This window comes from Passer montanus, unplaced genomic scaffold (assembly GCF_014805655.1).
Source record: "Passer montanus isolate IOZ18808 unplaced genomic scaffold, ASM1480565v1 scaffold1, whole genome shotgun sequence".
Taxonomy (NCBI): domain Eukaryota; kingdom Metazoa; phylum Chordata; class Aves; order Passeriformes; family Passeridae; genus Passer; species Passer montanus.
In genome coordinates this window covers 7,119,692-7,191,780 of record NW_024356504.1, presented here as the reverse complement: position 1 = coordinate 7,191,780, position 72,089 = coordinate 7,119,692, and the positions used below count along the sequence as shown (strand labels likewise).

General features: G+C 39.2%; 1 long non-coding RNA gene across 1 annotated transcript; it reads right to left on the bottom strand.

The window, feature by feature from the left end:
* Positions 1-18,926: 18,926 nt before the first annotated feature.
* On the bottom strand, positions 18,927-45,517 carry LOC120495612. Its single transcript, XR_005626652.1, has 3 exons — positions 45,386-45,517; positions 19,762-19,828; positions 18,927-19,048 (listed from the first exon to the last, which is right to left on the bottom strand). It is a non-coding gene; the product is annotated as an uncharacterized LOC120495612 (long non-coding RNA).
* Between the last annotated feature and the right edge of the window lie 26,572 nt (positions 45,518-72,089).

The window sequence follows — 72,089 nt, the reverse complement described above, 5'->3', positions numbered from 1 at the left end:
TACATTTAATATATTCATATAATTTTCACTTACTTCCCATTGACTGCTTTTGAAAACGGTGAGGTTTGACCTTCGCACAGAATACTTTCACTCACACATTTAGTTCTTCTCATTGGTCTCAGCAGCTCAAAACATTGCAACCTATGTCACGTAAATGTTCAAGAAATCCAAAACACATGGAGGAATGCAAACAATTATTTGTAGAGGTCAGAGCAGAACTTTTTTTACATTTCATGGCAGCACAAAGGACTTCAACAAAGAGGTCACAGTGCTGTCAGTTCACAATGACATCCAAAAACTCCTCCAGAATCCACAGATCTTATTAAGCCAGCCCACACAACACATCCACCCGTGAGGTCCACTGCCCCCTCGGCTGGGCAGGACTGGCCACACATTTATTCTGCCTTGGATTCTCAGCTGAAAGAAGTGCACACTCCTACAGCCACTTACAGGTGCAAGCCCTTCCACACACCTGGGGCAGAGCCTGCAGTCATGCTTCTGTCTTCAAACAGAAGGGTTGATGAAGATTAAATACCACCCCTGGTATTTAATCTTAAAAAAAATTATGTTTAAAGGCAATAATTGGACAATGAGTAGCAATGGATGAAAGTTACTCCAGCCTTGACTATTCACCTACTGGTAATCAAACCATGTGCAGGTTTTAGCACTGTAAACTCTTGAAACTGAAAAAACTGCAGGCTTTTTTCCCTGTAAACTCTTCATACTTCAGTCAGTGACTGTTATTTGCCCATTCTTTTTCCTTGGCAATTAGAATCTGAGACGTTAAACCTGATCTGATAATTTTGCTTATAAACATCTGTTCCCCAGAAAATGCAGTCAGCATGCAGAAGAGACATAAAATTGAGTCTTAGCTCTTTTAGGCTAACTTCAGTTCATAGACTGGAGCTACATAAAGTAATCTAATGGAAAGAAGGGGTGATTTCCTGAAAGTATCTGGAAGAAAATAGGGTGGGGAAAAGACCTAAAACTAAAACAAACAAAAACCAAACCAAACAAACCCTAAACCACAAATGAAACCTAACTGCAGGATCACTTTGATATAGGGAAGACAATTATATAGGTTTGTGAAGAATTACTAGATGGTACAGGGTGGCTTAAACTGTTGCATAGTATTTTTTTCTACTTGAAAAGCCAGCTAATATGTGGTTTCTAGCACCCAGTAAGTGTGGATGCCAGACCAGGGATCTGAAGGATAGTACTAGGGAAAGTGGGAACGAAGAGGCAGCTGCCCACAGATTTCAGTTTCAGTATAAACAAAAAATAAAAAATTCACTTAATCATTTGATTAAATGTCATATTTTATATGAAAACCAAGAAAAATAAAGCAGAAGAAAATTTTAAGAGCTTTGCTGAAAAAGGAACATCTCAGGAACATTAAAAGAAATATTAAAAAGTCCTAGTTCATAGCAGATTCAGTGCTATAATCAAGGGTCACATTTGTAACACCTGGAGCCTCACAATACCAGTCAGCTGCTTAACTACTACACAATGCTATACCTTTTTATATTCACTTATTAGCCCCTTTTTGTTGAGCACATCTATGTATGAATTTACAATACAGTGTCACTCCCAGATTTCTCCATTACTTACATTTGGACTAGGATACAGCTATTTCAATAATTAACGTAGTTTTTCAATATTGAGAACGTTCTTGATTCAACCTGCAAGATGCTGAGTGTGACACTTTCATTATTTCTAGCTTTTACGGGGTGGGCAGTAATTGTCCTTCTGCTAGTTTTTTCTTTAGAGACTAGAGCAAAAGTAATAAAGGACAAGTAGATTATTATTCACTGAAAAAAAAAATTAAGTTTTTGATATGGAGTGTGTTTACAGATGTTGGAAGTTTGCTTTGAGAGTCTGCTGCTGTAAACTGGCTTCTGGAGCTCAATATCCACATGCAATCTTCCTGGCCTGTATGGGCAATCATAGCACTTCATTGTCCAGTGCTATCATTACAATATTGTTATCATCTGAGCTCGAGTCTGACACTTTCTCCAAGACCTTTCAAATAACCCCTTTACTAGGCTTCAGTACCAAACCATTCAGGGCAAATCTCTGCTTTGTGCTTGTCAGCCTTAATAGACTGGATGTCACTTCTGCCTGTAAAAAGTGCCCGCTCTTCAGCTGTCAGTCAGTCCTGGCGGTGTCAGCCGAGAGCGTGGCTGGAGCTGCTGGATTAGAGGGTAGTTACCACAGCTGTCAGATTACTGACAACCTGACACCCACATCCCCAACTTCCTTTGACTGTATTTGGTTTCCATCTCGCTCCTTGGACCTTTCTTAAGGTGGATCCCCCTTGCTCAAGTTAAACAATGTTGCAGCCAACTAGGAAAGTTTTGTTCTTGTCTCCAACTCTGCTTTCAGCCCGGTTTGTCTTTTGTAGACAATGCTGTCAAAGTGTTTTACAGAAAATGTTGCTAATTTATAAGTGGAGAAAAAAAAATTTCACTGGTCTCTAAGTTAGTGACATTATTTTTTTGAATTGTGCTTCTGTGTTTGGAGGCATTTTAGTTATTGATATCTACCTTTAGTCAAAGGTGTTGGGGAGTTTATACAGTTTTCTTCACATATTTTAAATGTACTCAACACCCTGCTCTTTCAATGCTTCTTTAGTTCTGCTCTCAAAAGGTTACAGACCATGCAATTCTGTGAATAGTTTACAATTATTCAAAGTGGTGTGCATTATACCAACACTTTATAGAACCTGCCTTGTGTTTCATATTCCACAGTTAACACGTTTCTCCTACTTTTAGAGGATAAACTAGAACTAAGCAGAAAAAAACCCAAAAAACCCAAATGAAACCACACCAAAACTTACATTATTTAGGATCAGAAATAAATTCACACTCTTGGCTGTGTCTTCACTTTTGAGGGACATAGTTTGCTTGAGCTTGTTCCATTGCTCTTACACCTCCCAAGGGACAAACCCTACAGCTCCATTCCAACCATGGCTCACCAGGGTAAATCATCTCTGCTCTGCCTGTAGTTATCTCAGTCAACTAGGCTGACCCAAAGACTGCTTTTACCCTCTCCAGATCGCAAAGACAAACACCTATCTGTAATGCTGCTCCGTAGGCTTACGGAGAACTGAAGGGAAGAGCACTTGACTAGGAGACTGTCCTATGATCAAAGCATATACAGAAAGCTGGACAAAATTTGCACTCAGCTGTTCCTTGTCTATGATTAAAATCTAAACTTCTCTGTAGAAAGGGTCAAACTCTTCGATGATATTTTTTAGTTATTTGTTTCAAGATAATTGCAATGTGTCATTTAAGCTCAGCCATTATATTTTAATCTCCTTGTATACAAATCTCATGGAAACATTTCCATGTAATGGAGAAAATGTGGTGATGCATCATTAACACTAAATACTGTGGGTAACCTATATCTTAGCATACATAAAATGGAAAGTATCCAGACTATATTAAACACTGTTCTTCCCATTTCCATCTTCCCTGATTGTATATTCATTCTTTGGGTTCTTGCAGTTTCAGCACACTTGGGTGCATTGCCCCAAAAAACAAAGTAGATATATCCTATCTTCATTAGCTGCTGAATAAGCACAAACCAAACAGCTTTTTCAAGAAAGATCAGAGAACTGGAAAACAACATGAATTGTTTTGCCCAGATGAAACCCACCTGATCCTTTGTATCAATTTTTAATTTGCGATTCTTCTATAAGATTGCAAACACAAATTGCTTCTTTTTTGTAAAATCTAAAACATAAGATGGCTTATACCCAATGAGCTTTACAGAGATACTATTAGCTCCTCCATAAACAGGGCCACTTCAATTTTACAATTAAACTTGAATTTTTGTTTAGATAGAAACTACATTATGATCCATGAACTTTGCTACCTTTTCACATTTCTTTTCTGTGTTTTCTTTCTTATTACATTTCATGCTTGTGTAGCTATTGCCTCACAAGGCAGACTGATGAGATTATGACTACTCCACACCTCATCAAGAGTATGGATACTCCACACTCATCTAAGCTCGCTATTCAGAAAGGCAGACAGCCATGGTTTTCTCTCTGGAACCAGGAGCTGAATCATTCAGATTCTCTCTGGAGAGACAAAATGCCACCACCTCAAAACACAACTGATAGGCTTTAATTTCCAAATCCTGCTCTTGTTCCAGGTGCCTTTATACTTCTTCCCAAGTTCCAGACACGTTACTCAGTTCTATGACGGGGACCTTGCCATATTGCAAACAGACACAATACCTAGGAAAAACTTCAGGATTTGGTCCTTTGTTCTTATCATTAAAGATAGAGTACTGGCATTTCCCAGCCACATTTCTGGCATGACATTTCCTTGTGAAATCGTTTAAGGGGAAAGACAGGAAATACCTCCAAATAAGTGACAAGGGTTCAAGAACATGCATAAGGTGTTGTTTTTCTTTTGCCCATATCTATCCCAAATGAGCCAACTTTATTTAAATATATTTAAAATATTTCTTTTAAAACTAGAGTCTAGCTCAATGCACTGCACTGTAGTATATTTTTAAGTGAAAAGAAGATCATAAAAATGCATTATTAATCCATTTCAGCTGAACAACTGTCAGAAATGTCATACCTAAATCTATTTGCAGAAATTAACGCATAATATTACCCAGTAGATACTAAGGCACAATTCACAGTAGTGGATAAATCCCTGTTTGAACAGATGGGCTGAAATGTTGGGACAGCAAGCTGAATAATTTGGGTACCTCCCAAGTAACCTCCATAACCATGGGTGTGTTGTTATTTTTCGTTCTCAGTGCCAGGTACAGCTAGAGAGGAAAATCCAGCCGTGCTGCTCCATCCGCCATGCTGGCACCTGGACAATATTCACAGGACTGTCTAAAGGAAAGAGCACTGCAAATGACAGCCACGCCTTCACCTTCCAGATGTGAGGTGAGGAGGTATCACATCTGCTGTAGGACAAGTCCTCAAACTCAACTGGAGGCACGTCCCTTCTCCGCTCAAGCACTTCCAGGGAATTTGTGGCAGGATGAGGGGCTGCAGGTACTCACGACTCTGTGCCAAGTGTGTCCCACCAGCGTGTCACACAGTGACTGGAGCACAGATCACCTGGGGGCTGAGGAGTGGGCCTCTCCCCACCGAGCAGCTCACCAGCAGGGCTGCCTCCACAGGCACCCGTGGAACGCAAAGCGGGAAGGGAGCTGACCTCCACTGGTCTGTGGAGGTGCAGGGCAGGCTCGGTCACACACAGGAACGGGACGGCTCTCACCCCAGCTCCAGAAGTTCTCTTCACTTCCACCACTTCCTGATCATTATCTCCCCACAGGAGCGGAAAGCTCTGAGGAGAGACTCCAACACTACAGTGAACAGGACTGCTGCTGCCACGGACAGGACAGCCAAATCACACCTTGGCTTCCCAAAGAGCCCAAGGAGAACCCTAAGAGGAAACAGTTCTTTTCAGTCCTTGGAGGAGTGAGCACTTCAGAAAAATCAGATCTTTCTTTGGTGACAGCAAGAACCAGGCTTATATTCTAGAGCTAAAAATATTTCTTTTGTTAAGAATCATCTACTGTGCTCAGAAGTCAATTTTAAGCTTTAGTATCCTGATTTACTCCTCTCTTGCAATGCCCAGTGTATATTTAATTTGCAGAACAGCACTGGTGAGTATAACATTAACAGATTGCTATCTAAATTTCTTTCTCTCTTTTTTAATAAAGGTTTGTGAGTTACAGAAGTGCAAAAATGCTTTAAACCTCTTAATTTGTTTTGTTTACTTCTGTAGCTTAAAAAACAGCCAATTGTTTTTAATTGGTTTAAAAAAAAAAATTGCTCGAGGCAGAAACCTGGAAAACCAATCTTCTGTCTGGAGTAAATTTTTACAGCTGCCTTTTAAACCTCTGAAAATAGGGTTTATAATGGAAGTGCTGACACAACCTTATCTACAATATATCAGTGTGAACTGTACCGCTATAATAAGCAGTTATTATGTATGTGTGAAAATAATGAGAGCCAGTGTCTGAAGAGAGTTAATGTAAAATGCTAAGCAATTGTGGTTGGTTGCACAGTATAGGTTAATATTCTTTCATATAGCTACACTTTTCCCCCTTTTGTCCTCCAGAACTCCTAATGAAAATTCTGATACCTGACGGTAATGATAAGCAGCCATTCACACATCCTTTGTGTCAAGGCTAGAGCATTAATGCTTTCCTTCATATAACATTTTGCATAGCCTAAAGCATCTATTAAAATCCTTTGTAAAATTCATGAAACAAAAGTGGTGGGTTGAGTCTAGTGGGAGAGCAAGTAAGCTGCTTATTAGCAAAAAGTCAAAAACACAGGGCCAATTACAGATCTGAACAAGAAAGGCTACAGAACAGCATGGGGAGTAATTCTTTCTTCAGCCCAATGGGCTCAAGTGAGAGGCAACCTAGATAAAAATATAGCAAATATTCTAAGCAGTAATTAAACTAAAATGTTTGGAGTTTAGAAATAGCTCTATAACAACTGAAGGATATGCTCAAGTAAAACAATTGTCTGGTCTCACATAGATGCTAAATTGGAAGGATTTAAGACTGCTCCCTAAAGGAATGACTAAGGGGTAGCCAAGAAGAGCTGAGAGCTCAGGAGATATGTAAAAAATCTGTTTGGTATTTCAAATGCTATAAATTAGATAAAAAAATGAGCTTTTCTACTGAACAAGCAACATAAAACTGAATAAACCACAATAAGATTGCCCTTTTTCTGTTATAAACTTTACATTAAGCCTGTCATGTTCGATGACAGCCTAACAGACCTCATTCTTTACCCTTTGGAATTTGAAAGATTGGCAGATGTCGTGATTTCCTTAACACCAAAGACCTTGCAGATAATGTTCACCACACATACTTTTTGTTTGAAAACTTCACATCCTTACTTCCAGAGTCACCAGGTAAAAATTTCCAAACAGAACTTGAGATTTTTCTCTGGTCAATAATTGTTTCTGACCTTGAGGAAAATCTTTTATTGACAAAGGAAAAACGTGACATGGGCAGCAATTTTTATGATTTGCTTTACTAGTCCAAACATGCCCTTACATTCATAATAATGAGCTGCTTTGCACAAAACAGCTCTTTATTATGAACAGAGGGGTATAATACTGTTAAGTAAGCTGAGTCAAAGCAGAGCTAGTTGAGGCTAGCTCTGAACTGAAAGCAGTTTTCCCTTTAAAACATCCCTCCTACACTTTAAAATCTTTTGAAAAACCACACACAGTTATTTTTTAAAAATTGGAATGTGGTAAGAATCTCAACTGGCATTTTCTAACACTTGGTTAGTAAAGTTTGTGTGTTGTTATTCATTTACTTTTCAATGTAAGAATTGTTCCAAGATGTTCTGTAACTCAGGGTCATTATGCAACTTCTTAGGGGGTCACGCTTTATTCCTGTGAATCTGGGAGAGAATTTAACACCTATTTAAAACGAGGAAATCCTGGCCCTGCACTTTTGCAGCCAAGCACTATCAAAATGCAGTGGAGCTGCTGTGCCATATGGCGGGAGGGAAGGAAGGAGGCAGAAGGAAAGCTGCAGAAGCTTTGGGCTGCCCCATGCAGCCAAGCCCTGCTGTCCCCTCCAGGGGGAGGCTGGGGACACCAAGGCAAGGGCACTGGGAAGTCACTGACCCCCCTTGCCCCGGGGTCAGGGAGCAACTCTGCAGGTGGGAGAGCTGCCTGCTCCTCTCCCGGAGGGCAGGGCTGGGAGCACCATGGCCAGGGAGTGCCCTGGGCTTCAGGAGGGGTCGTGATTTCTCCCCTCCTGCTGTTCATTAAGCCACGCCTTAAAGGTATGTTCTTGAGCAGAGAGCAACAGTGAAGTTCAAGTTACACCTGATTCAAAAGCTTGCAAAATGTACTAATGTAGCAAAATCAATTAAAGAAATTGTAATATGTCTTTCTTAGTCAATAGCTATAATAAAACGATCCATTTCTCTTTCTAATACATTTTACTCAAGAGATTTGGGGCCTTCAGGTTTTCAAAAAGAGAAGGGTTGTTTTTTTTAAATTGTATCCCAAGTAGTCACATAACAGTTTAGCTACTACCTCATCCAACACAGAACAGTCTAATTTAAAAAAAAAAAAATTGTTCAAGAAGCATATAGCATGGATGACATAATTGCATTAGAATAAGGAAATCAATTGAGCCAGCCAGCCTTTCAGTCCAGGTAGCCATTCACATACATTAAAGTCACCATGTTGATTGGAGTAGCAGAAATATGACTAAAGTGTGCCAGACTTTCTATCTAAATGAAAAAACCCACACAAACCAAATCTACAAAATTATTCCAAATATAGCATCAGGAAAGGCTTGTGGTTTGTGTTTGCAAAATAAGGTTTCTTAAAATAATTTTTTTTAAAAAGATACATAACACTGAACAGACAAAAGATTTCAAAGCTCTATCTCCCTGTAGTTTCACTAACATGTTAACCTACTTACAGCAATTAGTGCTTCATTAGTAAGGCTAACTAACTGTTGCTATGCCCTGTAATGATTTGCCAGGTTTTCTATATACAAGTGCATAATCAATGTTTTCCAATTACTGCTATAGTGCAACCACTATTTCAAATAAACTAGATAATAATACAAACCCATTACTGAATCTGAAATAGCAGAGGCATTTAATTGCAAGGCAGTTCTTTTCAGCTTTTAAAATTTTTCACACTAATGAAGTGTCATACAAAAAAGTTGTATTGATTTTTCCACCACATGGCTTCAACCACAAATATGTAATTATCCCTTTTATATCTAGCAAGGGGATTAAAATAATCTATAGTATATAGCCTTTACTTATCCCTGATGGGTCTAGTAGTACTTTTACCCTTTTCAAAATATGCAGCTTTTTGATGAATGAACTTTCAGTAAAATGTTGCTTTATTTGCTTCATATCTCTACTTTTTTGAAGCCGTCTAGCGTGCAAGATCAGAATTTTAAGTTTGCAGTTCTACCAGCAGCAGAGGAAAAGGGAGCCACAAAACAAGGACAAGTCTCTACTGCAGATCAGGGCCACATCACCTAATTCTGGTCCTCTTCCCCACCTCAGCAGTCCACATCAATTCAATTAAGTGCCCAGAGTCAGCATCTTGCTAGTAACATAACTTTTAATTAGTGCTTTCAAATTCTTCATGGAGTTCCTGTGTAGCACTGCTGGCAGAGAGCTCCAGCCCTGTGGCCCAGCCTGGGCAGGACAGATGATCCCAGTTTCCCTGGGGCTCCCAGCACCTCCACCAGCAGGGCACCCCCTCTGCCAGGAGGGCTGGGTGGCCACATCTCCAACAGGAGCAGTGGGACCACACCCAACACCCACAGCACCAGATATGTCTCATTTTCTCAGCACCACTTGGGTGCCACAATTCCAAACATTATTTTAGAAAAAGCAGCAGATGCAAACTATATCAAAGGAACTACTAGATGAGAGTAAGACACATAATAGAAAATCACCTTGTTTTCATGGATGTTGTAGAGACTGTTTTATTCCTCAAATACCTGGAAGGAATTCCAGCTTGATTTTACTGTGGTTACTATTAAAAAAGTCTACAAAATGCTGTAACACAGATGGAAGCTAAAACCCCATGCAGAAAAGTTTTTTTTTTAACTCAAATGAGCAGAGTTTTTACATGAAAAGGGGCCACATTCCTCACATTATTAGGGCCAAAGCAACATCTCCCAGTAATAGTTTTCACTCATGTGTCAATCTATTGGCAGCTGTCAGTTCTTCCAGATATGCTGAAATTCACCAAAATTAGCTGGTCTTCTGTCTTGTGAAATGTATGTTTTAATGAGAAGTTTTTGCAAATCAGATGTAATTGAGAATAATATATCCTTAAAACTATCAGATATTCTAAATCATATACCATAAACTTGTCAGATATTCTAAAAATCTTATAAATAAGTTAAAACTCTTGGATAAAATATAAAACCACAGTACATCCATTGACTGAGAAATATTTTTGTAGAGGTAGGTATATTTTTTCCCCTAGATTTTTATTTACACATTACTATTTGAAGGCCAAATAGTGACCATCTAACTAACCAGATAGAGAAACCAACCTAAACTTGTTACTAAAATCTATTCATTAACAATAAATACATTTACTGGACCACTTTAAAAAGCTCTAAGAAAAGTTAAAACTTGCAAAAACATTTTAAATATTAGAAAGTGTTCAATCTACAAAAGAGCAGGGAAAGTTGAAATATTACAGTGCTAATTTCTTTCTCATATGGATGCACACTATTCCTGGCAGTAAATACATGTGTCACAATAATTTTCTTCAGTAGTACAATGGACTGGAAAATCCCATTTAAAAATTAATATTTCAACCATAATAATTTCAAAATTCCATGAAACATAAAATTATGTCTGATTCATATTTAGTGCAGAATAAAGCTGTTCTGTGATTTTTAACACTGCAAATCTCTCACTGCTGCATTTTGTACTTTTACAAATAGGTCAGTAGAATATTTCCCTTTTCTAAGATTTCAAAATATTATAAAACACTTCTACAGTCATCATAAAGTTTACAGCAAGACAATTCCGCATTCTCTTAATTTCTTTCTTCCTCAGCATGCAGTGAAAAATATAAATTAACCTATTATTTTTCTTTTATTTAAAATGCCTTCCATATCAGTTACAGAGGACAATGACTAAAATTGTATGCAAAAGTAAAAAAAAATTCTCCTCAGAAGAATTTAAGAAAAATATACACACTCCTTGTGGAAGTGTGTTTCCAGGATAATAAAAGGCCATTACCTTGACCGTTGACATGAAGCCATCAGAGTCATATTTATTGATGAAACTTTCAGCTCTCAATCTGCTGCACTGAATGAGCATCATACAGCTGTCAGCAAAGGCAGAGCACAGAAACAGTGATAGCTTGTGACATTTTCCTTTCATAATTTATGAAAACAAAATACCTTAGAGTTTGCAGAACACCAGAAGAAAAATTTTAGAACAGCCCCTTTAAGGAAAAAGCCCATGAGATAAATATCTTAATTATTTATATCTATTATCAGAGAAACATACCTGTTAGATTGATATATCCATGCAGAATTAATTGACAGTGCCTAAGAAATGTACTCAATGAAAAAAAGAAATGCTGCTGCACTGCAAATAAACAAAGTGAAAAAGACCTAAAATTAGAACCTTAAAGTAATGGTACTGTGAGAATGCTTTGGGGCTCTTTGCAGGAAAATAAACTTGAAAACCTTTATAAAATTAATTGCATTAATAAATTTCTATAATAATTAGCATAATTTCAGAGGAAATTAGACAAAATTAGATAACAATTTAAGTATTTTAAACTCAAGGTGAACATTTTTTAATATTTAAAAATGTCATTTGCACATATTAGAAACAAGCAAAGGGGAAAATATGTCATGGTGTGTTGTGTGTCTTCCACCTTTTCATTTTGTGTTGATTGGATAAGCTGTAAAAATGAATGTGCTTGAAAATTCTCAGGTACCAGTACTTTTGCTCAAAACTCATATAAAAAATGTTGGGATGCCAAGCCCCGCTATGCAGTATCCCCTTCAGGAGGGATGCTGTCAGCACCAGATAAACTCGGGGATCATACAGCAGTCCTGCAGCACCCCGGCTCAGGATGCTCAGCACAGGCCTCCCAGTTTGCCCAGGACATTTCCCTTGGCAGGCTGAGGAAGCGTTAAAGCCCACACAGTCTGCACACAGTAAACATCCTCCCCATGTTTTCCTCCACATGCTTTTCACACACCAGCTGCCACCAGGGAGGAGATTCCATGCTCACAGTGGGATGCAGTTCCTCCCATAACAACCCAGATTAGAATAATGCATATTTTATATACACATCCATATTTCTGATTAGCTGAGACTTTCCACCTCCAAAGCTCCCAAGGGAGAGCTGTGTGCAGCTACTACTGCTTGGCAAAGCTTTGGCAGCAGTTTTGGGGAAAGAGGTGGCTATAACAGAAGTGTTTATTCACCAATTCATTATATCTGATGCACATTTTAAAACTCTCCAGCAGGCAGGTTAAAAACATACTTACAGAAGACTGGGAGTGGTAAGGTTTTGTTGTGACTACTCTCAACAGGCAGGGGGTGAACACACCCTGGCCAGCATCAGCCCTGGAAAACACCATCTCTCACAGGGAACACCTTACAGACAACTTCCTTACCCCTCCTGAAGAGCATGTGAGGAGCTTAGTGACTGCTCAGGATTGTTTTTAAGAGAAAATGAGCAGGGTCAGTGCATAAAGCAGGCCACTTAAGTGAGTTTTGGGGCACAGTCATGCCATAGTACCATTTCCCTGAAGTCTAAACTGCATCCTTATACTGCCCTCAGGGAGAGGGAAGTGGCCTTTACCATTTTAAAAATTACTTTGAAACATATATCAGGCTAAGGAAGAAAGAATAAAGTACATTAAACTGTCTTAAACTGAAAGGGAAAAAAAAAAATCTCAGACTTTTTAACAGTGGATGCTTCTTCCTTCTTCTGTTTTCCAGGGAACAAACCCAACTGTCTTCTCTTTCCCCTTTTCTTACTCTTCGTGTCATTTGCATAGCTCTCCACCTGGTGACAGCCATTCAGCACTAACCTGGCTGATAAAAGACGATACAAAGTTGCTTTCAAACACGCACTGGTCTCTTCTACAAGATTAATAGCTGCAGCAAGGGGCAGTGGCAGCTGCAGAAACAGGACACCTTCTACAGCTGCAGCCACATGACACATCTTGGAAGTTTCTTGGCGCAGGGTGATGGATGCCCACCCACTCTGGCACCGGCACCACACAGGGGCAACACCTGGATGGAGCCTGGGAACAAACGTGAGAGCAGGAGAGAGAGGCAGGGCTGCCAGGCTTGGCTTGAGGAGCAAAGGAGCATTTGTATCAGTTAGGGATTTGACCTCGAGCCTCGCGGCCATCAGCAGCAAGCTCAGCGCCCGCACCGCCGCTTGAAGGGAAGATTACCAAAGTCATTAAACAAATGATTAGCCTCCCAGCAGGTCAAAAATTGCGAATCAATCCACTTTTGTAAAGCATTACAGCCAGAATGTGTGAAAGCTTTATAAACCAATACACTATGGATTTCTGGACAAAACCTCTTCTCCGCCTGCTTATTATCTCTTTTGGGTTTGCTCCTTTTTGCTTAATAGAGTCTTAAAACTTCTCTTTATAATTTTATAATAACCTCTGAAGAAACAGTCAGGTTTTAAGCCAAAATTCTAGAAAAGATGAGTTCAGAATATCTTGAAAAACAGGAGGAACTATTGAGGAAGCTGTAAACGTACTGTAGATCAAGTATTTACCACCATCTGTCTTGTGGTTTGAAAAAACAAGTGTTTTTAAAAACAGGATCATTTTGATGACTACTTAAAAATACCTCAACTCTGCGCTTGTGCATTGAACACAGCTGAGCCTCCTATGAAGTATACCTGTCTATACCTGTTTTCTTTAGAAGTATTAAAAAGCATGCTTTCATTGTCTAAGCAACTGCACAAACTATTGTTTTCAAATAAATTACAAAATAAAGACTCAGCAAATATTATATGCTCTGTATATTTTAAGGCTTATCTACCTATATCATCACAAATTAGAACCAGCTTGAACCCAGCAACCCATCACTTTGCAGATGTTCACAGCCACAAAAAATTTAAGGTCTCTTTGATGCCAAAGTAAGAAATTAATCATCTGCAAGTCCTGCATTAGATATTAAAATAAGTAAATTTGAGCCTAACATAACTGCAAATTCAAACGCTGAAAGTCTTTCTTTTGACCTCTTCATTGGTAAACTCTTAATTAGGTCAAATTCTCAGAAGCAGCAAACATCTGGCAGCCGCAGTGGTTTGCCCAGCATTTGTGCTCAGCTCCCCTCTGGATGCAGCTCCCCGGGAGCTCTGCCAGAACAGCCACTCAGAGAGGTGTTAACACCTAGAAATTATAGTGGCATTTCTAACTAACCCCGCAAACCATACTTGTTGCATTCACATGGATATGTGTGGCTTGGGTAAATAATAATTTATGCCAGACTTTTTTCCTCTTGTGACTTTAGTTTTGATATCACATCATGATTCAAAGCCCGGTGCACCATAAATTTTCTCCAAATGTGTAGTAATTCCTTGGCGCAGTCTAAAGTTATGATTCATTTATACTGGAGTGACAGCATAATACCTAGGTGTCAAAATCCATTAAAACTGTTCAATGTCTTCTGTTTATTTTTAGAACCAATTGAGACTTAACTGATGGTGAAAAATATACAGTCAAGTGTGTTTACTTCACCTTTACAAAGAATCCGTTATAGTCCCAATTAATTTGTTATTCCTGTCACAACAGGTACTGGATACTTCAAAACTGTCATTACCGTTTCTCTCTGTTTCTTTTGCCTTTTTTTTTTATATGAAGGCTTCTGTTTATTTTTAACCCATTAGTAGGTAACAGTTTATATTTTTTTGCAAAATAGGAATTTCACATCACTTTCCATTCTAATTAAAATAAATGTGATGAATAAATATGTTTCCCAATCAACTTACATTTATTCAAAATTCTCTCTGTCACAATCAGGTGTCCTAGGGCTGAGTTTAGTGACCATTTGCAGGATGATATAATTTGTGTATCACTATGATTGGCTAGACAGAAATTAAAAATATGCTATGTGCCTGTTACAAACAGCAACCAGTTCTTAGCAGAATTCAGAACATCTTTTGCCTGCTAAGTGTTAACAGCTCATTCTTGCTTATAGAAAATTCAGAACATAGTTTCATGGGGGGTAGGGAGGGGCAGAGAGAGAACCCCACAAGACCTCCATGAGATGGGCTCTAAATGTCAGAGCCAGGCACCAAAGCAAAAGTCATCAGGACAATTCTCTGCAAATAGCTGTAAACATAACTCCAAAGAAGAGTTTCTAGTGGTCATGTTAGATGAAATGCAAATGAAATACTGATGCCCAAATTGTTTTTCCAGTACTGGAACCAAGTCACACAATGTTCGGGGAAACAGCCATGTCATGAAACATGTTAGGAGCCAAATGAAGAACTGAGTGTACCTGCACGTGCTGCTCCTGGTGCTGGTGTGCACTGGGTGCTGCCTACAGCGGCCCCCATCCTGCCTGGGGAGGTGGCCCACAGCCTCCTTCCCTTCTCCCTCCCTTGCCTGGGGATTTCGGCACACGGCAGGCGCTCATCGCATCCTGCCCACCCCGGGAGCAAACAAGGGGCTCCTGGTCACTGCCCTCTGCTCCTGCAGGAAGTGGGACCCAACACTCAAAGGGGCAGGGCAGAAAAAGCACCTCACTACTCAGGACTTGTGGCTAAGGGTACCAGCCTAAAAACGAGCTAAGCATCACCTCCTCATGGGTTAAGAGCTGAGTGGGAAGGAGCTCTGGAGCATGTATTGTTGTTCATGGTTTTATAGCACTCGGGATCCTCTGCTTTGTGGCTTTTACTTCTGGAAAAACAAAACACAGGATTATAACTGAGTATGGGACTTAACATTACTTAAATGCATCACTGGTGACCCTGCTGCTGCCCCAGCAGCATGGATTGTCATTCATTTCTGAGGCATGTTAGCTCACTGAAGCAAAATGAGACATCACTTTTTTTTTATTAATCTGTTATAAGGATTTTATTGCAATTTGGATGATTATACTCTGTAGTCATAACTATGTAAAATTAAGCATAAATAGCTTAAGTGACTCAGAGGAATAGAAATTAAATAAGCCTATTGGAGTAAGTCTATCCTCCTATCATTATATTATGCTATCTACAGTATATTTTCTGGTCTTTTGACTTGTTCCGTTTTAAAAATCTCAGAAATGGGGCTTTCAGGATTTTTTTTTTACAATTGCTGCCTAACCTAATAGACCTTACACTTAGTTAATTTTTTTTAATACTTAGTTTCACTACAATTGGGTCTCTTTGATTCACCCTAAGGACCGTATCTACTTCCTGCATCCTTAATCATTCATTACACCCTTCCACTTCCTTTACCAGTTGCAAAGGCACACTCTGCCCTCTCCCAGGTTGGTGCTTTAGCTCTTGGAATACAATTTAGAGCTCTTCAGTAAGGCCATCATGTCTAAAACCTGCAGCTGTTGCTGCTAGACACCAGAATCCCAGCTCAATGAGAAAGACCTGAGCACAAAGCCATGTCTCATCTCTCCCTTCTACCTTGGACCATTTGCAGATTTCCATACTGACCTCATGCTATTGTTTCCTGCCACAGTTATAACCAAGAAAAAAAGCATTTTGGTAAGAAAATAAGTGGGGTCTCCTTTACAAAACCATCCACACTCTTTGCAGGATGAGGTTTTTATATGAATTAAATTTTTGCAAGAGATCACTTTCAGACAGTTCAGAATAACTACACAAAGTAAGGTGCAGCACTGCAGTGGGAGGAACAAGCAACGAAAGACTACAAGGGGCTGCTAATTATCAGCTTCCTCCATATTATTTCTTGTAAATTATTTGTTGCTTGGTCCAAACTAATTTTTCTGACTCCTCTACCTGTAAAAACATATCAGTTTATGCTACCAGTTTACAAAATTAGGACTCATTCCTCTGAGGCTGCCCAGAGTGACCTGACACACTGGCTTACCTCTCTTAGTCTACACTGCCTTTGTACAAGAAAATGGAACCAGCAGGAGAAAAAATTCCTCACTGCATCTAGCTGCTCTTTGTGGAAATCAAAAGGAGTAGTTTGGAATGGCTTGCATGTACAAAAGAGGCTCTTTTTTCTCCTCAAAGTCTGTACACAACTTCATGCAACACCGCAAAATCAAACAGCCAAGCACTAAAGGTTCCAGCACAACCACTGTCTCTGAGTCACCCTCTAGGGACTCAGGCCAGAAACTCACAACTTTTAAATCTAGTCGTGACCAGGAATAATGTGGCTTACACTTAATTAAAACCAACGGGCCTTATTTGGGTAGTTTCAAGTCTCACCAGCTAACTCTGCCTTCCAACACTTATCCTTCCCTTAATCTGTATTTATATAAAAGCAGGTCTTCTGTAATAAAATGTAACGGTCTAGTGAGAATCTCATCTCCATGTGTTAGGGTTGAGGGGGAAAAAAGGACAAGGAAAGGTTTTGGGGAGCATTGGGTTAAGTATCACAAAGCAATCAAAGGCCTATGGCAAGATAAATACTAACATCATGCAAATACTATTTTAAAAATGTCAGCACTGAATTTGTCTTTAGAAAGAGTGCTGTGGATTGCACAGCAACTCATCCAGGTATTGGACTGGTTTAAGACACAGGCAAATGTTTGGATCAAAACTCTTCCCTTCTGCGGAACAGTTTTCAAACATCTGCAATACTCACAATGAAAAAGCATTAGGGTTCGAGTGGACACTTCACTGCACAGCTGAATTTTTTACTGTAAAGCATCAGTGTGCAGGATTGGAATTTCTAAGGCAGAACACACATTTTCCTCAGAAGTGATGTTTGTCCACAGGCTCAGGGATGGTTTTGACCACAAGGGCGTTGGACTTACCCTACCAGCTTTCAGGTCCTCCTCAGTCCTGACTTTAGGACAGCTGCTTACACAAGGCTGGTTAATGGATCTTAAATCACAATGCATGGGTGTCCCTGTATCGATTTTCTGGAGTGCTTTACACCTGCAAGAAGTGATTCCATAGTTATGAATCTCTGGATCCATAAACATGATCATCTGTCTTTGAATCAGCTGTAGAGCAGAGCAATAGTGCCCATTTCAGAGCTCTTGCTGGCCTGTGGTTTTAGCAGTGAACTAGTGCCACACTTTGTGTGGGTGAGCTGTTCTTTGGGTTTTGTTTGGACTTCATAATCAATGTCTGTAAAAGAGGGAAGAGATGTGGAAAACCTATGGAATCAAAGGCTAGCAGACTAGATAAATCCAGAAATTATTATTTGGTTACTTCAGCTTTTTATTTTTAAGGAAGAAACCTCATGGAAAGCTCTCTCCTGCATTAAAGTGAGCTTTTCTGCAGTTTATTTCATTCACAAAGATTCTCTCTTCTCTAGAGAAGAGAAACTTAATTTTTGCAGAATATATTTGAGCACGCAGTCTCATCCTGTATTATCCTGTATTAGCTTCAAACAAAATTTAATACTTTCTCTAGAGAAGAGAAACTTAATTTTTGCAGGATATATTTGAGCATGCAGTCTCATCCTGTATTATCAGCTTCAAACAAAATTTAATACCTTGTGTTGGAGAGCACAGTTCAAATAAAATAAATTCCTGGAGAGATAATTTATGTTAAGAAATAATCCTGAAGGCCAGAGATTTTCTTTTTTTTTAACACACAAGGAAAAGAGGAACCATTGCAGGTAGAATGGCAGGAAAATATATGTATTTGCAGCCACACCTACAATTTTGTAACAAAGGGGAAGGTTTCTTCAAGTTTTAACAAGACCTTGCTTTCCTCATTCATTATTTTTTCCCAAATAGTTGCTCCAAGCTAACACACTGACTTCTTTAGCTTTCACTACATGAGCTCACAACCAGGCTACGAGGTTTTTTGCGCGCACACTTACGGTCCATCATTATGGAATGTCCCTGGTTGGGCAGGAGAGGTGCTCCATCACGAAGAGCCATTCATCAGCGCTGGCTCACACCTGACCCCTGCAGCAATAATGCCGCATCAAGTAGGCCAAGTACCGGCTTTGGCAGCAGAGCAGGGAGCAAGAGCCAGCCTCAAGATTAAGTGCGCTGCTTCAGGTTTGCATTCCCAGGAGCTAGGCGGGCTCACGCTGTATTGATTGCAGAAGTTTACCAGTAAGTATCACAAACAACAATAGCCAGGTCGATGATGGGCAGCGCCTGCTCGGCAGTCCCCCCGGAACGCCGCGCGCTCCGGCCCAGGCGCCGCGATCATGACGGCTGAGCGCGGGTGAGCAAGGGTGATGGGCGAGGGAAGAGTGAGAGCCTGCACCGCCAGATGACATTTAAGCTACTTACACGTGGGAGCACAGAGAGAGACAATGGTGCAATTATATTTCTCCAAGTTTCCAACTGCAGCAAAACCCTGTTGTCTCTCAGCGCCTGTGCGTTCAGGCAACTCCTCGCTTGTTGCAATAAATGGCTCTTCAGGAACAGAAGAACACACAAATGCAGGTATTAGTGAGTATAAACTATACTCAGCAAAATGTTTCCAAGTATCTGTCTCTCCTAGCAGCCACACAGGTTTGGCACCAGGATCTGGGGAAGAATCTGTTTATAAAATCGGTGTACATTTGCTTTGAAGACAGAAAACCTCACAGACTGGTCAAAACCCTGGCCAAACTTTTGAAATAAAATATTTGTTCTGATGCTATGATTAAATGGAAGCCTGTATTTAAATCACAGTAGGACTTAAATGAGAGAAGCCCTGAGAGTTGGACTTGATGATCCTTGTGTCCCTTCGAGCTCAAGATGTTCTATGGTTATATCAGATTAACATCACATTTATTAGCTATCCTCCCATGTGCAACCAAATCCCACAGCCCTACTGAAAATCCAGTTTTAATTTTTTACTGTGTATTACGTAAATGCCTACCTAAAAGCTCATACTTAGAAGTATGGAAGTTATACTGAAATCTTATTTGATATCAATGTTAATGAAACATCAATTTAGAATGATGTTGTAGGAATTGACAGAAATTCCAAAGCCCACCTAGGACTAAAACATGTGTTTTAATTATTCTGAAAGTTTAATTTGCTCTTAAGGTGCTTTGTCTATATGAAAATTGAAACATTACAAATAAAAGGCAGTAAGATTGAAGTTAAATTGTCAATACACTTAAGTTATAGTTTCCAACCTTTCAGTTAATGGAGACTCTAAGGCAGGGTTATAGGGTTTAACTGCAGTATATTCTTTTCTTCTACCTGAAAATGAAGACAAAATAATTCTCCATATGCCTCTACTAGAAAAAATTAATAATACCTGAACAAACATACTCCTTTTTCTCTTTATATAGTAATCTTGGATGTCCAAAACTATTTCAGTACCATGCAAACAAATGTCGTTTATCAAATTGCAGCATAGTGGCCATAATGATGCTTTAATTGTTCAGAAAAATATTATTAGTGTCATTGCAAGTCTATGAAATTACTGAAAGAGTCAATGTATTTGATATAAATATTTTTAACTACTGCTGTAACTCAAACTCCATTCCAGTTTTTACTTTGGAGACCATATTTTTTTACTATACTAGTTCAATTGCATTCAAAAATAATTGAATTAGAAGAAAAAATTCTATGGAACTTGTATTTTTTTCTGTGAGTATACTGGAGTAGTTCTAAAGGACAAGTTAGGTGGGTGAAATAAAGAAGAAAACACTTCTGTCTTGATGAAATTAAAAAAACCAAAACAAAAGCTTTTTGTTTTTCTTTAAAAGATGAAGGTATGTACTCCAATAAGACAGAGGGTAAGAACATCCCTGATAGCTCAATCTATTCTGAGCTAATGTAAGAATTTGGTTACAAGCTTGCCAATTAATTATGTTATTTGACACTTGGGACCAGTTGAAGTCTTGCTGATGTGATTAAACATTTTTTATCTGCTCTGTGGAAACATTTATGCTGAAGTACTTATAATGATTTCAGTTTAAAAATTATTGTTACATAAATTTGATAAGAGGAAAACAAAAATGTGGAAATTACTTCAGGCTATAGACAACAGAAGAATCCAAGTGCCACAGTAGGCAGCCCATCTCATCTATATCCTTGCAATTAATAGGAAAGAAGTCTCATTCCACGATCTTTGTTTCATCTCTGCTGGTGGAAGTGCTTAGCAAGCACATTATAACCCACAGGTTTCCATTAGGCCAGCACACAGCACCAGTACTTTATGAATAACACAGACCCTGCAACTGTAACAGGGGAATAGCATAACAGCCTGGAAAAAACTCACAGAAATGGTTTTTAAAGTGCCATTGGGCACAGGTCTTCCTTCACCAGCACCCCCTCAGAGCCATGCTGTAGCAGCAGGGGAGGGTTGTTCTTGTGGCACCTTTCCACATCCCCAACATATCACAGTTTGAGCTGGGATTGTCTTTCATGAGACAAAACCATGTGATTCCATCAGTGCCGCCCACCCAAGGCAGTAGGAACATACAAGTGTTACTTTCTCATCCTTCTTTCTGCTTATAGGTGACAACCATACATCTCCTTCCTCTAAACTGAGTGTTGTTACCTGACAGAAGTAATTAAAACAAATAAAGAGAAGAATTTGTGTCTGGCTGTAGCAGGTCACTAGCCTTGACAGGGTTTGCTTGTGACAGCACCAAAGCAGTGCTTGGTGCCACTGGACTGTAGGCAGAAAGTAAGCGGCGATTGAAGGGAAAAAACAAGAAGAAATAAATAAAAGAAGAATTTTTGCCTTTTAACCACTCAAGATAAAATAAAGTCTCTTTGTCATAGTCAGTTTATCATATTAAGCCTGAACTAATATTTTCTAATCATAGTGACCTCATCCTGCCAGAATGCACCGGCCCCTAATCCTCGCTGTAATGTTTTCTCATTAGCTGCTCAGCATTGGCCACACTGGTTGTAGCAGCTAAGCACTGCCTCAGGCACCACTGGAATTAATTACCAGAAGAAACACTGCTGTTTTGAATTGTCATCTTGAATTTATCACTTGCCACTTAATGTAACTCATCTGACCTAATAGCGGCTCGGTGTCCCGGCGGAGGAGCGCGGGGAGCGGCGGGTCCCAGCTGCCCGGGAGCCCGGCGGGCAGCTGCTCCCGGCCCGCCGCGATCCTGCCCCGCAGGCACAGCGCCATAACGATGCCCCCAGCAAATTGCAGATGACCCGCGGCCCTCTCGGCTGCCGAGCTCCGGGGGGCTCGCAGGGAGCTCCCGCACGCCGCCGGCCCCGCTCGGGGACAGCGATGCTCCTGTCGCGGCGCGGGGACGTCGCGCACCGCACGTTTCCAAAATGTAATCAAAGTGGCTGCTCGCATACAGACGGGAAAATGGCTGCAGGGGAGCTCACAGAACCAGACCTATAGCATTTTCTCCCAATTTGTGAAGAAATTGCTCGTTGAAACAGAATGGAGGTCAGCAATACAGGTATGAACTGCCTCTACATCCTTGCCCCCACACAGAGTTTCCATGTGTGGCAAGATGAAGGGTCTTCCTAAGGTTTGCAATCTTAAAAGTCCAGAGTAAATGCATTATTTTGCTTAAGGTAAAGACATTTCTCCAAGTTTTGCTGGGCACACACTCTCATCCCCAAGCCTAAATTTTATTTGTGAAGAACTTATAATTGCGGTGGACTCATTTCACCACTTTCTGACAAAAATAGGAATAGCCAGAGTACCCAAATTTCTGCTCAAAGCTGAGAATTTGCAAGCTCCATTGGAGTGCTTAACTCCATAAAAGATGTAATTTTACTATTGGTGGAAACAGGGATGACTCAGTGTAATAAGCCAAGACTATCCTACAGATAACATAAATATTAAAAAAACTGCCTTTTAGTAGGCTTCTAACAATAACAATTCCGAACACGTTTCCTAGGCAAAAAGGTTTCCTCTTGTTACCACCCTGTATACTCATCACAGTAAACTTAGAGAGATGTATAATGTGATATAAACATTAATAGTTTCACAATTGTGTTTTAGAAAGACTATTTATAGAGAAAACACAAAATGCCTCCCAAAAGTATACTTAGACGTAAGCCACCATAATCTTCTTGCTCATGCAGCAGGAAATCTAATACACCAGCTCAATAAACCTGTAGGAAACAAAGGTTTTATGTAGCATTAAGAGTCACAATATTAAAATACCACATAATACATTCAACTACTCTTACAACACTCATTTTAAGAGCCAAGAAAATTAAGTGCCAGTTTGAGAGTAATAATATCAGAACATGCAGAATGAGACTGGAGAAGCACAAAACTAAGAGGACCCCTCATGATATATTTGATGCTTGAATCAGACCCAAATATTTGATAGCAGTGACATTCTGGGTTACCAGCAAATACTGCCCCAACACATCAGTATTTTCTAGAATGTGCTGGAAAATGGAAATTCTCATCAGCTGACTTAAAGATGTTATTTCAAAATGTATGCTTTACCCTCTTTATTGTTAAGAACAATAAAATCATTATCATGGATGTGTCAGTCAAAATCCATGTTCAAATACAGGTACATGAGAAAATACATATATGGGCTTACGAGACTACATTAAATAGGGTATAGAGATCACTGACCTTGTGCTGGAATAATCTAGAAAATTCAGTGATTTAATCATATCAGGTCCTTTCACAAAACAATGTATTATTATTTTCTGAAGGTGTTTAAATGTTAACCTGGTAACTACTCCTCAGATTTTCAGTATAGGCAATGCTTTGTAGGATTCAACTCCTGGACACATGGCTCTAGAACTGAAGACAAGACCAAGAACTAAGAGTCTCTACGTTTCCCATTCCCAGAATCCAAAGTCTTTGCTTCACTTCCAGCTAGCAGCAAAAGATGTAACCTGTTAACATTTTTAGACACCACAAAAAGCCTAACATTTTACATTTGTTTGTAAGTTCACAGCTGGATACTCAGTGGGTTAGGTTTGAGGAAAACTGGTAGATGGAGAAGAAAATAATGTTTTCCAGCCATTCATGCTTTGGAAATGGTTGCTGGATGAACAGAGTTTGGAATGTTTTGGTAAAAGGGATTAGTAGATGAGGAATGAGTGTGGTGATCAAGATATGTTTATCATATAATTCACACTTGCATATATTGTTTATGCACTTATCTAGTTATAAGCAATATTATTTTTATCAAGTCATAGGAAGACTTCAAACCCCTTTAAGAGCATGAAATTATTTTTTTTTTTTAAATAGCATATCCAATTGTAACTCCAAGCAAAACTTAGATAAACACATCATTGAATAACACAGTCTTCACAGTGGTGGTATAAGTATTCTGAGCTTACATTAATATCATACATCTGAAAAAATGACCTTAGGTGTGCATTTGTGGAACATAAGTGTTTATTTCACCCTATTCTTTAGTTATAAAAACCCATATTATAAACTGGAGGAAACATGAGCTGGCATAAAAAGATTCCTTACTAGAGTAAAATATTGTAAAAGCAAATTGTGTCTATTTGGTTTTGGGAGACTAAGTTTATGCAAGCAATTGTCATGCAAGCAGAGTTGGGAGTAATAATGTGGCCTTTAATGACGGAATGATGGACCTGCCAAACACTAGCTCCTGCCATAGACTGCTTGTATTTCCCTGCACAAAGATGCCCATCTGGGAGTTATTAACATATTCTCGTCAATTCAGAACCTGCTTTAACATAATCCATATTTGTTGGAGAAAGTCCAACATCAGCCAGAGAACAGTGGGCACGTGATCTGATGACACATTTCAAGCAGCACACATAAAGCATGCTTGGGCAGCTAAGCAATTCAGAAATGCAAATAGCAAAAAACATTTCTCTTCCTAGATAAAAAGGACAAATCCCTTCTGGCATAACACCTTCTACACTTTTGATACTGAATGGAAACAACAGAGGTAGGAAAGGGACAGGTAGGAGTTTTTCATTCCGTTCCAAGCACACTGACACAGCCCTGCACAGAAGCTGCTGCTTTCAATATCCAGCAAATGCGCTGATGCATGGGGGCAGTGAGAGAGAATACAAATTCTCTGCCACCAGCAGTACCTTACACTTGTTTTATGGTACTTATGGAAATGAGCATCGTTTATTTAAAGGGATCAGAACTCATCATCAAAGAAACCCTTCATTAGAAAATTATTTGGTCCTACAGGTCAGTCTACTCTTGGAAGCTGATGTTTTCATAGAACTAGAATTTCATTGCTCTTTATAATTTGGGGAGATTCACTATGCCTAAAGTTTTCTGAAGTTTGGCATTTATTTTAAAGTCTGCCCTGGTTCTTCTGAGGCCTCACAACATTATCAAACTTCAGTGGCTCTGGGACACTGTGGCAGTGCCAGCACTCACAGAGGGCTTGGCACAGCACTCCCCAGGACAGTATTCCAGAAGGCTGACACCTAAAAACAGCCCTTTTTAAACCTTCTACTCAAGGGAATGTGATGTTTATGGACTTCAGTTTCTGAACGGATAAAACCCCAGAAACCATTTTTTCCTCCTCTTTCATCCAGTCTTGCTCAATTTGGTCAATTTTGGTGTTCAAACTAATATTGCTTATGACCTTTAAAGACTTTCAGGGAGACATTAGTTTTCCCATCACCCAGCCACTATGGATTGATTCCAACACGCCTGTGAGCTACAAAAGGATAGTGTAAACAATAGCTTCCCATTAAACTTCAGTTAAACATTAGGACTGCCGTCCAAAGATCATAGTTAAAGATAACTGAAGTGTTACTATATTCCTTTGTGTAGCTCAGTCATGACCCTAATTAATGTGTCTAGTTTAGACATGTATCTCTTTAAGTAATGGGTGGTTTGTTTGGACAATTAGGCAGAGTTGACAAGGAAATTTTCCATCAAACTGGGTCATAAAAAGTACATTATTCAGCATTATTATGAGTAAAACACTATTTATTACCCGAACTTTACAATACACCATTATCAATCATTACCTGTCATTAAGGTATGTTAACATGAGATCAAAGAGACAAAGCCAACTTAAACAAACAGGCGTGCAGAGAAGGCTTTTAGACTTGCTTATTTAAATTGAAACAAGTGTAGCTGAGTCCATTGATTAGCTAGAATTCCCTTTCAACTGAAGATGCAAATCAGGTAATCACTGCAGTCTCAGAGCAGCCCTTACTCCTTGACACAGATCACAGCTGTGCTCTTTCCAAGAGAGAGGTGGCTGGATGCACCCACTGCAAACAGGGGAAAATCCCAGAGGGATTTCTGGCCACAAGTTTAGATTCACTCTCACTTTAACTCTGGCCTAGACTATTATTTGACCATTCATTAAAAACAAATAATATAAAACAGAGGTAAGTAACTGATTTTAAGGAATTCATATCTTCCCAAAAACCTGAATCACTGATTCAGCAAGCTATTCCATGCCTATAAAACGAGCTTATTAGCTATTTTCTTAGCAGCAGCACCCCAGTGTTTGAGACATAGAACTGGATTCCCATTGACCTAAATGCCATGCAATGCTCTCAAACACAAACACTCAGCACACTTTGTGTCAAACAGAGAAAGGCCTACAAGAGTTCTCTCATCACACTGTGCCGCGGATCTCGGCAGACATCCTGAAAATCAGGAAATGATCCCTGAAAACCCAGCCCTACTGTGCACTGAATAATACTGCTCTATGAGCCACATTACAATCAAACTGATGCAGTATTTCCATGAAGCTAACACAACATGTAAACTGTTAGGCAAGGTTTTCACCCAAAATAACAGATTTTAGATGTGTGAGCATGTTTGGATCTTTTCCAACCATGCCATTTAACAGTCTTGCTGCAGTCTGCAATTTTATTCTGCCCTGCGTGATTCAATCAATGTTCCAGAGAGCTGAGAAGGACAAAATTGGAAGTCTCAAACTATTTCAGATCAACCAACTCTATGCCAAATCTTTCTGAAATTTTTGAACAATTTTAATTCCTTGTTTCTCAGCACACAGTTGATCATCTTCTTTTTTTTCCAGATAAGGTTCTAAGTCATAGACACACATCAATTCTCATGTCCACAGAAATATTTCCCTCAAAAAGAAGTTCCATATCAAATGCATGCATATCATACTCTAATTTCTTCTATTGATCACAACTTCTGTACTATGATAGAGCCAAACATTAAGAAATAATTGATAACTATTCTCATGTTTTCTCTGACACTATATATAACTGGAAGGCTATTGCCAAGGAAATGGTACTGTGTCAGAAATCCAGTTTCAGAAGGCAAATGAGGAGGAGACAGAAAAAGGGCGTACAGCCCGAATTTGTCAAAGCAAATAATGCTGGGGCCAATTTAAAACCTTCCCAGTGCAAAGAGAATAGGTGGTAGGGCCAAGTAGGGCTCACTTAAGTAGTGAACAAGAGCTATGAGGTAGAAAAATAATTGTAAGAGAAAACATTAATTGTACCTCACACTTTTCTGATCAATTGTGGTGTTTTGGTGGTTTTCTTTATACTATCAAAGTTCTCCATTAACATCTTATATTCTGAGAAAACAAATCCTGCAAGCATCACAACACTGGCCATTTCGATGGAGCTACTCCTTATGTCAGAAAAGCTGATGATTTTCCACTTTCAGAAACAATTTCATTGAAAACACCACTCAAAATTAGTGCATTTTCCTTTCATTCTCCTTCCTTTTTTTTTTGGTGTAGCTGTTATGTTGCTTTACTCAACCTGGTCTATTGCACTGCATATTGCCACACGATTTTACCTTTTCCAGCTCATTTTTAATTGCTTATCATTGCTACCTTTCATGTAAAGAGACAGGGCTCTGCCATTCTTACTAATTATCCAAATCACTAGTCACCACTTGCATGTGTGTGGCCTTGCCTAAAGCTTTTAACCACAAGTTGTGTCACTAAATCAAAGCAAGTTGGAGGTGTCTCTGCTGCAGTGATAAACTAATAAAGGTTACATGACATGTCTTTTAAGCCTTTGGAAGTATTGTTTCTAGGATTGCAGCACTCAAATAGCACGAATAATTTGATGGAGGCAGGGAAGGCTGGAAGGTTATCCCATGCTGTGGGTTGGTGCACTGCTGTCCCACTGAGCTGCAGCCACAGCTCTGCAGCCTTAACTCAGCCTCAAACACATTTGGTGACAAAGCCCTCCACAGTGAGGGCACCACCTTAACACCTGCCCCAGGATACCTCCTGATTCATCATTTGTGTTGGGGACCACTCTGGAGAAGCTCTTCATCCTACTCACACTGACCTGGGTCTGCCTCTTTCCCCACAGTACACTTCAACTTACTCTGATTCTTAGGAATTTTAGTGTGAATTAACAACATCCTATTTATTGAATGAAGCAGTGAGATCTGTGGTGGCAGTGTGTGTGGGCACGTGTGCACTTTTGCCATGTCCTGCTCTTGGACAGGATCATAGTTATGCAGCCAATGTGCCATGGCAATCACAACTTCTTTTTCTGAATGGATACACCTTGCCCTGTCTCTCACATCCACATCCACTTCCTCTGCATAGCACTTCATCCTTTTTTTCCACTCTAAATCCATAAAAATAAGTAAAGGATTATTGGTACATGTCCAAAGCTTTTCCCTCAGCCTTCTAGACTGCAATCAAATATGAAAATATGAATTAAATTTTTTTCAGATTTTCTCAGACTTTCCTCAAAAATACTAAGATCTCCCAAAGTCACTGTACCATGACAGAAGGAAAAGGGAAGAGAAAGCATCTCCCAGTAGACTGAGGGAGCTCATGGAACAATAACCTGATATATGAGGTTACTTGCACCCATTTCTGACACTCCAGTTTCCCTTCCTATAAATCGGTCCCTGAGCTAAGAGTAAAAGATAGGGAGAGCAGAGAATGGAGCAGCATAAACTAACTCTTTAATACAAAATGGTTCCTCTGTGGCATTGCAGGTGGAGGCACTCATTCTGAAAAAGACACTTGGCTGGATTAGCAATGGCAGAAAGAGCAATTTTCACTTTCCAGCCCTGACCTAGACCCACGCGGTCCAGACCAGAGTGCACACATGGGCCATTGGATAATCCTGTCTGTGTCCATTCTGGCAGAGCTTTCCACCCTCAGCCCTGCAAACCTCGATCACTGCACAGTTTAGACAGGCCACTCTGCTCCTACAGAGTATTTAAGCTTTGATGAATCTGATCTTGCCCTTCACAAGAATATGTTAAAAGAAAAAAAAAATATCTTTGGTGCTAAATGAAACAATTACTGAAATTTCAACTAAAAACTATTTATTTGATTAGTTCACATTTTCCTATTTTCCTCTGGGTTTTTAAGATGCTGGTTAGTAATTTTACATCCTAGCAGGAAAACATTAAATACTTATAATACCACTGTTACACTGAAAATACTTAGGTTTTATAACATCTTTCCAGAGACATTTAATACTCTACAGATAGGTTAATTTAGCATAAAATAGTGTAATATCTTCCTTATTTCTGTTAGTTCATTTTCAAGATATGATACCAGGCCTAGAACAAGTCACACATCACACACTAGACATAGCACAGAGATTTCCCATTTCACTAAGGAATGCAAAAACCTTCCAGCTCCTGTTGACACCAGTTTTCCAGCTCTGCACTATCTCACTCAGAGAAGAAATGTCTGTACAATGAAAACAAGCACAACCACCAGTTATGGTGCTCTGAACTGCCATCACACAGAGCTCATTCAGGTCACCACAACTTCATGGTCAAGTACACAATCTCTGTTTCATGATTTTGCTAGCATTACACTTGTCCAAATGGGGTCTATCAATTTCTTTCTTTGGACAAAGTCTTTGACAGAATTCAGAGGAAGTATTTTCTGAATCAAGAAAAATTTTTCAGAGCAGTCTGCCTACACTTCATGGTTATGGTGGCAGCAAAAGCATGCTCAGAGCCTCCCAAAGGAGGAAGCCTCCCCCAGACATCTCACCAGCACCAGCTCGTGGCTCCTGAGGGCAGCAAGGGCTCGCTGCTGGGTGCTGGCAGAGGGTGGGCTCATCAGGGCTGGGCTCAGCCGCTGCTTGCTCTGATACAGTTCTTCTCAAGAAGACCCAGAAGGTTCAAAGAACATGATCTTCAGTTATTATGAACATCCATCAGCTTCATGCGGCCACATATTCCTCTTCCAAATGGATTAACACAGGGCAAATCCCCCATAAGGACACTAAAATCCATCTGCAGCAGCTCTGAATTTGGTAGGAATTGTGTGCCTCTTCTCTTATGGCAGGTCACCCACAAGACTGAGCAGGCCTAAATCCTAATCTATTTTGCAATGAAAGTATTGTGTGAAGCATGCAGGATCTGGCCTCAGGGTGGACTGGTAAAAAAACCAAACAAAAGTCAGGCCACTACCCCATTAATCCTCATTACAGATGTTACCAAGGAGGAAACCTTTCTTGGATATCTGCATTTCTGTGTTATCCCTTGCCCTTGGATCAACTCATTTTGACTTTCAGCAATTGGGGTGTTCACAAAGGAATAAAAAGTTATACAACTGACCCAATCTTCTGTTAGAGTAATGAGAAAATCATGTTGTTTTGTTGGTGGGTTTTTTGTTAAATCACAGCCTTTGCTATTCACTAACAATCAAGTGCTGAAGAGCCAATAATTTCCAAAAGGAAATGTAAACAACTTTCTCTGAGGAAGGACTGCATACAGTAAGCTGGAACCTCCTTCAAGTTAATTGCAACACAGTTCACTAATGAAAGTTTCCATCTATTAAATCTTAACAGGCATAACTATAAAAATGGCGCCAAGCTTTCTCTCCTGCCTAGGAATGTCCCAGACAGCATCTGCAGAGACTTTCACACTTATTGTCTTTGCAGGGATAAGCTATTATCCCCAAGCAGCAATGGCAACACACCAGTTATGTGGTTCTCAAATTAATTTGAGCACTGTAGCTGGCTGCAGCAAAGACCACAGCAGTGATACCTGGTCCTTGCCAAGTACTGTGCAGCAGATCTGACCCAAAGTGCTCTGAAGCTGACAGGAATCATCTTCCTTTGCTTGCATTGAGTTCAAGATTAGGGTCAGGATGGGCAAGGACGTGACCTACACTTCTGCCAAGACCTGTGGTCACTTTAGAGGCAAAAAATTTAAATTCTACAGCTTCACACCTGTTTAAAAGAGAACACACTGTACATCTCTCCTGGCACACAGCATCTTGCAGAGACCACCTTTGCTTGTTTGCGCTCCTGTAGAACATCCTGATCCACTACTGCTCTTTGTCTTACATTTAATTTCCTCTCACCAAAACTTGTAGCTGCTCAGACTCTTAACTGACACCTGTGTTTCTCATCTGCAAGAGTTACCCAGGATCATCTGCTGGATGACATCAATGTATTTTTAAGCCTTGCTTTTCTACCACCTCCTCCATGTTTTCAGCTGTCCTTTGCTCCTTATCTACAAAGCATAAAGAGTGACTCAGAACACATGGATTCATTCACTCCTGAATACTTCAGTGACTGTTTTATAAAAGAGTAAAACAATTCTGTGTCCTGGTTGACCTGAGGCTTGCTGTCCAGAGAGGAAAAACATCCTATAGGTCTTTTCCTCTGTTCAGTGAGACTACTGAAATTTTATGTGGAAGGCTTTTTAAAAGCTGTCCTGAACTATTTTGTTTCCTACTGAAAATAGGAATCTGCACTCAACGTCAATTTTTCATTTAAGAGGAATGACAAAAAAATTGGCTTGCAGCAACTGCTTGTTTATATTATTAAAAATATTAATGCTCAGCTACATATTTCATCTTATGAAATAATCCTAGAGTAATTGCATGGCTGCTAGGTGCCATAGATATGAAGCCGAAGTGTTCTGGAAAAGGAAGTAATTGCAAAAAGGAGGACTGGAGCTAGAGAGTGGGGGGAAAAAAATCCTGTACTGTTTTTATTTTAGTAACAGATTCTAGCATCACATGCCTTGAAATAGCTTTTATATTTTTACAGAGATGGGGGAAGAAGTGGTTGCTGATCTTGTACTCCTGAGAATTTCTCTGGAAACGTTTTGTTGATCAAGCCTTGGCAGCCCATCAGCATCTCAGTTCAGGGCCAAACCCTGAGATGAACCATTAACAGTTCACTAATGAGGTCTGGATCTAGCAAACGCTTCCTATGGAAAGTTATAGTGCCATCCACAAAACAGATAAAGCACCTCTTGAACTCTGAGATCCAGTAACTGGCCTGTATATTCCAAGTACAAGTCCTAAAGTGCTTTCCAAGGTTTTCCACCTCTAAGAATGACCCAGGCAAGTTGTACATAAATGTTATATACTAGCATGACACTGAATTACCCATGACATTAGAGTATTCCCTTGGCAGGACAGCTATGCAATCAGAACCAGTCCACACAAGTTCAAAGTGAATCATCCTCTGCCTAAATTCCTTCACTTGAAGGGGCAAGCAATCAGGTAATGGTAGAGTGGAGCTTTTTCCCTTTCCAAGTCAGCACCATCTTTTAGTCTTTGCACATGAAATTAACTGTTGCTGGTGAGTATCCTGGACCAAGCAAACTTTGCAGACATTTGGCTCATAAGGAACCAAGATGAGAAGCAGCTCCAAAGGCATAGCAAAGCACTTGGCTCCTGCTGCAAGGCTTTTGTGAGAGAAACCAGGAATGAAAATTGCTAAAATAACACCAAACAGGGTATCTTTAGATGTCATCTGGAGCCCTGTCTTGTCCCCTTAAATTTTTCTTGTTTCTGCCTTTATTTATTGGGTTTGTTGTATAGCACACAGTGTATTTTGGTAGTGAACACTAACTAAAAATAATTCCATTTGAATAATTTTGATCATTATTTATCTATCCATAGGATCATATCAAGGCATTTCCAGTTGTATTTGGAATAGAGATAATTATCCAGCGCAGTATTATCCAGCGCAGCTCTATTCTCATCCCATTAGCCAATTTTGAAGTATTAACTTAAAGTTATGCTAATAAAGGTAATTGAGATGAGAGATTAATCTCATCCAAATTTCTACAGCCATGAATGTCTTCCCGCTATACAAAGGCAAACTCACCACTGCAACCCCACCAGCAACCAACAGGTACCCTAGTCACATCCAACCTCAGCTGAAATGTCTGTGACATTTCTTTTTGCTTAGCACCTTTGGTTTGTACTTTTGTACAGTTTCATTCTTTCATTCCTTCAAACTTGCAGTTACAACTCTGTTGAGTGGACCAAACATTCCCTCAGAGCAGAGGCACTCCATGAACCAGGGAGGCGATGCAGCAAGAGCAGCTGATGGGGCTGACACGGGAGGAGCAGAGCCTGCCTGGTGTGGGGCAGGTCTGGCAAGGAATAGCACTCAAATTCCTTTCCCAGATCACTGCATGTATCACCACCTCTCTCTCACACGGTGTCTGCACACAGCATTGTCACACAGGCTAATCCCTGGTTTGGATGTTGGGCCTTGGGCTCTGAGTGACATCCAGTGAACTGGGAGGTGTCTGGTGGCCAGAACCTGCACGACCCACGTGCCATAAGTTCAGCTGGTTTGCTCCCCAGCCAAGGCCCACTTTCTCCCAGGATGTCTTCGTCTTCTCTTGAGAGTGAGACAATTCTCTGCACCATGGGAACCAGGACAATGTATACAAGAAGGGAAGCTAGTGAATGACCTGTTTAAGTTTCTTAAGCAAAAGTTGCTGAAAAATAAAGAAGAAGCAAAGAAGGGGGAATAAAAAATGTTTCTGCTAATTATCTCACCCAGTGAAACTACCAAGCTAGCAGAGAGTTAAGAAAAACTCTGAAGGAAAATGAAGTCATACTTAAATGAAGAATTTCTGCATTTAAAAAAACCCTACCTCCATACAGAATAAGCAAATTATTGTGAACCATCACAAGTATATAATTTTTTCAGCTTTTGTTCAAACTTTTCATCCCAGAACCATTTTAAGTTGATTGCATTCTCTTTTAAAACTTAGGTGGAAGGTCTTTAGATATTCTGAATCCCTACATGGAATCCTATCACAATGAGAACAAATGTAGTGTGAACAGACACTGCAAAAATAACTGATAACAGTAATATCACCATGCTTACACAGACAGACATGCTACAGCTGGGCACTCCTTACTCTGATGATTGTGTACCGAAGACCAAAGAGAAACAGAAATAATTTTTCTTAACCAAGACTTGAATGAGTACTTGAAACTTCAACTTTTCCTTGTTATCTCTGCTAGAGTCCCTACAATTATATGTACACTTCTTTTTGTTATGTTTCATGACAGCATCCCAGAAACTATGAATAACAGCGTGGTAAGATTTTTCTAAAGGATGTGCATATTTTTAAGGAAAATGAAAAATAGGATAAGGCTGTGGTGTTCAACCTTTACTATACTGCATGATGGATATAGAGCAGCTCTGCAAGAATTTATGAATACTACATGCTGACCTGGTTATTGAAATGTTTATTGTTTGACTATATTGACTTAAATCAACAGGACTATTGCAGAAATAGGGAGAAATCACTCAAAATAAGATGCCCCAATATAGCTTCTTAGAACTAGTTAAGAAAAAATTTCCCAAAGTATTTGCTGTGAAGATTCTGCCTCCTGAACAAAGCAAGGGTGTAAGTCTTTCCTGCCATGTGAAGCCACGTTTGGAAGCAGAACAGGGAACACTCATGTTCTGTATAGATAAGAAGCCAACAGGGAATTGTTCACACAGGGGACATCTGCCAAAGCATTTAGACTTCATGCTTTGTTTGAGCCTAGAAATTGATAAATTTATAGGCAAGACAGAGACAGGTAGAATTTCAAAGTTGTCTTTTTTTACTTCAAATTTTAAATCTATGCAGCTAAATAAAAATACTTGGCCATTACCAGTGTTTTAATTTGAACATGTCCCCAGGTTTATGAGCCCAGGTCAGTGTCCTGGCCTACTGCACTGTTCTCAGCATTCATATTTGCTACATAAGTGAAAACAAAACATCTGCCAATCACTCACGTTAAGCCAGAACTTGGAGCTACAACAATGTGATTTAAAATAAAAATCAGCTTTTGTGTTTGGTTTTGTTTGATTGCTTGTCCTCACAAATTACTCTGTTGTTTCAGTAAAAGAAAAAAAATATTTAGTGCAATATTGCTGTTAAATTATTAAGTTTTGTGGGTTATTTCTGTAATACATGACAGAAAATGAGACTTCAAATTTGTAGCTGAAAATGATTACAATCACTTGATTACAAAGATACAGCATAATAAAAGCATATGATAAAGAAAATTGTTACTAAATTTTGTATTTGGAACTATTCTTTCATTTCAGAGGATTATAATTTTAATAAGACATTTTCTATTTGTGTAATTATTTATAGAGACCTTTACGTTCTTAGTGGTGTCATTGGAATGAAAGAAAATAAAATTATTATTTAGGAATTACTTAGTCATATCTCTCTGTATGTAATAACCAAGTTTTCATTCAAAGGAAAACCTTTTAGTGCACTTAGCACACATTCATTTGCTAAAAACAGAGAAGCAGCATATTGAGAAATAAAACTTCATTCAATGCAGTTATCAAAATTTCTGATGCAGCCACGAGGTATAGAACCCCACCAGAAAACCAGCAGAGCACCCAGCAGCAGGCCCAGGGCTGTCAGACAGAACTGGGTGGCAGACACGTGTTGGGAAGCTGTGAGTGCTGGAGCCTTGCTTGCCCATCCCAGCCACAGCTGCTGAGGGCATCAGGAACTGGCAGGAGGTGAGGTCTGGCTGCAGAGCAGCAGAGGACATTTCTAACAGAACAGCCTGTGCTGCTTCATAATCTTCTGGGTAATATGAAAGTCCTATTGCACCTGGTCAATCTCACTACCACCCTGATCATTAAACACCCTCTTGACTTCACCTCCCAGCAGGAATGGGCAGGAAGGGCAGCACCACAAGCCTGAACTGAACGAGGCATCCTTCAGTCTGTTACCCACGAGTGCCACCTCTGCCATCTGTTTTCTCTCTCTGGGTGGCTGCACTGCCCTCTGCAAAGGGCTGTACCCTGAAACCAGTCTGGGTGCAAAGCTGCACCAGGCTCAGTAATTTATGCAGAAAAACATTGTGTCAGATGACAGGAGAGCTCCAAAACCGGTGTGGGTATCATTGAGAGACCCGAGGACCCAGCTATCAGCCACAGGTACCACAGGAGGTCTCCAGGGGGCTGTCAGAGGGGCTCATCGCCCTCCTATGTGACACTTCCAGGAGAGGCACCCAACGCGGAAAGCTTCAGATGGCAGCACCATTTGCAAGGTGTTGTTTGTGGGGCTTGGGAGAGTCTGGTACTTGTTCCCTCACACCCAGCCCCAAGCAGACAACTCTCCTGCCCCCCCAGACATTCTGCAAAAGCTGTACTTTTAATAGCGCTTGCAAAAAGACTAAGGGTTTGCTTCTCAAATAAAGAAGGGATGAAAGGAACTTTCCTGGGGTTGTGCTGGCTCAATTCCTGTTTGATTGACTGCTCATGCTGTTGCAATGGTGGTTATTAGAGCTGGTAAAAAACACAATTTCTGTCCCACAGGAATTTCCTATACTTCAACATTTGTTTTCATTCTGAAGCAGCATTAAGTATTTCAAAATAATGAACACTTTTCATAGATTGAATGGCCCTGAAATAAATTAAAACATGTCATTGTGCATGGGCACATTTTCAATCCAAAGGTCTAACCTCTCTTCTCCCCTAGCCAGTCACAAAGGTTTACAAGAGTTTTATTTCCAGATTCATCATGTCAGTATTCTAGCTGATTGCTATTCCTTGGGAAGACCAGAGTGCAGTGCTGAGCTGTCACCACACTGCTATCCCCCCACTCCCTCCTTAGGTTCCCCAGTCGGCACAAACCCAAGATATCTTGGGAGCATAAAGGAATCTTTTGAGGATTTCTCCAGAAAACTCAGAGAGCACTGAGCTAGCAAGAGCTAGATTCAACACACTTGTTTGCTTCCTGTCCTTTTGTGGCACACACTGAAGTGAGCAGAGCAGGTCATTAAAAATTGTGAACCTCAGTGTTCTTGGTTGTCACATGGCCATTTGGTTCTACAGATGGCCCAGGCAGCTCACAACAGTCTTTACCCAGAACTAGCACAATTGCACTTCTTGCCTAGCTGCAGTGCACAGTTAGTGACAAAATCCACCTTCTTTTATCTGACATGGCAGCGTTCTGAGGGAGGAGGAGGATGTGAGAGCCAGCAGCTGGCAGGAGCAGGCACGTGATGACCTGCAGGGGTTCTCCAGCATGGCAATTCTGCCTTCTTCTTTCCTTCCCCTTTTAAAGCAACACATAGCCTCAAATGGACAAGTGACATTCTGTCCTCTCTAAGGACACATGTGAAGGAAGCAAGTGTCCCATCTCCACACCTTCAAGGTACCAGTGAGAACCTCGTCACCATTTTGCACCATTCACCCCTCAGTCACAGATCCTGCCATGCCTCGCTAAATCCTACAGCACTGAGGTTAACATTACTGCATCACAGCCTACTAGGGGGAATGTGGCTGCACGAGTGTCTCTCGGCTTAAAATAGTCTTTATGAAAAGCTTTACTTTAGGGAAATAATGGTAGCAAAGGAATGTCAGATTTTGCTCTCGTCGTTGAAGAACAAAATCTAACAAGGGTGGTTGTCAGCTATTATGCTTTTGTACTGAAAAATTGTACAACCCTTTTAAGTTACATATAATGATTTTATAGCCTTTTAACAAGAGGAGCACCACTGGGTAGAATTTTAACAAGAGAAGCAGGATTGGCAATTTATTAATTTATTTTAAAACAGCTGAATTCCCCAAGTTCTTCCTTGATTTAAGCCACAGCCTGTATTACAAACAGAAGGCATTATAAGCATCTAAAGTAGCCATGGTTTTGATAAAACTCTCTTAAGTAATGATGATCCTGCAGCATTCAGACAAGTCAGGGGTCAATATGACCTTATTTGCCTGGGCCTTTCATTAGGAACACTCTTTCTGCAGTACCATACTTCTGGTACCTCTGAATACACAGAGGATTCATGCTTCAGTTCTGCATGTATTAAGAATGCAGCCATAGCAACTACTAGCATTAATGAACTATTTGCTTATGCAGTAATAATTAACTTCCATTACATTACTTTGTGTGATTACTTTCTTAATTGCCTGAATTATGCATCCATTTAATATTTAATAACCATTCTCAGAAATCAGACACTGGTAAAAAAAAAACAAATTGCTCACAGTTTCCTTGCAATAATTAAGCTCACAAGAATAAATGAAACCTTTTAAAAATGAATGCCTTGTGATTATATCCTTGCATATAGAGCAAGATCCTAAATTAGCTATTTATTAAGTCTAAATTTAAGACCAAATAGTACATTTTTCACTTACGCCTTGGGAAATCAACCTATACAATACCTGACATCACCAGCATAATTAAGTGCCATCTATTTACTTTGAGAGTCACAAATTCTGCATTAGTATTTAGAACATTCAGAAGTGTGTGTGGGGAAATATTTTAAAATGCTTCCTTGGAAAAATAGCATCTTCTTTACCTGAGGTAGCTGCTTAGCTGTGCTTAAAGTACTGGAAAGATCTGTGAAGCATAAATAGCCTTCTGATGGGGAAGGTTGGGAAGGATTTTTTTTTTGTCATGTTTTAATTTACATACAAACAATGGAAATACATTTATACAGCCTGAGGTCAGGCTTACCAAACAGGATGAAATTCATTGTTGTATATGAAAATAATGTTTACAATCAAAAACAAGCAGTCTGATCTACTTCTTTTTTCATGTTGTCATCTGTCTCTGAGCCCTCCTGCCCTGCTAGCACCCAAGCAAAGCCACATGCTGATTTGCAAAGTAATAATGCCATTACGTTATCTCACACCAGCTTTGTTTCCCAATGGTTTGCAATGCAGTTACCAGCTTAAATAAAATGTACAACTGTTATATTGGACATTGTTTTGATGAATAGAGTCTACTGAGCTGGACAAGACTGGTGACCTGCTGTAAGGTTTTTATATTTTGCCTTTTTTGCTCCCTTAAGTTGAATTTACAAAACTGCTCTGCTATTCCACATTGATTATGGCAGCTGTGTACAGATGTGTTTATCTGAACCACAACACAGCTCTGCTGAAGCTGCAGGGATACCAGCACAGAACACCCTCTTTTCCCAGCCATATGCACTACAAATAAAGTGTGCACAACAAAAATCATTCTGGGCATCCTGCACCCAAATACGCCTAATCCAATACAGAAAATAACTGAAGGGCTAATTTGCCAAGAGGTGGGAGAAGGAGAGCCTGCTCTTCCCCTTGCCCATACAGGTGGATAATTTTCAGTGAGATGCACAAGAAGCTGCAGGGAGCCAAGGAGGCAGTGAGGGGCAGCTCCCATTTGGGGTGTCAGGAGCCAGCCACGGCTGCAGCCCCGAGTTCCCAAACTGAGCTGAGTTGATGCCAGTCTCACTGGCTGTTGCTACAGTGGGCAGCATCATTAGGATTTGCTTTTTAAATGATCTCTCAGCCTGTAATCTGAGAGCTGCTAGCAAAGCAAGGTTAGAAAGAAAATGATGGCAGCATGTTGATGCTTCACAGACCTCATGATAGTTTCCGTCTGTCATTATTTACGTCTGACTAGATGCGTCATGTCAGCTACCTAGAAGGCACTTTAATATGAAGCTCTTGTTTTCCTCTGCTTTTTCACATCCAGACTGGGTATTATTATTTTTTTTGCATCACTACACTTAGGTGAAGCTTGCTTCAATCTCTCTGTAATGACACACAAAGAAATAAAAATTGTTTAGCTCATGTTATTATACATGCTTCTATTCTAACAGAGCTCTTTGACATTGTTCACAAAATGGTGAATTTAAATCAATAAACAGACATCTATCAAAAGGTCAACTTAATTTTATTCTTTCAGCTTTTTTACCAGTATTTTAAGCAAAATAATTTCTCCCTTTAGTTTTCAGTAAATATTCTACTAGTGGGTTACAGCAGCAATTGGTAATTTTAATGGTTGATGGTATTTAGTAGTTCAATTAACATTTCATTAATACTGCTTTCTAATGTGATGAGTTCTGTCAGAGTCAATGTAAATAAGGTTACAGCTATCAAGTATATGTCAGTTTTGCCATTATACTACCTCTTGGCAATTCAGATTCAGAGGATTTACTGGCACTGGTTTGGGATGAAATGTGTAATTCGCTCCTGAGTAATACAGCCCTGAATTCCACCCGAGAACTTTTTACAGCGATAGCATCTCATGCGATGGAGAAGGACCCAGTCCTCCCAGGCTTCTGGCAGACAAAGCTCTAGCTCAGAGATGAGCTGTGTCTAAGCATGTGTTCCCATCCCAAATGGACTTTAAAACCCAGCCCTCTGCCATTTACCAGGGAGGTACTCAGCCACAACATTTTTGTGTCCAAAAACAGCAGTTCAATCACTCTGTGGCCAGACTTTGCTGAATAACCATATGAACTTATTAATACAACCTTTTCTAATCCTTTAACTCATCAAGCCTGCAGTTCTGTCTTCTCATCTTGCCCTCTGTGAAATCTAGTGACAAGCTTTTTGCATGCTTTCATTTATCTGAGCTGTGAGGGATCTTGCACACTCTTCAGTACAATAAAAAATTAACCACTTAATCATGCCAAAAAATATTCAGTAATATTTGATCTGCTGTGTTTTGTTCACTTTTGTTTAAATTTCACACATTAGAAAATACCTTTAACGAGTTAATGGTATACTTGCATTGTGTACACTTTAGACTTTTTTATTATTATATTGCTTTCTTAAAAGTAAAACTGGAAGGGTAAACTATTTTTGTTTTATTAGTATCTCACATTATGATCGTTAAAATTTACTAGGTCATCTAGGCTTTGGTAAATATTACTTATACAAAAGAAACTTTAAAGGTCATCAAGTTTTCCCACTTGTCCTCTCAAAGAGAAGTTTTATTTGTTTTCTAATACGCAAATTAACATTATCAAATCAAAAAGTATTTTCTCTTAATCATTAAAATAACATCTACCTTTACAGGGGCTCCAGACAACCAAACAAAAGATAATGTTTTCCCAAAGTTACAAGCACAGCTAGCTCATCTATTCATTGAGTTGAATTCAATGGGCACAGTACATACATTTCTGGGTTCCTGGAAAGCCCACATACAGGTCACAATTATTAGAAGAGTGCTGGATTTTTGCCATTCTCCAAGAAATCTACTTAAAGGAATTTTAAACTCAGAATAATGTATAAATGGCTCACTTCACATGGCAGTCATTCATTATCTTTGTAATTTGATCAGTTGCCTAAATCCTAGGATCTCTTTCTCTGTTGCTCAGTTGGGTGACATTAGCCCTACAAAGACACTGCTGATTTGTCTCTATGGACAAGGCCCTAATGGTTAACTCTTTGGGAAGCATTAAATAGGTTTTCCTTTACTCCTGAAATAACCGATAGGGCTCTGACTGAACTTCGTGCACAGGAGCTTAGCCTGCTTTCCCAGCATCATAGCAGGGAGAATCACATCATCATAAACGTAGTGAGAATAAGCTCTTATTTATGGACAGACTGAAAGGTTTTCACAGGAATTAAATCCATTTTCCAATACTGGCTCTTAAAATGTGAAAAGAAATATAAACTGAAGATGAACCTGCTCACTATCAACAAGACAATTACATCCAATCTCCTTTGTATGTAGTTTATGGTGACAACACCTGTATTTTTTCTGAAGCAACTTTATTTCACCTCGTATTTGGATCTCATTAGTAAAGGTTAATACAGCAATACAGTTAGCTCCTCATGCTTATCATTTACCTCATGTGATCTGCATGTGCCCAGTGTTTTCTGGGCAATATCTGTTATAATTACTGGAGAGCACCAAGTGACACCAACAGCTCTGGATGTCCCTAAGGTCTGTAGATTATAGATTGGGTTGTTCTTGACATTTGTATGGGTTTGGTTTTCAGGTTTTGGGGTTTTTTTTCCTCACAAATGTTGCCATGAAAAGGGTCTGAAATGAGCAGAGTGATTCCCAGGATTTCAAGACTGCACTGGAGTCCTGCATTTCAGAACTCCAGTGGTGTTCCCAGATGAGTGCGAGATCCCCATGAGAGCAGGCAGACCTGTGTGAGGCAGGATGGGGACCTTTTGTGAGCAGAAAACAGCTTCTCCGTTTTCCCCTTCACCCGGAATTAATGCTTGGCTGAAAATTAACTGGCAGACCCCGCTAAAAAACTGCTAGGTGCTAAAATAACCTATGAAAACCTGTATTTTCATTTAAACTCCAAGAGCCTTCTAAATCAAGCTTTCTCCTTTGCTTAACTTTCTTGCCTTTGAAATTCAAATGCGGAGCTGCTTCAACTTTTTACCGGCTCCATACGCTAAACATGTCTCAAGTTCTTCAGCATCTCTTACGCCGGGAATGGACAGACTGTAAACCACCAGTGATATTTAATTTGTGAGTTCAGGCGGTGGCTCAAGCCCCGCGTTCTGCCCCGTTCCGCCGCGCTGGGCGGGAGCGCATCCCGCCGGAGCGGCCGCGGAGCAGCGGGCGGTAGGTGGCAGCCGAGCCCCTGGGCACCGCATCCTTCCCGGGAGCGGGGCGAAAATGCCGTCTTTTTAAAGGTATCATTTCCAAAACGATCCTTTCCGAGGCCTCGGGCTGTACAGGCAATAATGGATAGTAACAGGTTTTGGGTGAAGAGCCCCAAAAGCCCTTAAACTGTTGCCTGAGTTCTGAGTTTGTACGGATCCCAGGTTTTTGGGGATTGCTCTAAACTTATAGGAATGTTTTCTGATGTAAAGAAGTGCCATAATTGTCCAGGACTGTCCTGAGGCTGTATACAGGGGATTTACCCTGCCCAGAACAGAGACAGCCCCCTCCCAGACAGGGCATGGCTGGGCACACCAGTAATATTTAATTTGACCTGCCCACATGCGCACTGCTGAGCTAAAGCCAGAGCCCCTGTTTCACACACAAAAGACAAAAAAACCCACCACCTCCCACTGAATTAATGTTTCATTTCCTTGTCTACACTGCACACACTAAGGAAAGCAATTTAAGATCATCTCAATCTTTTTCCTGCTATTGAAGTGGCAAATATCATTAAACATAAGTGTCTAGCATCCAGGAAAAGTTACACAGCAGCACAGATATGTCACACTTGCAGCAGGACTATTAATCAAAGAGGCACTCTCCATGCACACACAGGCCTCTCAGTATATCTCCTAATGGGTCAGCATCAGTTGTCTTATATAGCAATATTCAGCAATACTCCAGTGACAGATCTGACCAAAATTTGGATTCATTCTTCATAAAATATTGGCAGCTCCATGAAGCCATTTTCTAAGTAAGAGTCTTTTACTGTATTCATCACCACATGCATCAAGTAAACCACCATTAAACTGAGAAAGAAAAACATATTTGAATTTCTAGAATCAAAAGAAAGTGCATCTCTAGTTATGTTTTCAAATGACTGAATGCTGCTAATCCACCGGCCCTCCCAATCTCACTTTCTGTTCATGCAAGATTTTTTTCTCATGTTACTTGGTCAAACATGAGGAACTTCTGGAGAAAAAAGTAAGGACAGGTGATTCCATTCCAATTCCAATTTCTTCACTATGCTGTAAGAACCATAAGTTTAATTTTACTTCTGTGGGGAAATACAGTAGCTCTGGGAAGCCATATGTTTTCAAATGACTGAATGCTGCTAATCCACCGGCCCTCCCAATCTCACTTTCTGTTCATGCAAGATTTTTTCTCATGTTTCTTGTTCAAACATGAGGAACTTCTGGAGAACAAAGTAAGGAGAGGTGGTACATTACTATTTCATTTTCACATGGATCATTCCGATTTCTTCACTATGCTGTAAGAGCCATAAGTTTAATTTTAATTCTATGGGGAAATACAGTAGCTCTGGGAAACCATTTTTTTCCTCTTATCTTTCCTGGGACCTTAGCTTGAGTAAAAGTTTTGAATTTTGTGAACATATTTTGTGAACACAGAAGTGGCCTAACTAAAGCACTCCACAGCTGTTAATTAGCTTGTATTACTCAGCAGAACCATATACAGAACACAAGGAAACTTGACTTTTCAGAGTGATTGAGAGTACCTTGAATTTGGACCATGAATTTTGTCACAAACTGCAATGAGATGATGCAACCCAGCAAATGCAGAACAAAGTATCAGGCCCATCTGATATCCAAAATTATCTCTTTTGAAGGTGTGTTTCTACAAGGATTGGTATAAGTTTAATCAATTAAAGCTTAGAAATATTAAAGGGCTGACTGAGGACATTGTCTCTGTTCCAGAAATATTTAATCAAGGGGTCAAGAAAGTGAACTGAGGTCCTTGTTCTATAGGTAGAACAAAAAACGAGAAATTGAAGTGCTGCTCCATGAGTAGTACTGTGAAATACAGTGATAACACAGGCAGACCTGGGCAAACTATTACTTTAAAAGAAAAATTTATCCAAGAAAATGGAAGAAAAAACTTTATGCTACTGCAGAGTAGTACTTTTAATCACAAAAATAAAAGAAATATTAATAATGTTTATTCTTTAAATTTTGCTTTATCCTAGACCTATATGACATTTCAAAACTTACAGTGAAAGTTTTGAAATATGAAGAGGATTCGCCTTGTAACAAAATAGTTTAAGCTGCAAACTCAACTCACCAGCTGTGACATAGTGCTATAAACTGCTCAGAAGAGTTTATCATTGGGAGATCAGAGCCTTTTGTTTTAAGCCTTTTTGGTTTTTGGCTACAAACCTCTGGCCCTGCCAAAAGGCAATCAGGGACCATCAAGTGGGAATAAGAAACTCCAGATGAAACTAAAAGCATTCAGATTCGTACTCAGTCCTGAGCTGACAACTTTTGATGATGGGAATTCTACCATACTCCAGTTAAACTGGTCTATATATGACTGGGTGAGCATCTGCATCTATTTATACTGGGAAGTAGAAAGGTCGAGAAAATGAAACAGACTTCTAGTAATTTATCTTATTACCTTTAGTAGCACAAAAGCTATTTAAATGTCCATTATCACCTTTCCAAAAAGAAGAATGCACCATAGCCATGCCAGTATTGCTGATCAACACGTGAAACCTAGGCTCACATGAACGTTATCACATCTGCATCATCCAGTACAAACAACCCAGCAAAATATAGACATTCTACAATTCAGAGCTGATAAAATAGTTCAGAGCCAGAAGACCATGACATATGTGGTCAGGGTTTTCCAGAGAGCACATAACCTGCTAGGTGGAACACCTGTTCTACTGGCTCCTACATGAGCCGGTGGATGTGGAACATCTTCTATGTTACCAACCAGTTTGGAAAGAGTACATGTCACAGGTACAGGACACATGGAGACAGACATTGATCATTAAGTTTAGGCAAAGCATGCCACTGCAGGTTTAAGTTTTCCCGTCACTAAAACCATAGGAGGAACTTATTTATCGTCCTAAGCAGAAACATCTAGTCCTTCTTGTAATCACATTTGTCATGCAACTATCTGTTCTTTCCAGGCAATGGGCACAGGTTTTAACAAGCTAAACTCTAATTTGACACGTCCTCATATCCTTCACTGTGAGAACAAAGCAGAAGAAGGAGTCTCTAGAGAGGCTGCAGAACCAAAGTCCTTCCCTCTCCATCAGGGTAAGGAATTTTAGATCAACTGTACCTTTTTATGTTTGATGCTCAGCCCTTTCTTCTTTCCATGCACATCTAATATCCACTCCACACAGCTTTCATAATTTTTGCAGCAGCCAACACAAAAGAAATGGTGAATTTAGTATTTATCTCCATTTTATTCAACAGGCACATTCTGATTTGCATAAAAAGGCGTAATATTGAAAAAAACTAGTAGGCAGATTCAAGAAAACACTCCTTACTCACCTCAGCTACTGTTTCACAGGCTTTACACACATTGCACATCATCCTTGCTCCCTCTCCATCTTCCTAAAACTTGCATTGTCATGTTTGTCACTGTTAAGTAAGAAACAGCACAGACTCCCCAGAAGGCTGGTTTGCTCAGCAGCTCACCTTACTGCCAATTCTCTCTTTTTACACACTGCTCTGATACAGATAGGCCAGATTGGTCAATTAGTTAATACATTTCACCTGACTGGTTAATTAACAAAACACCTTTCTTATAAACAATCTTTGAGAAAAAACAGAGAGTAGGAAAGCAACACCTGCAGGTTGTTGATAGTAACAAGCTATCATTGTTTCTCTTCAACTCCCTAAAGCCTCACAAGCTGATTCTGGAAAACTTAACCACTTTTCTTGCTCTCTGACCAGGCTGTCACATCCACAATGTTTGCTATACACATCAGGCTACTTTGTTGTTCTCATCCCTCAGTCAGATTTCTCTTCAATCCTAAGCAGCACCATTCATGTAAATCAGCACTCCTTAGGAAACAGGTAAGGAAATGAGTGCTTGATCTACAATTCTTAGATAGTATTCAATTTATTGGAATTGACTGAGCAATACTTGATCTCTCTAATTGAATAATTATGTAGTGAAATGAATGCTTATATGCAGTAATACGTGCAGTCAATACAGATGACTGACTTTAGAAAAAAATTAAATGCATGAAGGAGGATGCATTTATTATTTTTTGCCAAAAATATATTTATCTACATATTTATACATTTGGAGGGGGGTCTTACCAAAATCTTTGATTTCTATCTGTGAATACCTTCTTGCATAACTTCAGAAACTCTGATTTCCTTGAACACTACTCCTGTTCACAAGGAATTAATTTCCTGCTACTGATATATGCTCAGAGATTCCAGCATCAATCACATTTGAATTTGCACTGCAAGCACTTGTAGATGCATTAACATTAAGACTACATGAGACTGGAGTAACAGGCTTGCTGTGCTATCAGAGTCCTTTCTCTGTAATGATCTTTGCACTCAGTATTGGATAACGAGAAATCGAAGTCCCAGTAGCCTGCAATTGGTGTATGAATTGTCTGCTTGCATCCCCCTCATAGATCTCTGACAGGGCTCAAAGAGTCAGTCTATAGACCCTGCTCTCTCAAATCCACTTACCAGTCTCAAGCAGAGAGCAAAGGCAGTCACAACTGAAACTACAGGACAAACATGTACAGTATTTCCAACAAAGCTCTTGCAGTCTCCAGCATTTTTTCAAGAGATTTCTCAAGCTTGTTAGGGTTTCTACATCTGGCCCTCCTTGACCTGGCATTTCATCCAATTATTTGTCCGTTCTCCCCCAGACCCTCTGCACAGCTTTAGCAAGGTACATTATTCCCTTCTGAAAGAGATGCCTTCACCTGCTCTCAATCAGTTTGCACAAGCTTCATTCAATGGCCCTTAACTCCTGTGCTGAAAGAGGCGATGACAGATCCATCCCTCTCTACCCAATCACATTTTTTCTTAACCTATCATTAACCATCCTTGGCTGACTTTTCCCCAGACAAGAGAGTCCCAGCCTACTCAGCCCTTTGCACACACACTCCTCTCCCACTTCTGAATCTTCCCATCTTAATGCATCCTCATGGAGATTAGCAAGTCAGACCCACTTGTGGTGCCCAAGGTAAAGGGGAGCCATAGATTTATATGGTTGCATAATGGCATTATCTCTTTTGTTCTCTGGTCCTTTCTTCATAATTCCTAAAGTTTGATTTGCTTTTTAGCCTGCTGTCAAGCACAGGCTGATGTTTTCATGGAACTATCCATCATAGCCCAAGGTCTCACTCCTGAGTGGCAACAGACAGCTTGGAGCCAATCATTTTATATGTGAAGCTAGGATTGTTTTTCCCCACATGCATCACTTCACATTTATCTACACTGAATTTCAGCTGCTATTTTATTGCCCAGTCACACAGTCTCTTCAGATCCTTGTGTAATTCTTCACAGTCTGCCTTCATCCTCACTACCTTGAATAATTGTGTATCAACAGCAAACTTAGTCACCTCACTGCTCTCCTCCCTTTCCAAAACCATTTATATACATTCTCATAAACAGTGCAGAACCCTTGGAACACTACTGCCAAACACCATCTGCTGCAGTTACCAAGCACTGACTCCCCTGTCTATTTTAAGGAATTATCTCTCTGTGAAAGGACTTCCCTCTAAGACTTCTTAATTTCCCTAATTTTGGTGAGGGGGAGTGTTAAAAATCTATCAGAATTTCAGGTAGAAGGTAACTTAAACACTCCTTCCCTTCAGCTTATTGACTCTTTCAAATGAACAACTCCAAACTTTTTTCTCCATTAATATCAATCTATAGAAAAAGTGCTTTTAAAAAGTTTTAATTTCAAAGAAGGGGGAGGGACAATGCCAATCAGATGAAAGAGGAAAGAAAAGAGGCAGGAAAACCAGTTTTCCCTTCAACTCCAAGACTGAAACTTGTTTCCTGTCTGACCCAATGGCCTGACTGCTGTAATCCTCCATATCTTAAACCACAACAAACAGTCTGGTGAATGGTAGAGCTAATCCAGGCTGGTTTCAAATTATTTTTTTCTGGCCCATTTGGGTGCCCAATAGGGTTCAGAGTTCTGCTGGGCTCATTTCTCCTACATCCAGTGATCCACTGCAAACCCACCAGAAATGAATCCAACAAAGCAACCTCACAGGCAAAAAGTTGTTTGTCTAAGCAGCAGCATTTTTCACCAGCTGAAGTGATACAGGAGGACAATGGTGTCATGAGCCTTCTTACTGTGACAAACAGGACAGGCATGGAGAAAAATGAAATAAATACCTTTATATTTAAAATGAAATAAATGTTATCTAGATATTTCCGGTATACGCTGGACTCGTCCAAAAGCAGTCTGTGATGCTTCAATTACTTTTACTTGTGTAACCCCATTTGGCCATAAAAACCCAGCACTGATAATGTAAACATTAAGGGCTTTTATGACTCAGGCTTTGGAGCTCCAGGAGCTTGGCAAATCTCTTCTTCCTGGTGCAATGAGCCAATCTCACCCTGGCACAGCAAAGTGGGGTTTAACCTGACTAAATGATGCCATAACCTGTTATTAAAGGCACCTGTTTGCAATTAAATCCAAGTGCAGTGGCTACAATTTCTTCACATTCTTTTGGAAGTCTTACTTAAATAAACAATGTTTTCCTTGTTTATGAAGGAATATTATTTTGATCCAGCCACAGCACAACCACAACCATAAATTTTCCATCAGAGAGAGCGCTGGCAGGGAGAAATGCTGCAAGACCACGCAGCATGGGCAGCTGTAGATGCATAGGGATGGCTCCCATTATATGCTCCAAACCAGGCCTTTTTGAGCCATTTCTACAGCTGTGAAGCCAAACACAGGATGCCTTCTCTTGCCTCTGCACACACATCCCTGGCCCACAGTCCAGGAGCACCCTCCAACCTGGATCAGCCTCTGCACAGCCACTTTCTGCTGAGAGTCTCTGCACTGCACAGCAGCCCAAAAGGAGGTAGGACAGGAACATCTGTCATGGGTTTCTAAGCAATGTGATCTTAAGAGAGAGGTGAAACAGCAGTTTTACAGGGTGAGAACTATTTTTTTAATATGTTTCATATTTGAATCATCCGAGCTTCATTATTAATTTAAAGAGAATGAAAAATTCGTTTCACACGCTCCGAGCAGTTTACCCCGTTTTGACACTCAAGCACAGAATAACTTAACGATGTAAAATAAATTAAGGGCAATTTAGGATCTGACAGCTATACTCAGTGATCATGGAAGAAAGCAAAGGCTCCAACTCTTTATATATAAAACCAGTTTAATTTAGAGTTTGCTGCTGTTTAAGCAGCAAGAGGAGCAAATACCTCCCCCTTCATCCCAAGAAAACACCTCAGTACAAACCCTGAAACAGAGGTTAAAAAAGTGTCTAAGCTAGGTTCTTAAACTTATTGTTCCAATACATTCTGTAGGCTTCCAAAATAAACCCAGATTCACTTCTGAAAATCTGAATGCTGCTATTTAAAAGCCTCAGTAAGACCTGAAAGTCTAATTTCAAGCACTCAGATTTGCAACTTGCAGCCTTATTTACTAAAGAAGGAAAATAAAGGAAGTGAAATACCTTCAAGACTATACTGGGGAAAGTATTAAGCTGCTTGCTTGTAAATCTCACAGTGTGATACTGTTCACGCAGTGAAGGAACACAGTTCTTGCATTCAAACAAGCACTTAAAACCACAACACTTGAAGGCAACTGGAAAGATGAACTTACTAACCTGGTAATTGCTGGGACCTTTTTTGAAAGAGCAGATTGAAGCACAGATAATAACTAAGCCCATTCTTTCATATATATGAATAATATCAGCTGACAAACATTATTCCAAATCTCACAGGGACACTTTTCTGGATTAAGAAAGGTTTTCTATTTTCTGAAGGCATAAAAAAACCCTTTGTAAATGAAAATTGGAAAGCAAAAGCATGTTCTAAAACTGTGCCATTGAAAAATTAGCCTTTATCTTCTAGAGTGAAAAGTATAGTTTGAGAACATGTATAAAGCAGTTTCTCTGAGTTTATTTTTTGCATCTGATGTGCTGCAATGATGCTGATGTAACTAAGTACAGCTATGTGTGGAGGACCCTCCCTTAACTTATTAAATAGGGGAATTAACTTTTTGAAAATAAAATGTACTTATATCATTGGATTGTAAAAATTTTCACAGGCCTTATAGATAGAATAGAATGCTATTTGAAATCTAGATCTTAAAACTTAAAATCATATTTACGGGGAACAAAAAAGCTGTGCAAGAAGATAATATTTATTAGAGAATCATCAACACGACACAGTACTTTGTACTGGAATAAAATTAATTTACAATACTTCTAGATTTGTAGCTGCCTATAATAACGTAATTTTTTAAATTGAAATAATATTCACATGAAGAAATCTTATTTCATTCTTCACCTCTCCCCCTTATTTTTTCATGGCAAGAGAATGAGGAATGAGCTGAAACACATTTGTATCCTCATTTTTCCCTTTTGGAATCATATCTTCAGGGTTTCCAGGGAAAGGAAACTACAGATATCTCGACCTAAGAGCAGCCCAGCACATCTTCTTTACCCTTCCCCAAGCAGCCATGTACTTCTCCAGAGCACACAGCAGTAGTGATTACCAACACATCTTCAGTTTAGCAGACAAAGAAAAGAGGGCATCAAAAGTCAGAAGGAATAGCAGAGTTTCACCAATACCAATGCCAGAGAAAACAAACAGAAGTGAACAGTCAGTCTTGCTAATGAACTGAAGAGCTCCCAAATAAATCCTCACATGGATAAATACAGTACTGTTAATAACCTATAGGATGCACAGCAGCAGCTCAACAAATGAAAACAGTACTCATGTTTTCTAACTTACCTATTTCTTCTTCTTAAGGCATTTTTGTGTGCAAATAATTGTGCAAGAAGCAAACACAATGTTGGATTCTTTTATTCATCATCACATTATCACCAGCTCTGTCTGCTTGTCTCATTTCTATTTCACATTGAGGGTCAATCCCTGCCTCTGCTGCCAAAATGCCTTTTGGCACTGAAGCCCAGTGGAGTAACATTTGCAGATAGTCCTGCCAGAGTCATCACAGACAAGAACATCTCCCTGACGCTCAAGCTCTGAGTTATCAGGGTTACCACAATATTGTGTTTGAGAGGACCCTGCTTCCACCTTTCAGAGAGTTTGAATCCTCCCTAGCTGAGCAGTAATTTTTAGAGAGCTATAAGCATGACCTGTGCTTGATGCACCAATTAAAGCAGTGATTTGCCTCTCGAGGTCTGTCTTGACTCCTTCCCTCAAGAACCATAACAGTTTTCAAACAGCTGACTTGCACTGAAATCTCAAAAGTTAGTCAAACAAGAGTCTCTGGAGCACAAAAGATAATTTTTCTAAGATTTCCTCTATGGAACTCAGTGCTGCAGGAGCCAAGTGAAAAGTTCAGCTTAACTCTCTGGCAGTAAAAGAATAAGCTGTTCTTACTGATTTGACTTTGATGCAGTAAGGTTTCCCACACACACTTCATCCAAACACATGCAAACCCTAAGAAATGAAACTATTTCCTGTACAGTCTTGGAAGTAAAGGAGAAGAAAAAACGTTAAATAAACCCACATTAACTTATTTTTAATAGAAAGGAAAGCTAAAGCTAGAGAAATGCATGTCAAGTTAGGTGCACTTAGTTTAGCAAGGCAGCTATCAACAGTTATATTATAATGGAGTTGAGCTGGTTCCACCAAGTCAGAGCCCTGGTGTCTCATGAGGAAAACTCCTCATGGTCAGCACTGCAGCCAAAGAAAACAAAAGGTGGGTATAAGAAGATGTTTCTTAAGACAGCGCCAAGAGTGCTGGTCAACAGTCAGGATCTCACATCCAGAGTAGCAAAGGTTCTTCACTTGCCTTGCTGTCCATTGTGGCAGCCATAAATTATATTGTTGGTGTAGGCAGCCATCTCATCTGACTCCCTGATGAGTCCAGAATCAATAAAATAGGTGTTAAAACCAGCAAAAACGAGTTTGTTTGTTTTTTTTCTGTATCATATTGCTCACACTTTCTAAAGCTTCTGTGAACCATTAAGGGTGCAGAGACTCCATGCAGAGCACCAAAAAGCAAGAATTATACTTTTTAGAAGCAGAAGAGAAAAAAAAAGGTATCTTCACTCAGATTTAGTCAGAGGATGACACAATATCTGCAAGTCCAGCACTCAGTGTGGACTGACCCTTCACAAAAATAATTGCAGGCAAATGCCTTTGTGCAAGGTCTCAAAGCTATTATTTTCATATGTGATAGAGCTATTAGAGGAGGATCAGCATAAGGTCAACTAGTAGATTCTTTTAGAAATCCTTCTTTTAAATGGGTACAATGTATTTCAAGAATCTGAATCTTCCCAAACTGAATAAGTGTATATAACCTGGATCAAACTCTGCATCTTGAAGCTAGAAGCTAAAAGGTTTGGTTTTCATAATTCCGACACACCCATACAGCTGACCTCCTGGAAAGTGGAAGGTGTTCTGGCTTTCTCTATTCAACACTGAAAAATTGAGAAAACAGTCAACACAAAAATCCACAGAGAGCTCCAGAAGTTATAGATCACTGACAAAAACATTAAGTTTTTTAACTTCCTAGTCATCTATAGAGCTTCATACATATCATAGTGATTCTATCACTCTGATGCCCAGCCCAAACTGATCAAAGTCCCCAGTTTGTTGTTTTGGGTTTTTTTTAATGTGTTGTGTTTAGAAAGTTTATGCAGTTAATATAAACAGGCTTTTCCTCTTTCAGCATGTGCTCCTTGGGGGGATCAGAGGCTGTAAGGGCTGTCTAAGAACTAAGGAACATTCAGAAGGGAGCATTTAATTCACACTGTGGAGGCAGACAGTTACTCTGCAAATTAGAGCTAAGGAAAAAGATGACAGGGTAAGGTCCAGTTTGCAGAATCCTAAATGATGTAGCCCTTGAATTCAATATATTTTATATGAAAAGAACTTTTTTTAGAAAACAGAACACTTTAGAAGTAGAACTGGTACAGAAGAACTGACCTTGGCTGTAAGTACTCATTTTATTCATACTTCATCATGAGACATAAAAGGAAAGAAAACCACTTTTTTGCCAAATATGTATCTGCAAATTTTTTCCTGGCAGTATTTATTTCCGAAAGAAAAGCAGGGGAAGCTTAGTTTTTTTAGTACTTGAAAAACATGTTTAAACTATTGAACATTTTACCTTTCCTTAATATTTTGCAATGCTATGTTATCAAACACCCAGAGTGCCATACATCTGTCTAGATTGGACACTCCATCTGCAGCTGTATGAGACATTTGCCATATAGGACAGGTTCATCTTCATCTATAGCAATTTAAAGCCAAGTTTAACAGCAGCATGATTGTTATATGTGAACAAAGTAAATAACAGTCCGTAAACAGTTCATTACTTTGAGCTATCTAATGATGTCAAAGCAGAAATTTTGAGTAAAAAGAGCCTGGTTCTGAAGACCTGTTTGCAGAATTTACCCAAGCACTTTGGAGAAGCCAAGTAAGAAATAAATCCATAGAAAAGTGTCCCTGAGGAAGCCATGTCTCATTTTGTACCATTACTTAAAGTCATCACTGCCATTCAGCTCTGGCTGAAAATCTTGTTTCTTTTTTCTTTTATTTTACTTTTAACTTCATGATAATAAAATCCAGATATTAAAGAGGGTTTTTTTTAAAGGAATTGTCAGTGTTTCTTAGCCAAATGTTTTTCTTTGAAGTTAACAGTAATATCACACGACATATCAAGCTCTTTTGATACATATAAATCCTATGATGGGCACTGAATGGTTATAGGAATAGCCCAGGAAGTATTCATGCAGCATCAGTCCCTGTGGAAGCAACCTTCTTTCTACTAAAGCAAAAGTGGCAGAGAAAGGAAACAGGAGCAAATACTTTCAGAGATACCTTGTATTTTACCACTTGTGGTAGACGTTAGCTCTTGTTTCTGAACTATGTGTTTTGAAACTCATTTGGATTACAGCTTTCACATTTTCATTTCTGAGGGACAGTTTTAATTACAATTGAAACTGGTGTCAGAAAGAAAGCCCTGTCATTAAAGTGGAGAGGAGAGGGGCACTCAGCAAACCCTGACACAGCTGTGCACATTCTCCTTCTACTTGGGGAACTCCTGAAATTCTACTCAGCACCACTCCACAAAGACTCCAGATTAAACAGAAAAAGCCTAGTGCTGTTACTACTGTATCTTATTTTTAAAGTCTTGTTTGGTTGTGGTAGAATTCTTTTCTCAACACACTGTTTTTCCCCTCTGTTGATTTTGCTAGGTGATATTTTCTCTACACATTGGTATAATTTAATCTCTGCCTTTTTTATGAGGCAAATACCTTTGGGAATAAAACACAAGAGAGACTTGGACACATCAAAGATGGCTACAAAAGCCTTCTGGTGCCAAAGTCTTGAACTGGCCCACTTATCCTGCTAGTTGCTATTATGCAGTTTCCAGTTTTCTGATTTTTTTGTAGGTGAAGTACATGAGGGTTGCTCTCTTTAGGGTGACACGTAGTTATTCACTCAAGGACTCATTTACTCCTGTGGCTCTAAACCAAAGCAGCAGCAGCCATCAGCTGTGTGAAAGAACAAACAGAGAATACCCATAAATACCTGCTTCTGGTAAATTCATAAATAAATCTGGCCTGAAGTACTTCCATGCATACATATTGTGTGGCTTTGGGAGGAGGAAGAAAAAAGGGTTACAACAGAAAGGGGACTAAGAGCAACCTACAGAAACACAAAGAAAAAAATACACACAAAACCAAAACAAAACAAAAACCAAAACCACCAAAAACCCAAAACAAAACAAAAAGTAACCCTAAAAAATTACAGAATTAAGCACTTACCAGGAGCAGATACAAAGAGACAGAATGGTAAGAAAAGCTACAATGCACTGAGCTGAAAAGAGGATACTATAAACCTAGGAAAATAATATTTCAAAGTACAGACAAGAAAGTATTTCAGAGGGGAAACCCACAGAGATATGCAAAAGCAACAACAGTTTCTTTTTAGGGAAAATAGCATCTCAAGACCAGCTTTGGTTTCTAGGTACTAAAAGGTGTGAGTAGGCAGAGGACATACACAAAATCATTATCTCCTGTTTTGTCTCTTGTAAAAATCAGTTTAGAAGATTTGGCCTTCCTTGCATATCTATCCATGATAGGAAAGTTTTAGCTAAGATAAATTATAATAATGTATATGCCAGTTTTATTCATAATAATGTATCTGCCAGTAAGTTAAATTAGGACAGTATAAATATGCTTATATTTCTGCAACAGAATGTCTTGTCCTAGCACAGACTTAGGCTGACAATCTGTATCTGAGCAAGACTTCTCATTTCCTTTTAGTAAAATTAGAAGTTCATTTCAGAAGGTGAACACTTGCAAAAATGGTTTGGTTTTGCTCAGCTCTCAGTGTCACCTGTCCCTCCCAGCTCCTCCACAACGTGTGCTTGCAGCATCCCCAACTGCTTTTTTCTCTCCAAGAGGCTGAAACTGCCCTGCAAGTCGTGCAGACACATGGTAAATTAGTATTTCATTATTGTTTTGTCAATGTTGAAATTTTAAACAGTTTGAGCATATGACATAGCCAGTTGCTTCATGCAGGCTCCCAGGCTAATTGACACTTCCACAGGCTGTACAACATCTCCCCTGCACACTTTCATCAGCAGTGCAGGAGTGTGAGCAGACTCTTTGCTCAGAGCTGCTGCTCACACAGCTGTATTAAACTCTGCTTTGAACACTTCAGCCTGGGTGTAGCTGGTTCTGATTCACACAGGTATCTTTGGAAGACTTTTCTTTAGCCAGAAGCAATTCTGCAATGACTCATAGGAAAACAGACCCCATCGAGATGCTGAACTTGGCTGTCATTAAAAATTTCACACATCCCTACTTATTTTGAATCCTGTGTTTGTCACTGTGGATGAGCCCAGAACAGACCAGTGATGGTTTTATTATGAAATTTTGCAGGACTTCTTAAAAATTCTCACTGTGGCACACTGGCTTATAGGGTAGGGGCTTTTATTTTAAAATAAAACATTTCAAGCTCTTATTGACTATTAGCAGTGCATTAGAAGGTAGAATTCATCCCCTGGGCTTTGTTCAGGCCTCTCTGTAACGTATACTGGTGTACTGTACATATGTAAAAAGAAAAAGATAATAGTGGCAATAGAAAGGTGCAACAGCTAACAGTAAACTAAAGAAATGTGCTCTGCAGAAAGGCTTCAAAAAGTTCTCCAGTTCAAGTTACCACACAGACTACTTGCTAGCTACATATTTTAAGTCCCTGTGGATGAGAAATAGGAAGTACTGGATAACACTTAGCTCCTTAATTTGGTATTTTTGCTCAAATTGAGAAAAAATAAGTATATGCTGATAAAAATTAAATATAAACGAAAATATAAGAAATTCAGACTGCCTTTTCCAGCACACAGTAATCTTACTCTTTTGATCATATTGCTTCTGTAAATATCACCAATTCTTCTGCCTTAGAATAATGGCCTTGCCAATGATTTGTACTCTTTTTCTTTCCTTGGCTTTTACTATGGTGCTCTAATATCATCTCACTTACAGGGGACATATATAAAAATTGTAACAGTCTTGGCTTTTGAAAAGCAGCTGTGCTAATATGGTCATTTTAGTTTGCTGAACTTAAAACCTAGCATCTTTCTACTCATTTCATCTACTGTGCACAGAAGCTATTTTAATTCTTTTAGCTCCTTTCAGTGGATTTAAGGCAGTTACAGATTTTGTGTGGTCTCTCTCAAAGCTGCTGTTTCCCAAGCTGATAGTGATAAAATGTTCAGAGTACTTCCAGGTTGGACTGTGAAACCATCATAAAATGGCCATGCTTGACACTTTCTGCTGTGTTACTTCGAAGGCTGTATGCTGCATTTTCCTTCATCCAGCATCTCTGCCACACCCACTTAATCCACTATATCTTCAAGAGACTGACACCAGGAAAGATGCCAGCTTATTCAAGGTTTCCTGTGAGGACTCCACCCATTCTTTCAGCAGACTCCCAAAAGTGAGCAATTCCAGCACAGGAGTTGCCAGTGCCACCTACCCAAAATACATCCACTTGCATGCTCTCAGTCTCACCTCCACGAGCAGCAAAGTACTGGGATCCCGTGGTTTTTACTGAAGGATTAACCCACACTGCTGGAGCATTCCACCACCAAGAGGAAGAGCCCTCAAACCCCATGCAAGGTCCATTGCTGGACTGGGCTGGACCTTGGCAGCCTGGTGCTGTCACTTTTTAGTCTGTGCACGTGACCTGTCCCTGTAGAAACACCGACCTTCACGAGAGGCAGGTACAAGCAGCAGTCATTTGTGAGAGTGCAAATGCTCCCAGCTGCTCCCCACTGCACAAAGTGAAAAATATGCTTCACCATACAAAGCCACATGAACAGCCCTGATATTTTAGTAAATACTCTCCCCTAGAATGCACATCAGACACATCCTGAGCAGCTTGAGACACTCTTACATCCATTTTCTGGGTTTCTCTCATTTATTTTTCTTTATTTCCTTTTTCTGTGGCTCCTCCATTTCCAAAGTCCTTTGTATGTTTAAATGAATTGCTAGTATTCCATCAACTTTAGTCACCACCTCTCAACAACTGCACTTCTATTACTTTTCATTGTGACTCAAGCAATACAGTTATAGCAACTACATTTGTAAATCCTCTGAGCTGTCACTTCCAACAGCTGCAACCTGCTGATTGCTCCTTTCCTCCCTGCATTCTCCAGCCCTTTTACCTCCAAGAAGTTTGTTTGAAATGTCTTTTTTTTTTTTGGTGGAATAAATTCTACTTTTAAATGTAGAGACCTTCCCCCATGCTTTTGAGCCTGACTGAATTTTAATAAGGGGATTTAAACAAAAATTAAATTAGCATATGCCAGTTCCCCCTCCATGTACTCACATCACTTTTCCACCATCATTTATCTACCTCAAAGCTGATAAACACACTGTATGTATTAGCATTTTAGCTCAGAGATGCACCAGCAAATTCTTTGCAAGCCCCATGGCAGATCCATGAGATAGTTTTTTCTTTCTGATTTATCTTTATTGAGGTTGGGTTTTGCCTAGCTGTGGCTGCTGCTGACTGCCCATAGAGAGCACATCCCCTTCCTCACCCTTATTTCAAGGCAGGATTAGGCCAATCCTATAAGGTCAGTGCACAGAATGCCCAGGAATTTTTTGTCCCAATTTCCAAGTCAAAGGAGAAACAGAGGTGTTTGAGTAGTTCAAGGCATGGTTCTCCAGGGCAGCTGAATATGACTGGTATGGAAATTGGTATGAAAACTGCAGAGAAAAAAGGGAATCCCCTCTATAGGCTACAGGCTTAAGTTACTCTTGATATACTGAGGGAAAGCATTGGTATGTTCTGGCTTTGAGACAAAACTGTATTTTACAACTGTAATTTTGTGGAATAGCCTCACTATTGCTCTGCACAGGTCCAGAAGAAATTTTTTCTTTTACTTGAGCATACATTAAATATGGCTTAGCAAAATTCACAATAAATGTATCAAAGAATTTTCAAGAACAGCACAACAGTATTTGTAGGCTTAATTGCAACTGACTTTTATCCATTTCAGCTTCTAGCTTTTTTCCACATAGCTCAAACAGTAGAGGTAAAGACTGCTTTTAGAAAGACTAGTGCATGTAATGGGCCATTGGTCAGAGCCACAATGATTGTTCATGGGTCCCTGTGCCAATCTAGATTTATAACAACTTTAACACCCTAACACAACTGTCTGAGGCAAGAGTACTGCAACTAAATATCCTGAGTGATCAGCCAAAAGTCTGTTGTGTGTAAAAATAAAAATTTAGGTCAGAAACGCAGCAAATTGCCAATACAGAAAAGAAATTGTTTTCAGTGTATTCCCTGAAATGGCATCAACCACAAACCCTGAAAATGTTTGTCTTTCAGGACATCTGGCTTCTTATTTTTCCCTATTATTTGCATGCATTAAAGTCCCTAAGGAGCTCCGACTAATGTGTTGCCTTCCTCCTCCATCTCATAACTCCCACCTATCACCAAGTGTTTCACAGCTTCTGTATCAGCTTTTTCATCTCCTTAGCATTTCTCTACTACTAGATTTGTTCTGCAGCTTCTTTATTATGAATGAATAACATTTTTGAAAATTTTCTCCTCTATGGTAATTTACCTTCCGGGTTATGAAAAAAATTTGGAATATTTTTGCTAGCATGCAGAGGGCAATTTAAATTGAAAAAAGAAATCCTATTTGTTTCAACAAAATGATAACTCGTCTTTCTTTAATTCACTGTAGGGTTTTTTTTGTTTGTTTTTCTAAGGGCTTGGGGTTGGGGATTTTTTACACTCTTCACTGGAATGTATAACATCAATATAAAACACTAAAGTTCTTATGGTAGAGATAAGTAACTACTTAGTAGGGGGAAGTTATTTTAAAAACATAGGTAATGTTGAAGAGTTTCAGTGGAATTTTATTCCTCTTGAATAGCAATATTAAATCAGCTGAAAGTAAGGACTAATATCTTTAATATTAAACATTTGACATCACCCACAAACAATATATCAAACCAGATTAATAACTCTTCTTTTTAAATAAGTAATTATTATTCTCCAGACTACATAAGAATGCTAAAAATGAAAAGGTTTTGTATCAGGACTTGTCACTTTACTGAGGATTGTTTACGTGAGTATGAGGGGTGTAACTGAATACACTATGAAAGGACACTGCCAAACAGTTCCAGGACTGTTCACAGTGCCTGCACTGCACTAAACATGGGTTTTCTGCAATGTACAGAACTTTAAAAGAATTCTAGACAGGTCATTCCTTTTTGCTATGCTCAGCAGAAGGCTCAACACAGCCATCCTTTAAATCATATCTACAAAGCACTTCCAGTGATATTCTCTGAGATCCCTTTCTAAGGAAGTATCCTCTGGCTTTAACATAAAAAAGCTTACAAAACTCTGATTTATTGTGACCATTTGTTTCCAAGAGCTTTATTGCCTAACCATAGATCAACTTGGCTTGCTTCAGTCATTAACAACAGTACATTATTAGACCAATTATAACATTCTAAAAGTTCAATTTGTAAACTATTACAAATAATTATTGTTTCACAAAATGAGGTTTTCATCCTATTACTAACATATATTAGCAATGCCAGTTCTGGTCTAATTGTAGCTTTGATTTAAGATACTTAAGTCAATTTTATTGATAAGCAGTGTCACCTACAATATATTACAGATGACCTGAAAGTTTACAGACAAGAAGCTAAAGGTACAGCTGTAAGGATATTTTTGTTGTTCCCTACACCTTGATTAGTTTCAGGAACTAGACAAATGATGCCAAGGACAATCCTGGGAGGGAAATTATTGCCTGGTGATGCAACTTGTCATTCATTTCAATCCTGTAGGAAAGTCTCATCCTGCCAGCAAAAGAGGATGTAAATGTTTGCTGCTGTATTCACAGACCTTTTCAGAAACCCAGTAGAACCTGGGTGGTTTACTATAGTATCAGCAAACTCAATTGTCTGCATTTCTTTTCTTGCATTCAAATCAAGTGACAGCAGAAATCTTAATACATTTTCAATTTTCCTTCCTTGATTACTTAATAGAGTTTTCTGGGTTATGGTTAGAGACCCATGGAAATATTTGTTCTTGTCGAGCCAGATCTGCTTTTATTGTGGTGGGGTTTTGCTCTAAGGTTTTCCAAGAGAGGCTCTACTCTGCCAGAAGCTGGGAAGATCTATCAAGTTTGATTGGTTTAATCTCTGATTAGACTTCTAAAGAATGCAGTCAGGCTGTCTTTGTGTTTTACCTTGCACATCAGTAAGAAAAGATCCAGAGAAGCTACAAGAAGCACTCAAGAAAACAAATAATGTCCTCTGTCACATCCCGGGGAAAGACCTGTCAGGTCCATTAGTGGAGAAAGATATAGGTCAGGCAATATGCAAGATGCTTAGTGCCTTCATTTTCCATATTATAAACAGATTCATTTTAGCTGACATATAGGCTTACAAGCAAATTTCAGGATAAATAGCATAAACCCTGCTATTAACTGTGTTGGAGACACTTTAAATATCTCTATCAATACAAACATCACAGCCCTTTTAGCTTGCACCCTTCCAGTATCAGAAGAAAAGCAGTAATGCAAGATGGGTTAAGAGATAGAGCCAGGGACAAGCTTTAATGTCATTGAGGCTTTTTAAATGGAAGCAGTGTCATCACAAGGGGCTAGCGGCTGAAGGTGAGAGGATGGAACCAGTTTTGCCTGATTTCCAATACTTGTGATGTCATATTCAAGTATTATATTTGTATCCCTGGTAAAAGATGTGGAAGTAGAAGGAACATGATGAAACAAACTATGCAGGGAAAAAATCATGTGATAGAAGGAGATAAAAGAGCTGAAAGAAGTCCAAATACAAGGCTTAGAAGTACTCCAGAGAAAATTATGCTGCATATAGATGGCAGCCACTTCAGGTACTAAATTTCACAAGAGTGGATAAAGCGATAATTCCTCAAGAACTGCACGAGTCCTTCAACTAGCAAGAGACATTAGCACTGTTGGTCCCTCCCATGGAGAAAGCCTGCAGGCAGAAAGGAGGGGTCTGTGGCACAGAAACACGGATGTGCTGGCTTGGCTCACTTAGCCAGGCTTAAGCCAGCACTCCCTGCAGTCCTTTGAGCTCTACCCAGCACCAAGTTGGGTTTGCAAGGTCTTGGCACTATCTTGAAAATAGTAACAGTATGTTGATGGCACATCAAGGCACCTGAAAAGGCAGTTTTGGATACATTATGAAGAATGTTTAATCTCTTACACAAGCAGTGGAAGTCAACAGTATTCAAAAGCACCTGGAGCACACCACAGCTTGGAGAGGGACAAAACACATTACTACACATTAATTAATGCCTTGAACTCAATCCCGTGGTGAAATTAGGAAGGGACTGGCTTGATCACATCCTTCTTTCCTCTGAAGTTTATCATTCCTTCCTAGCACCTTTTGAAGGCAGCTGTCATGCAAGGCTGTAATTCTGATCTCCTTCTCCCAGTGCTAGTGAGTCCAACTCAATTATTTTTTCCCCTTTCTGTTTAAAGAATGCCAATAAGTTCAAGTTTTAATCAAGCCAAAAATGTGTTAATACTGGGGTGAGGGCATTTTTAAAACAAGCAGTTTATTACTCTAAACATTGCATATCTATGAGAAGCTTTTCCCTCATTTTATAGCACTAAAATTGCTAGTGTGCATAGGAGCTTTCTTATCAAAGAAGGCCTCACAAAAATAGAAGTTTTCACTGTGTTTTGCTTATTAAGCAGCCTTATTGTTTTAAGAAGCAGTCAATTAATCACTGAAAATGTTTCCCTGACTATAATTAATAACTACAGACAAAAGACTATAGGAAAAAGACAAGGTAAATCAAGAAAAGCAAACATCTCCAAGAATAGATTTTTGCTCTCTTTATTGCTCCAGGAGCTCACAGATTGTTCTAACAGAACCTATGGCTGAACTACTTAAAGTAAAAACATGGAGAAAAAGAGAAATGTCTGTTAAACCACAGTCACTTTTGAACCTTTATATGTAGAAATAGAGAAGAACCAATTGGACAAAAAGGACTGAGCAGTAATACAGGGCAGATAAAAATGAATATCAAGAATATGAAACCAAGTTCTTCCAAGGAGAAGCATTGAAATCATACACTGGTGTAACTATATAAAGATGTGCAAATCTGAAAGCCAAATTTTGCTTGAATGTACAAGTTTTCTAAACATTTTTCATAAGTAGGTAATTGGCAGTTCTAGCAAGCAGGGATGGACAGAAGGAAGTAAGAAAAAAGTACTTGAACCAGTTCTTTAGATGCTACCAAATGCCCCAGCTACTATTTCAAAAAGCTGGGTCTCCATCTAATGGGTATGATGTAGGATAATACAAGATATTATCCACTCAGCTTCTGCAGAAGCTTCTATTGTTCCATATTATACACTGAGGTATGCACTCCTTTAATTCCACCTATACCAAAATAAGTTCTAACATAAACAAAATGTATCCAAAACATAAATATCACAAGCCAACATCACTAAGCTAGCAAAAAAATTGTAACGTAGAGTTTGCAAAAGGAATTTTACGTAAGCAGACATGGCAGGCATAATTGGGAAGAACTTGTTCTACAAGTAATCAAGGGTCATCTCCATTGCTTGCAGTTAAAAAAAAAAACAGGCTTGGTCTTTGAAGCTAAGTTGGATACTTTTTTTTTTTAAACATCAACTAGTAAAAAATTTATTAGTAAAAAATGTAAAACATTTTAAGTCTACTGGCTTAAAATAGGCACTCTACATATTAAATGATTGACAAATATTTATGGTTTCCATTTTATGTACAAGAACATATACAACATGATATAATACATTCATTCTGGTTGTGTATGTACTAAGTAAATAGAAATACTAGGAATGTATACATTATTTGTTGTTATTTTTTCTGAAAAGCTATATATAAACTCTAAATCCTATTTCCATTCTTTCCAGTTTCCATTCTCTGCTTTGCAACACATTTCATATTTTAAATTATGAATGTGCAACACAGGATGTCATTTGGATGTCAAAGAAGCAATCAGCTGGAGACTACTATCATTCAGATGCTACTTTGAGACATACTGAAATTTTTTTAACCTTTAAAAAATGCTACAGTATATTAAGAATACAAGAACTGCCTCTATTACTTCCTGGAATGCTGAAATTTTTTTGATACTTAGGATTATTGCCTTTGCAAAGTACTAAATTCAGCGAGTGCCTGTCTCAAATTATGACAGTAATTTCTAGGTAAGGAGACATGCTGCTGAACTCAAGGACTGCAGAAAAAAATACTCGAAAGGAAACAAAAACCCTTGCAAGCTGTACAACAAGTACAGTGCAGAGTCATCATCAAAGCCGACCAACTGAGCACAGTTTGTATTCCAGCCTAGCTCCAGAGGCAGCCAGGCTCCTGCTCACTCATCTAGGGCAGCTCCAGCAGCTGGATGCACTCCTCCCTCCACTCTCAGTCCCCATCATGGGGACAGCTCAGGGCACCCAGGGCAAAGCCTCTAACTGGGACTCCCAGCACATCCCAGTGTTGCTGCTGAGTAACCTACTAAAAGCTCAAGTTACTACAGAGCAAGGAATTCACCTTTCTAGCATTTTTCTTAAATAAACATATATTTATTTTTATTTTATTATTGTTGACGCCTTCTTTTTGCATTGATGTGGTGCACTCAAATGTGCAGTTTGGGATGGAAAACAAAAGGTTTTCCCAAGTAGTGGCAATCATAACTGTAAATGTTAACTTGTATGGTAGAGACACACCTGCACACACAGACACTGCCCCAGATCTTTTCCTCTCCTGCTGCACAGAAGAAGCTTCTGCAACACACTCATCTTTGATTGATGAGGCAAATTCTTACTCCATTTACAGCCTCTAATTGCTCCTGCACAAAACCAAATGTTCCTCTTCCCCTTTTTAAACCTCGCCTGATGTGTCTATTTTGCTTTCTGATTAGAGGTATAATGCTGAAGGGGAGAGATTGAAATAAGCATGAGGATGTTTTCCATAACACAAATTCAAGGAAAAAAATCTAGATTTTAATAGTTGCACTATGATGGCAGCTAGGAACTGTATTTATTAGTAGCTTTGCAGTGCATATTCACTATGATTTAGTCACCCATCACTTTTGACTCTTCTCAGAGGTACTGTGATATATTTACTGTAGACACCTATGATGAAGGCAGGATCTTTGAAGAGGGTTGTTTAAACAGTATATTTTATATCCTTAAGCTTCTCCCTGCCTATTGGATTTCTATTATGGAACATGAAAATCATTCTTTAGCTAAAACACACTAGGGAGAAAGAAGCAGAGCCACAACCTTTTTCATGGAACTCAGAGTCCATGACAAGTCTGCAGCCACAATCCTGACCTCAGTAGGAAAGGGTCACATAGCAGATAACACCAGAAATTTGGATCTGGAGATCTAAAATAAACAGCTGCAACATATAACACATCAAAGCACTTTGTGCAGTTGCAGGGCTAAACAATTATTGCACTTTCTGGGACAGTTGAGAGACTGCAGACAAGAAAACAAACAGCACTCACACATAGGAACCTCCAATACAAATTCATAGATCTATACAAATTTGGATCTATACTGAAGCAGAGGACCTTTGACAGAAGTAGCATCCAGTATTATTCTTTCCAAGGAATAGTATGGGTAAATAAAATCTGTTTGGGAAGGATGGGCTTGTATTGTCTGTGACAGTGAATTAACCTTCAGGGACCAATTCCTGTCTTTCAGCAAGTATTTTCAGAAGGATAAAGGGAAATTCCACATGTGAGAATAGAAAACATCTCCACAGCCATTCTCCTGCCCCAACTCCAGTATCCAAGGCTCAGAGCAACTACAGCATCTAGGCATGGGAAAAAGGTGTTTATTTATTTATTTTATAACTTCAGGAATAGTCATTGATTTTCATTTTCTTTCTATAGGGTTAAATCTGAGCAGGAGGCAAATTATGAGACATTTGGAAAAGCACTTGGAAGAACACATTCTGCCTTGCAGGTGCATCTGCACAAACTCATTCCAAGCTCTGAAGCTCAGCCCCAGAGCTCTAATCAGACACTGCAGGCAGGGAGCACAGCCAGTACCTCCCACCCCACTGCAAACAAGTGGAGGAATCTGAGCTATTCCCTCTAAAGCAGGGCTTCAAACACTCAATTGCCTGAACAGTTTGGGTTTTTTCCCTAAAGATTCAGAATGGAAAAGTGGTGATTCATTGCTACTGCAGTTATTAGAAACTTAAAATTTTATTATTTTGTTGAAGGGTAAAAATACTACCCAATAAGTACCCAAAAGATTCAAAAGACCATGTTAAATAAAAATTAAATAAGTTTTAATTTCTGGACTGGGAGAACATTATGCTTAGATGTCAGACTGGCAATATTACTTGTGAATACTATTCAATTCTGCTATTTCAAAGCTATGAGGGATCAGTTTGGGGATTCTGCAAAGTTCCTTCCAAGTAAAAAAACCTGGGCTAAACAAAGAATTGTGATATTAGAAAATTACACTAAAAAAAGACAGCTACGTTTGTTAATATTTAATGTTCCCCTTTGTGAAAAATGAAGCATAGTTGATTTCAAAAATGTTATTATAAATGGAAACTATGATAGCAATTTTTCCAACAAGTAATCCAATTTGTAAATTTTCTGGAAAGTTTGAACAACATTATTAAGAACGGAATCTAAAATGAAGGTCAGCATTAGAATTCCCAAAACCAAGACTATTGTTGACTTTGGTCTCTTTACAACCTATTATTATTATTTAAACAATTATGATCTTAGGCTTTCACTTCAAAGGGGTAATTTAACAGTAATCATTTATTTTCAGACATTCAAATTCAACTATTTCTCTGCAGTATGGTAACACCTTGCATGGCCACATTTGATTTTTAAAGGAACATCTGACACCAAATTTAACACGAGGAGAGTTTTTCTGCTCAATGCGAATCAGATCACTCAGTGACTACAAACATGAAAGCCACTCAGAAACATTTGGCAACATCAAATTTTGCCAGTTTTCACTTGCTAAATCATATTGGACCTGCTGAACTTTCAATAGTTCAGGGGCACGTTAGTCTAAACTAATGCCTTGAAGGTCTATGAGATTTAACACCAAAAATACACAAATATTTTATAGTAGTGATTATACGTAACAGGAAAAAGAAAAGAAGGGCTCAGAACACAGAGCTGGGCTCTGGATCAGACCACATGCAATGAGCATCAGAAAAGTGTATACACTGTGCATACACCAGTACTTTCATTGCTGCCACTGAAATACTGCCCAGTCATGTCAGGGTGCTGCAAAGCATCCCATTCTTTCTGGAAAGCCATCAACAGATAATATCCAGGATGAAACAGAGGTGAACTTCCAAATGAGACCAATGCACTCTGTGAGAGGAAACAGCTTGCTCTGCAAACTGAGGCTCCCGCTGCCTGTCTCACTCTCTCCAGGTGCAATGCTGTATGCTGTATTATACTGCTTGAAAACAAACTGTATTGATAGGAGACAAGAATAAGTTTACCTAATCTAAATATGTAGTATTCCAGAAAAAGAAGGGCAGACAGAAGGCCAAAATCATGAATTATGCATACTATATCATCAAACTCCTATCCTACTTTAGAGCTGAAGCAGGCTTTGCATGGAAAATGAAATTAGGATGGAACTTATATTGAACAATTTTCTCCATAACTGGTTCTTACCTTAAATGTAAAATTTTATTTAGCTTATATCACAGGAAGGCATCCTTATAAAAGTAGCACACCCACATGCGTCCCTTTGAAAGGATTTAATGCAAACAAGTCTGAAATAATTGAAGGGGAGACATTTTCTGACTGTTCTCAGAAGAGCTTAGTGAAGAAGAGGATAGCAGGAAAGAATTACTTTATTATATTGATTTCCTTAGGAAAAAGGAAAAAAATATCAAAGTAAGGTAGGTCAAACAAACCAATTCTCTTTTGTAAAAATCAATAAAAGCATGCAGAACATGAGTGAATTTACATGTAAAGAAGGGTTTGCAGCCATAGTGCAAAACAAGATCTGCACATTATTACTCTAATAAGGCAGGTAATACAAGAGTCTAGCTTGGGTCATTACTGCACCATGCTATTTTAAAATAACTCACAGTGCAATGTGTGTGCATTTTTACTAATTTAATCAAGCAATTCATCTGAAATGACTGATTATACATTATAGCTCACTAAAACAAAACTAAATCATAGCATATGACAGATCGGTAGCTACTTAAAACACATCTACCTAAAGCTGAAAATGTGCTCTGTATGAAGCTGCAAAGCTGTCTAAACTCCTACCCAAGTCATATATTCATAACCCACTGCACTCCAGTGTCCCCTCCAGGGGGTGGCTGGGTGACTTCTATCTGTCCAACTGCTTCTGCAAGACCTTGAAAGTTCTTGTGCTGGAGAAATATGTCTGTCAGCTCCCAGCCAGTATTGGCTTCAGCAGCTGTTTACTGTAATAGCACAGGGCTGTTCATGAAAGGAAATAGTTGTGTTATTGGAAAATTGTGCTGTTGTACATCTGTGAGAAATAAAGACCTGCAACGGGTAAATAAACACATTAGAGTGAACCCAAACAAACAAAAATGAAAGTCTTTAACAGCTTAAAGTATTTTTCTTAAGTATACCATCTGTCTCCAAGTATCAATTATATAAAAACAAGGAGATGGATATAAATACACAATAAATTGTGGGCTGCTTAAGTACACATTTGTTTAATAAAGAATGCATTGTATCACAACCTAACTTTAACTATGACTTTAAATAAATGCTATTACAGAAGACCTCTCACATTCTAACTATAAAAACAATAACTACTTCTGCAAGAGAAAACCATTAAAATTATTTATTTACACATTAATTACATTTACTGACAAGCTTCAAATAGAAGTCTGCATATATACATTTTGTTAGATTAAGTGGGAAAATACTTTAGTAAAATATCTGGCAGAACTAAGAGAATTCATAGCAATTAAAATGCTATAAAATTCTGCAGCATGTTAATATATTAAACTATTAAAAATGTCTGCAATAGTATCCATTAACATGTTGATTTAAGGAATCCTCAGCACATTGCCCAGGGTCAAGACTGTAGCATTATCATGGAATTTGTATTTTGTGCATTTGGATGAAAGTATGTTTATTAGGGGGTTAGTATTTATTTCTTTTGGTTTTTGTTTGTATTTCTTTTGTCTTAAAAAGCTTGTTTTCTGATGATTAGTTATTATCATTTTCCCAGTGAATTAGATTTTAAGTTTTGGGTTTGTTTTTCTCTTAGAAACTTCTACAAAGTAAACTGTTAAACTCACAGAGGGCAAGGTGCATGCAGATCAGCTCAGCTGGGTCTACAGCCAGAGTCAGAGCATGATTTAATGGCACTGCAGCACATTGCCCCTTCAGTCTCCTTTCAGGAGCACTCCTGCTCCTACTAGGAACATCTTTGTAGAAGGCAGCACCCACAGAAGAGTTTGCCAATATTTACCTGTATTTGGTACCCCTTTGCCCTGCCCTCACTGCAATTCTCCGTACAGCTCACAGAGAAATTCATAACATTGAACCCAAATGAGATTACATGGGTAATACAGCGCTCCTTTGGAGACCACCTTTTAGAACAAGGTACAATACTGCAAATCTCCAAGCTGAGCAGGTGTGATAATGAATTCAAGAGCTGAGAATGTGTCACTGTGAATTCAGTTGTTCTCAAAGCTTAATACGTGCAGGTTGCAATTTGATGATGCTTTATGCAATTGCAGAGTTGTTACTGTCAGAAACAATCTGTTTGCTTTGCATATTTTCACATTTTTGTGAGCTGCCTAGATTCTATCTTCTGCAATTGGCATAGAGATTTACCAATTTATTTTATTTTTCAAGATGAGTAGCCTTGCAAAGGATCTGAAAAGGTCCCAGCATGCAAAATTTGGGAAAATTCTGGGGCATAATGATATTCATGAGGATTCAGATTCCACATTCATCTGACCTTGACAGCTGAAATGAGGCCAGAGGATCTCAAAGACCAAGCTCCATGGGTCAGAAAACCCCAGAAGCAGAGCAGAGAGGAAACTGCACACTCTTGGTTTACCAACCAATACTCTGACATTGGATGGAGAGTCTCTTATGGAAGAAAAACCAATATAAATAGCCTGGCAGAAGCCATGATGGCTTTTACGGCTCCAAAATAAGAGAGGAAGTAAGCATTTCTGCTGATCCCTGTCCATGCAGGCTGTGGAGAGGGCAGGTGTCTGCAGGGAGGGCAGCAGGACCACTCTGCAATGGATCATTGACAGCTGCCCACCCACCCACAGGCTGTGAGCTCATGGTAGGACAGGGACAGCAAGGAGTAGAGGGCTTCTGCCGCTCCTCATTGCTTGAACAAGCCATGATGAGCTCCTCTGACCAGCAGAGGACAACTCAAGACCTGCTGTCACCTACCCGTGGCTGCTGGGATAGAGTTTGCTCACAGCTGAGACGTAAAGGGATGCAGCTCATCATTCCTGCAGCCACTCCAGCCAGGCTGCTGTCAGCCTCGTTTGGCTCCTCCCTGCTGGCATCCTGCTTCTCTGACTCGAGGGACTGAGAATCACCTGGCTTTAAAGCAGTTGAAGTCTGAGCTCTGCAGTGGAGGTTGCTCACAAAGCCTTCCTCCAGCTGTCCAACCACTTGGACCTGGGCAGCTCTGGGTGACAGCACGGCTTTGCAAGCTTTCACTGCTTTTACCTTTCATTGTAGAATCTCACTTCTAACTTATCATACTCTTGGAAAACAAATTCCCATAGAGTCTTTCTCAATTAAAGAATAAAAATCTACTACAATAAAAGCCATGGCTTATATGCTGTTATTTTTCTATTAGTATTTCTGTCATTGAAGTTACTGTATTTAATTTTATGTAAAGTCTTGAAACAAAAAAAAGAAGAAAAACAAAACCTAAACCAACATGTACTCCTCCTACACTCCTACATAAAAGTTAAGCACCTTTTAAGTGGCTTTTTACATTGCCACTTGGACCTTGATATTGTATTTTGTACATTATATAACTAACAGATAGATAGGGACTTCATTTGCTGATCCACATGCCCTGTTGATGTCACTAGGAATGACACAAGCATAACACAAGCATACCCTCTAGAAAGTGGCCAATGGAAGAGTTTGAGTTGTTGAAACAACAGCTGAAATTAAAAGTTATTTTCTTGAAGTTGTTCAAACACATTTGTGAAGTAGAAATATTCTGTAAGATATTTGCATTATCAGACTCATTCCAGAATTTGTTTTATATCACATGCATATCTGCAGAAAATGCAAGACTTAATTAGTTGTATCTAGATTGTGAGCAGAAAAAAAGCCAGGGTATTTTCTTTTACTTAAGGCATGGCACAAACCAGCTGGTATTCAAAACACAAATATTAAAAAAAAACCAAAAACCAAACAAACAAAAAAGAAGACACCCCCCCCACACACTGATTCTTAGGTTCATAGGCCAGACCAAACTGTATTAAGAGATCCAGCCAAAATATCTTACTCTAAATTTGAATCTAAAAAAAGTGCATTGCAGAAAATGAGTAAAGATAGTGGTTTACAATAAGAAAAATGAGTATAGATAGTAGTTTTGGAGACTTAATTCCAGTTATTGCTTCTTATGTGACTGCAATTGCAATTCTTAACAATTTCTGGATGCTGCCTATAACCCTGATATTTAAATAAGTGCCACATCTCTGAATTTAATGGATGTCATATAATACAACAGAAGATTATATTAGCTGAGTATCTTGACTGCCACATGCACACTCTGCACAGTATTTGCTGAAAATGAAAACATCTTGTTAAATATTTCCCCCAAGTACAGCTGGCAACGTCCCCTCCTGCGATTGCTGGGTCCCAGAGGCTTTGTGCAACAACAGGTTTTGTTTGCTTTCAGTCATATGTTCATGTGATAAAAGCCTTCTTTGCATTATGAAATCATAATGATTCATAAACTTCAATACAAATGCAGTTGAACTTTGCAGGAAGCCAAGGTGGAGTGAATTCAGGGCATGCTGCACCTCTAAGGCAGAGTGTTTCATGGACAAGTACCTAATGGAGCCAAGGATGGATAGGTTTAAAAGTGAAACAAAATTCTGTGTTTGAAAGATTTTTTTAAAACTAGGCTTTAAAAGCAAAGCATTTCTGAAAATCTTCAGATACACAGTTTTCAAAAGTCTAAGGTTTGCTTTTGAAAACAACCTAGAAAAAGAAGTAAAAAATCAGATATACTTTTAAAGTTTGTCTACAGCTTTTGTGATACCAAAAACCACCATTTTCTAGGCTTTTCCAGTGACATATTTAGGTAAGATCAACTATTACTATTACAGAAAAGAATTTCAGAACACATAAATCCCATTTAAAAACAAAAAAATAAAAGAGTTTTTTCCTGAACTAAAATTTTGTGTTTAACCTGTTTTTAAAAATGGTTGATCCGTGCTCTTTCTGGAGGAAAAAAAAATCCTAATACATGTAGCAGCAAGGTTAAAATGACATTTTTTAAAAT